The following is a 72,089-nucleotide window of genomic DNA, read 5'->3' on the forward strand; positions in this document are numbered from 1 at the left end:
CTCCAGTTGGCACAGTGTTGCACTTCTTTCAAACTAAATAAACACAGCAAATCCTCCCATTCATTTTCCTCCATTTCATGTATTTGTGCTGAGTAGCACAGCATGCAAACACTGGAAAAGGGGAAAAAAAGAGACAAAAAAAGATTTGAAATAGTACCATCTGGCCTCAAAAAGGAAAGTATCAATGCATTAACACATGCTGCAACAGAGTCATTTAAGTTGCAGATGTTTCATAGACTCAATAGTAACTGTAAGACTTTAGCAATATGGCTTGCATTTGTACACTGCTATGCAGTGTGAAACAGGTGTATCTTGCATGTGTATACACTTTGCTAATTGTTGTGCAATGAAAACTACATATTATTAAGTATTACTGTGTTTTTTTTGTCCATTTCTTATGTATGGCATGACATTACATGTGGAAAAATTAAAAAAAATGAAGGCCCTATCACACATTATGTCACGCATTTACAATACAGCCATGTGTTGCCCCCTCCCTTTCAAGCACTGCAACTCTGATGTCTCAGTACTTTTCCCACACATATATCACCTACAGTACAGAATGTAATATCAAATGCTGTGTGCTATGCAATGCACATCAATCTGTTAGCAGAACTACAGCTATTGACCCATAAACCTAATAAACCTTATCTACAGGGACATTGTTGACCTTCAACACACTTAAGTCGACCCATGTTATGTTTGTCAGGGATAGATCTTGCCTGTTGAACCTTGTGGACTTCTTTGATACTGACCCTGAAGATATTGCCTATGTTCAGTTATCCAAGGCCTCTGACAATATCCCTATTCATGTCTCCTAGTGAAAATGCCCCATCTTGGAATTAAGCCATACAGAACTAGCTGGATATCCAAATGGCTCACTAACAGAATACACACCTTCAAAGTTGGGACCCCCCCCCCCCACTATACCCTGTGCTGGGCCATCAAGTGTGTGGAAACTACTTCTCTGATATGCAGGCAATGGTAGCTGGCCTGTGGTTACCATGTTTGCAGATGACTGTTAATTGGACACACTCATATAGATTACCCCAATGATGGTAACATTACAGAAGGGACTGACAAAGACAAGTGATTGATGTCAAACTCACAGACTGAACCTTACAGTAAACAATGTTTCTTGTCCCCTTTGGCAATGAAGTACCCCTGCTAATTACGATATACATTGCACCCCTCTCAGCTCAAACACAGTGTTGTGAGACTTGTGAACATATGTTGAGAACAATCTACACTTTCATCACTATGTGTCCATACTGGTAAGATACACACATTCTGCATTGCATACATCATACATATGGACATCACATCTAAGACCAGGGTGCCACCCTTATCAGACCACTAACTGAGTACTAGGCTCTGTTCTGTCTGTACCTCACCAGAAAACTGCAGCAATTGGACAAAAAAAATAGAGGTTTATGACAAGGAGAATGCAGGTTCTCCAAACAGTCACATACATGGAAAGACTAGAAGACCTGTCACTGTACTCAGTTTCCTGTAAGCTGCTGAGAGTTGACCTATGCCTGACCTACAGATAAGTCTCATACCCTGCCCTACTGGAAATGTTGGACATCTGCAAATCAAATGAGGCAGGAATAACATGAGCTAGGGTTTCTAACCTAGCCTGTGTCATAAACAGAACATACAGAGGAGACAGATATATATCCCCCAGCAACTCACACTCCTCTGTTATAGGATCCCACTGCATGTGAAGCAGTGCACTTCAATGACCCTGTTCAAGCACAACCTTCACTACTGGTTGGGTGATTGTAAAGTCACCTGTGGGCTGGTACCTATGTCCCTCATGGACAGGCCCAGTTGCTGCTTCTCACAAAATCACTCTGCTAGCAATGACCATCTAAATATGCTTAATGAGGGTACATGTGTTTTTACAAAGCTAGGCTTCTATTGCTTCATATATACTGACAGCCATATACTCATAAAAATTACAAATACAATATGTGAGAGATGGAACTATATAATGATTCTAGAATAAATGCTCTCTCTCTCTCTCTCTCTCTCTCTGGTCACAAAAAAAAAACACGTATCAAAGTGGTTGTCAACACACACACTTCACCTCCTAAATAGATAAATAGATCAAATGTTCAACACATAACCCCACATATGCAGAGATATTCATTAGAAGCTTACCGAAATACCAGAGACCTCACACATGCAAACCTTCTGCGCACATTACAGTCCCAACGGAACCCACTATACATAAAAAACATATCAATGTGTCAACCATTAAACTCATAAGGCAAAACACCTGAAAACCAATGACTTGGTCATAGGCAAATCCACAGTGAGACACAAATGTCCCCCTCACCAAGATGTAGAAGGAGAAAGTCACGGTCAGCTGCCTGTCAGGTGCCAGGATCTGCAAAGTCATGCATGCACTCAAGTCTCCCAGTAACAGGCACAGTTACACCTCTGTCATACTCCATGTTGAAGTTAATGACTTGAAATGTACCTCAGTAGACTATATGAAGAGAGATATGACTGAGCTCTCAGATTATCTATCCCAGACAGGTATGTCCATAGACCTAAGTAGCATTCTACCTTCATCCTGGATGATGCCTCAATGCAATCAAAATAATTATCAACATCAACAATTGGCATAGCTATTGGTGTCATTCAAGGGAGATCCAGTATTTGTCAGCCTGTGATGATATAGTTGACAGACCATTCCGCTTTGCCAGGGATGGTCTTCATCTGTCACCTCTTGACTTTTGGTTACTACCCAAAGTACTTGCCTCCCCCATAGTGCCTTTTTAGGCAATGTCATAAAAACAAAATTCCTGATGTAAAAATATCCTCAAAAGACAAACTTGGGGTTATGCTCCTTAATGCTAAGAGTGTAAATCAGAAACTACACTGAATGGAGGTACTACTTATTTGGGAAGATGTTGATGTTTGTGCAGTCAGAGACATGGTTTAGAGCTGCAGAGAGTACTCCAACCATGAAAGGCTATAATGCCTTCCACACCTTTAGGCCTCAAAATGAATGTGAAAGAAACAAAGAAAAAGGTGTGTCCAGCGTCAAGAAAGACAAACACACCTCAAGACTGCTTAACCAGTATTACTCCTAGAGTTACTTCATGTCCAACTAACTAAAGAAAAGACCCCATCCACATCATTGTTAGCTACAAGTCCACCAACATGAACCACAAAAACCACACAGTGCCTTCCTGGACCTGCCTGAGTCACTCATAATACAGCCAAACACTATAGGCATGGGTGACTTTAACTATCCTTCCATCGACTGGGATACATATATGAGCTCAAACACCCTATTCTTAAGGTTCCTGCACTTTGTAAATCAAATACTCTGGAACAGTTATTCTGCACCCCCACAAGGAGATGGAATGTCCTTGGCCTAGTACTCACCAACATGTGAGATCGCTGCACCGCTTCATGTGTAAAGCACTCCATGATAAGGTCTGACTAAAATCAGTCATGCTCAATGTAACAATCATACCTGACCTTCCCTCAGGATCCAAAGTGTTGAAAAGTTTCTCCAAAGCAAACTATAGCCTCCTAAGTGATGGCATATATAGTTCCAAACCTCCTGCCACCACCAACAGTAAAGATTCCTATATGGAGGTATACACAATTACCCTGTAAAAATAGATTTACAAGTGTATAGACTTAGCTGTACCAGAACAGATCAAAACTTGCTCACAAAAAACAAGCTGCCCTGGTGGACATTTAGCATAAATAGATTATACAACATGAGATAGAAACTGATGCCTATGAATTAAAGGAAACAGTTTTAGCAGAAGAACACCCTCCATATCTTGAACAAGCAAATGAGACATCTTGTAAAGTCCTCTAAAACTAATTACAAAACTAACTTAGCATCCATAGCTAAGGATGATCACAAGACATACTTTAGCTATGTCTGTAATGTAAAAGGGAAGGCCCAACACAATCTAAGTACTGGCTTTGTTCCAGCAGAGGGAAAAATAGCAACCATACTCCCATTGCACAGAGTGGGTCCCTCAACTGACCCAGGGAACTATAGACCCATAAACCTGACCAGCTTTGTCTGTAAGGCCATAGAGAGAATCATCTTGGTCCTTATCAACAAGGACATTGGTGACCTTCAAACTCTTGACCCAACCCAGTTTGACTTCATTATAGGTTCATAGGTTCATAGGTTCATACTAGGCTATCTGCCCAAGGGCATTTATAAGCCTAGCCCATAGTTATGTGGCTTTCGCCACCCCTTTAGTTTGAATAAAAACTATGCCTATCATTTTTCTGTGCCTCTGTCAAGCAGTGACACTGAAGTAATCCCTGGGGTATATCTGCGATCTCCCATCCATTGGTCAAGATTCCTCTTGAACAAGGCCAGTGAGGTGCTCTGCCTCACATGTACCGGGATTTTGTTCCACAGCATAGGGAGTCTCTGGGTGATGAATCTGTCCCTCCAGCACGTTCTATTTATAACCGTGTCAAGGTTTAAGTCTCCGCCCTTGTGGTTCTGAGGGATCTAGATTTTTGAGGTGAAGCATATTCATCAAATCTGGGTTTGACATGGCCTTATATGTCAGGCACAGGTCACCTCTGAGCAAGCGGTATGAGACTGAATAGAGCTGGAGTTCTTTCAGTCGGGCAGCATAAGACATATTTTTGAGACCCTTTATCCTTTTGGTGAGGAACTTTTGGGGCCTTTCAAGCTGCAGCAGGTGTCTGGTCAGATACATTCGAACGGGCATTGTACTCAATCATAGGTCTAATGAGTGATGAGTACAGGGGACGATGACCTCCCTTGATCTAGATGTGAATCCTTCATGATCAGGTGGGCGATATAGAAGGTTTTCCTAACTACTTTAGCAACATGAGTGTCAAGCGAAGGCTACTGTCAACTTGGGTCCCCAGATCCCTGATGACTTTTTCTGTGCTCAGTGGATTGCCACCTATATGGTAGCTAGGGGTAACCTTGTTTTTCCGAAGGGTATGACTATGCATTTTTGGCGTTTAACTTCAGGCCATGGCTCTGGCACCAGTTATCCATTTCTGTGAGGCCCTTCTGGAGGATATCTGTCTCAGATGTGTTTTCGACTATGGCCCAGTTTTCAGTCATCTGCAAGCTTTGTCAGCCATAACCCTCCTGTGTTTGCTTGTACTTCAGAAAAGTAGATGCCGAACAAGAGTGGACCCAGGACTGAGCCCTGTGGGACACCACTTGTGACAGGCTTTGAGTCTGACATGGCTCCAGCAACTCTGACCCTGTGGGTTCTGTCACTTAGCCAGTTTGCAACCCATCTTGTGATGTATGGGTTTACATTCAAGCTGATGAGTTTTCGATGATACCTGAGTGGGGTATTGTGTCGAAGGCCTTTGCCAGGTCAAGGTAGGCTGTATGGACTGCCTTTCCCTCATCAATGGCCTTGGTGACTGTCTCAAAAAGTCAACCAAGTTTAAGAGGCAGGATCTGCCTTTGACAAAGCCAAACTGGGTTGGATCCAAAGTCTGCAAGTTCCCTATGTCTTTATTTATGAGTTCCATTATGATCCTCTCCATGGCTTTGCAGATAAGGCTTGTCAAGCTAATGGGGCGGTAATTTCCAGGGTCTGTGGAGGCACCGCCCTTATGAAGTGGGACCACAGTCGCTGCGCCACTCCTTGACGTATCCTGAGGTGAGGCTAAGATTAAACAGCTGTCCTAACTGTGGGTTTAATTCCTCATTGAGTTCATGAAGCACACAGCCGGGGACACCATCCGTCCCATGGATGCTGTGTTTTTGCCTTAGTGAGGGCAGTTCTCACCTGGGCGTTGGAGATGTTTGGGGGCTACAATCCTCTGGAATAGATATCTCTCCTTTGGGGAGGGGGGAGAAGTTTGCACTGAACCTGTCAGCCAGTATGTTAGCAATGTGTGTAGGTTCAGTAATTTTCACATCATTTTGAACTAATTCTGAGCATATCTGGGAGTTTCCTCCTAGGTTTCTAACATAGCTAAAGAAGGCCTTATGATTGTCTTTAGAGTCCTTGGCGATTTTTCTCTCAAAATTTGCCTTGGATGATTTTATGAGAGCTCTTAGTTTTTACTTATAATGATCAAAGGTGTCTTACCTTTCAAGGATTTTGCTCTATCTTGTAGTAGCTTCCTCCTTTTGTTGTAGAGCTTGTTTATGGCTGGGGTCCACCAGACTGGATGCTTGCCTTTGGTACAGAGAGTCTTAGTTTTGTTTGGGATTGCCTGATCCATGCAGTCCTGTAGGTGCTGGTAGAAGGCATTTGTAAGTGATTCAGCGGTTTGAGTAATGTTTACCACTGGCTCAGGGGCCTTAAAGGAGACCACACTAGTTTTTAGAAGTGTGAAATCGGCTTTTGAGAAGTTTTTCACTGTGGTCTTTTTGTTTCAGGTGGGGGCGGGATGAGGACCTCCAGCGAGATTAGTTTATGATCTGATCTCACCAGTGAGGGGTATACTTCCGGTGTTGAACATTTTGATCCCATGTTCGTGATGATGAGATCAAGTATGGTTTCTCCTCTTGTGGGGATGGTGACTAGTTGTTCCATGGCATTTGAGTTTATGAACTCCAGGAATCTTTGGGTTAGAGTGTTCGGGCTTGAGTAGTGTTCCCAGTCTATATTAGGGTAGTTGAAGTCACCTAGTATGATGGTGTTTGGAGATACATTTATGGCCTCCAATGTTTTCAGGAAGGCCATGTGAGGTTCCTGAGTTTGAGAGGGTGGCCTGTAACATGCTACAAATTGCAGAGCAGTCTTGCCTATGGTTAATTGCACCTGGATGGTCTCCGATGCATCGTGCGTTGCCACCAACCTTGAGGTGTGGGTGTCCTTATGAATATGGACACCCTCCTTTCTTGGTGTTGTCCAGATTTTGGGGCCGAACGCATGATATGAGGTGAAACCTGTTAGTGCTGGGGTGCTCTCAGGAGCCTTGAACCAGGTTTCTGTCACAGCACAGACATCGATGTTCTCCATATTGAGAAGGGCCTCGAGTGTGCATCTTGAGAGTGAGACTTCTGGCATTGAGCAGCATTACCCTTAGTTTTTTCCTTTTGGTGTTCTAGGGTGGTAGGATTAGAATTTGAGCCTTGCCTAAAAAAGGCACTATGGGGGTGGCAAGAGCCTTTGCCAATATCCGGAAGCCCAGGGGTGACAGGTGCAAGCCGTCCCTTGTGAAGCAGCGTGGCTTGTCCAGCATGTCATCCCAGGCAGACAGACATTGGATCCCCTTTGAATGACACCAGAATTTAAGCCAATTATTAAAGCTGATCATCTTATCACTGTATTGTGGCATCATTCTAGGTGAAGGTAGGATACTGCTCAAGGTCAGGGTCATACCTGCCTGGGCTACATAATCAGAGAGCTCCCCTCACCAGACACTTGCAGCAGCTGGAGAGACCTAAGAGGTTTCTCAACAAAAAATTCTAGGGACTTCGACACATGACCTACATGGACAGACTGAAGGCCCTGTCACTGTACTCTGTATCATATACACTGCTGACAGATGACTTGTGAAAGGCCTGCAGAGCACTCTCGAACCCTGCCTTAATGGAAATGCTGCATGTCCGCAAATCAAATGGGACAAGACTCACTCACTCACTCAATCATTAAGGGCAGATCATGGCTGTTAAACCTAGTGGAATTCTTCGATAGTGTCATCAAATCCCTGGATGAAGGAAAATCAGTACACACTTACTACCTTGTCTTGGACAAGGTCTTTGACACAATCCCTGACTCAGTCATCCATGAGAAACTCACCCAGATGGGGTTAATCCATACATTATTAGATGGGTAGCCAACTGGTTCACCAACAGAATGCATGCAGTCATACTTGGGGATTCCACGTCTACCAGCAGACCTGTTGCCAGTGGTGTTCCACAAGGATCTGTACTGGGCCTCCTACTGTTTGGAATCTTTTTCTCAGAAATTCAGGTGATAACAGATGGCATGTGGCTCACCAAGTTCACTGATGACTACAAACTGTCTGCAATCATTAAATTCTTAAACAATGTCACCACACTACAAAATGGGCTTACATACATAAATGATTGTTGCCAGAGGCACAGACTAAAACTTAACCCAAAACACATGCACTATTGCCCCTTTTGACAAAGGAGAGGTACCTGCAAATTACACTATTAGTAATACCCCTCTAAGTTACAACCCAATGGTGAGAGATTTGGGAATGCAGGTTGATGGCAAAGTCAACTTTGATCATCATGTGTCCACAGTGGTAAGGAAGGCTTTTTATGCTGCACACCTCATAAGTAAGGGCATAGCATCCAAGACTAAGGATGTTATTAATCCATTGTACTCTTCCCTCATCAGACCAATAATAGAGTACAATGCCCCCTTTTGCATATACCTCACCAGACACTTGCAGCAGCTGGAGAGACCTAAGAGGTTTCTCAACAAAAAATTCCAGGGACTTCGACACATGACCTACATGGACAGACTGAAGACCCTGTCACTGTACTCTGTATCATATACACTGCTGACAGATGACTTGTGAAAGGCCTGCAGAGCACTCTCGAACCCTGCCTTAATGGAAATGCTGCATGTCCGCAAATCAAATGGGACAAGACTCACTCACTGTAGGGACCTTAACCTAGCCTGTGACTTCAGCAGGACATGCTGGAGAGACAGATATGTCTCCCAGAGTTTGCCACTGCTATGAAACAAACTCCCAATTTACATGAAACTGAGCTCCTCAATAACTTTATTTACATGTAACTTGGACAATTGGATGGGAAACCATAAAATTACCCCAAGAGTTTCATCTATATCAATCTTAGACAGGGGTAGCAAGTGCTGATTATGGTTTCACAAATATGGACTACATATCTTGGTCTATAAGGGAACAATGGTACAACTTCACTAGACCTGACAAGGCCCTAACCCTAGCTAGTAACCTCCTATCAGCCTGTAAACCTAGGGCCATTATAATAGTAGCCTCGTATGAAACTATGAAGCTATGAACCTGTGCATGCCTGCCAGCATCTTGTCTCACACATGTCCTGCTGATGTCATGTACTATACGTTCAGCTGTAGTCTTGAAGAAGTAATACATTATCTGTTAGGGGGTGGTGTTTGTATTAAGTATTGTGTTCTATACTCTGTGTACCAATGAAAAAGTGAGCCAAAACCACCAACAAACAAGTAAAAAAGTCCTGAAGAAATTCAAGTAATCACCAGCCAAGAACATTTTAATTATAAATATCCTGTATAAATATCTATACTCCATGTACTTAGATAGGTAGGGGTTCTATTCTCACTGCAGTCAAGTGTGTGTGTGTGTGTGTGTGTGTGTGTGTGTGTGTGTGTGTGTGTGTGTGTGTGTATGTGTGTCTGTGTGTGTGCGCTTTTGCTTGACATTATAGACAGCCTTTTACTGCAGCATGAGGGACACTGTTATTACCATATTCTCAACAGACACTGCTGATGTCATCAGCTATATCAGATTTTTGGATATGCACCAAACAAACCACTGGCAACCTTCGCTGTGTGTTACACCTTTATTCCATAAAGCGCCTTTCGTTCAATTAAAATCCATGAACTTCTTCAGATGGAATATTCTACATTTACCATTATTTAAATACAAATTGAAGTTGATCACATGGTAATTATTCATAAAAACTAAAGCTATATTGTCTTTTATAAAACCAATAAAACCAAATAAGTTTAGTTGTCTAAAATGCAAGTCCTTATTATGAATACCAAAATTCCTACCATTATATTAGTATACTACACATATTTATAATACAATATTAAATATTAATATTCAACTATTTCCTGTTATTAAAACACAAAAATAAAAATCATAAAGTCGTAATATTTTGAGCAGCAGAAGCTTACTTAAATAGTGTGATTACACCTTGTTAACCCACATACATCTAATGTTATAGATTACCTACATAAACTTTTCATTTTTGATATAGGCATAATTGAACACATATAATTCAAACCTGGGTCATTATATGCATATAGTCGTATTTGCCATACTAGTTCTAATTTATCTAGTTCCAACTCAATTGGCCCCCCTCTCATATTTTGTGGGACCTGGTCTAAAACCCAAAACTTGAATTCATGTCCAGGACATTCTTGAATATGTTTGGCTAAAGCATTGTCCTGGCTCATTTTTTTAAGGAAAATATAACTGTAATTCTAAAATGGTTGTTTATTTAGCTAAATGCCAATACTGTCCCAAATATTATGTTGGTAAAACAAAACGAAGATTGAGGGACAGAATATACGACCATTTATACAACATTAAAAAAATGAGCCAGGACAATGCTTTAGCTAAACATATTCAAGAATGTCCTGGACATGAATTCAAGTTTTGGGTTTTATACCAGGTCCCACAAAATATGAGAGGGGGGCCAATTGTGTTGGAACTAGATAAATTAGAACTAGTATGGCAAATACGACTATATGCATATAATGACCCAGGTTTGAATGATATGTGTTCAATTATGCCTATATTAAAAATGAAAAGTTTATGCAGGTAATCTATAACATTAGATGAATGTGGGTTAACAAGGTGTAATCACACTATTTAAGTAAGCTTCTGCTGCTCAAAATATTACGACTTTATGATTTTTATTTTTGTGTTTTAATAACAGGAAATAGTTGAATATTAATATTTAATATTGTATTATAAATGTGTGTAGTATACTAATATAATGGTAGGAATTTTGGTATTCATAATAAGGACTTGCATTTTAGACAACTAAAAATATTTGGTTTTATTGGTTTTATAAAAGACAATATAGCTTTAATTTTTGTGAATAATTACCATGTGATCAACTTCAGTTTGTATTTAAATAATGGTAAATGTAGAATATTCCATCTGAAGAAGTTCATGGATTTTAATTGAATGAAAGGCGCTTTATGGAATAAAGGTGTAACACACAGCAAAGGTTGCCAGTGGTTTGTTTGGTGAAATAGTTTTTGTTTTGTTTTTCGTTTTTCATTTTTGGATATGCAGTCATCCCACCAGGGCATGGTCAGACACTGGCCTGGAGGCCAGGCAGACATCACCTTATCCTATACCAGATAGATTACAGTTACATGGCTTTTAATTTATCCACATACATCATGGCATGGTTTGCAGGCCCTGTGTTATCTTACTGAGAAAGCCTTGTAGTCTCTCCAGCCGATGCATGTGTCTGTTCATGTACATGCAAAAGAGAACATTATAGTGTATTACTGTTTGGATGAGGTTTGACTACAGTGCTGTCATACAATCTTAAGATCTAAATATGATGGACTGATTTATGATGTGCACCATATGTTTGTCCTGGAAAATCATTACAGAGAGAAGTTAGAAAATAATGATACACATTGCATTTTCTGACTTCACAATCCTTACAAGTGCATTCACTATAAAGCTGTGAAATTTTGATGCTATTAAATGTCTAACTTTCTAAGGCTGATTTAAGTCAAAGCTACAATGAGCAGTTCAACAACACAAATGCAGATATACTAAGCACTAAGTTAGCTACACACCCTAAACATTACACACAGCTTTTGAATCCCTGAAACCAAAAGGTAGAAAACAGGGATAAAGCACAGTTGTCATCACTTGCACAGGGTGTTGCGTGGGGGTCATTACAGAGAGAAGTTAGAACGTAATGATACACATTGTAGTTTCTGACTTCACAGCCCTCACAAGAGCATTCACTATAAGGTTGTGAAATTTTAATGGTATTAACTCTTTAACTTTCCAAGGCCAATACAAATCAAAGGTACAATGAGCAGTTCAACAACACAAATGCAGATATACTAAGCACTAAGTTAGCTGCACACCCTGACATCAGACACAGCTTTTGTATCCCTGGATCCAAAAGATAAAAAATATGGATATGGCACAGTTGTCATCACTTGAACAGGGTGTTGTGTGGGGGTGCAGGAATCCTCGACTGACACAAAAGTTCAGTGAGTGTGTGTGAGTAAGAAAGAGAAGAAGGCAGATATTGGGATTAAACAACAAATGGCCAGTAAGACAAAATGAATAACTGTCATGTGTGTCTGTAGGGGTTCTCCAGATGAAATTGGTGTGTGCATGTCTGCATGAACACAGCCAAGCTCTGTGCTAACATTGCATCTTGGTCTGTCAGACAGGTGTGAGCTATGCATGGTAGAAGTGGCAGTTCATCGCTGCCATCCCCGACCATGAGAATTGGCTTTGCCAGGAATTGCACTGGCACATCCATGCCTATGGTCAGATGCAGTGCTGCTATCTGAAAATGACAAATGTCTGCTGGATGAGCTCTCTTCACAGAGATGCCCAGTAACATGACTCCATGTCCTGTCCTGCCACATCTGGGTCTGGACAGCACACTCAGTGATGGAGCAGTTGAAGTACTGCCACTATGGGAGAATGATCAGGCATATTCACGTTGGCTGGCAGCAGATGATGTGGATGACCTACACCTATGTAGATGCTATTCCATCTCAGCAGATGTTCCATCACAGACACTGCTCATTCATGACAGACACCCCTCGGTCCATCACAGACACCTCTCATTCCAGCATGTTATTCATCTAATCTAGTGAATTGGCAACATGGTGGAGGCAGTCATGCATGTCAGATTGAGCTACATCCACAGCCCTGAGCATTTGTCTGGAGCATCTTTGGGAATGTACCTCTGCCTCCATGATGGCCCTAAACATCCATTGAGTGGCATAGGAAGTGACACCTGCACCAGGTAGAGGAGGGACAGCAGGCCTCCTCTGAACACCCTTATCAATCCTCCTGTGTAGCACCTCACTCACACTTTGTCTACAACAAGACCCAACAGCCACTGAAGCTGCAGTAGCAACACTACTAGCTCCCACACTGAACTGCCAGATAGGGTTGTGTGGCACACTGTTAGTGCACACCTACATCAGCTGGAGGGGCTGCTCTCCATCATCTTATGTAAGACCAGGAGGAGGAGAAGGAAACATCGAGCTCTGAAGCAAGTGGCGGAGTGAGGTGACAGTGATGACAGTCCTGTGGGTGAGGACTCAATTCTGACTGTCAACCAATTTGACATCCATGGGTCCAGATGTCACCACCTTCACCCCATCCACGGTGTCCACTGACCTCTTGTGCCCATCACTGTCCATGTGTCTTGCCTTGTTTGTCTTTTCTGTCTGCAATTGCTTTCTCACTTACCTAACTTACCAGACCCTGACATACCTATGTTTCTTCCCCAACATTCCTCTCTTTCAAAAAAAAAATGGGCACCTGTCCCACAAAAATATTGTTCTATACATAGCTCTCCATTTCACACATGTGTCTGCTTGACATACTTGATTCCTTCCAATTGGCTATACAACTTGATTGTCTTGTGGTCATCCCTCTCTCTGGTGGTGACAGTCCAAATTCAGCTAATATTCTGCATATACTACCAGTTTTTATTGTTGAAGAAATAGATAACTATGGCTCTTTTCTACCTCCCTCTTGCGCATTCCTGTATTGCTTTTCATTTGTTCCTCCCCCTTCTTGCTCCCCATTTCACCACTGTCCTATCTTCCCCATTTCATTTATTTAATACATTGCTGTGCGATGGTGCATATCAAGTGTCAACACACAGCAACAGTAATATGACAGTACTTAAAAGTATTAGATACAGTTATAGTTGAACCCAGTACCATCTGGCCCCAAAAAGAAATGTATCACTGCATTAACTGCATTAACATGTGCCGCCACAGAGTCAGTTAAGTAGCAGTTGTATTCCAGAGTCTCAATACTAACTGTCAGGCTTTATTATCCATATTTCACCACTGTCCTATCTTCCCCATTTCTTTTCTTTAATGCATTATTGCGCAGTGGTGTGCATTGGGCATCAACATGCACCAAAATTATACCCAAAATAGTTAAAAGTAATAGATATAGCTGTATTCAAACCCAGTACCATCTGGCCCCAAACAGGAATGCATCACTGCATTAACATGTGCTGCCACAGAGTCAGTTAAGTAGCAAGTGTATTCCAGACACTCAGTACTAACTGTCAGACTTTAGTGCCCCCATTTCACCGCTATCCTAGCTTCCTCATTTCATTTTTTTAATGCATTATTATTACAATTTAAAGCAAAAGTAGTTAAAAGTATTAGATATAGCTGTGTTTCTCCATTTGTCAGTGATTGTGCTAAGTGGTGCATCATGCAAACAATGGCCAAAAATAATAAAATAATAATAAAAAAACTGACAGAGAAAACACACTTTTCACATAAATGAAGAGGAGGTTGGATATTAATGAAACAAAACTTGTAAATTGTGAACTGCTTATTTGCATTTCCAACCTTGACAGACCTACATGTAACCCTTTGTATGTCTAACCTGACACACCCACCTGATGTAAGTATTCACAGTTGCCATCCATTAAACACAAACACTGAGGCAGTGCCTACACTTTGTTTACATCAGATACATGGAGCCAAGGATTTTGGATTCAACAATTCTAATGAGTTCAGACCTCATTTGCATCTTCACTGTGCTAACAGCCCTGAGTCGATACCAGATAACAACATGTAGCTAGGGAAACTGAATGGAAGCCAAACTGGTTATGTGTTGAACATTGAAGAGAGGATATTAGTTTGGGGTATATCTGTACACAGGAGTATTGATTTTTAGATGATATGCCTGCATTTTGTCCACTACAAATTGCATATTCTAACATGTGACTATGAAAAGTCTGTTTAATGTATTTATATTTATTTTAATTAGCACACAGTTTTACACTTTTATCTGTCTGCATTACTTGCAAGTGTACTATTCATTTAGGGGTGTGGGAGCAAAGCTGCATTTCTGTTATGGCACAGAAAAGGACTATGTTGCTATTATCACTTTCCTTTTGTTGCATCCTGCCTGTATCTAATGCTGTCACAAGTTAAGGTCAGTTCTGTATAAATCTAATACCTTTTATTTGATAGTCTGTCTGTGTAGGCTCCTTTCCATGGCTGTATTCCATTTCACAGAGAAAGCCTACATGGAGTCTACAGGCTGCTTTATAGCTTGTTGAATAGCTCCACCATGTTGGATTGATTGATTAGCATGCAATTCAAGTGCTTATGCTATAATGTGCATGCCACTGTGTTTACCCTGTTTGCGGGGGTAAGTGCCTCTACATGGGGCTTACTGAATCTAAAAGTTTTTGTGCCATCTGCGCATCATGGCAGAATGCACATGCAGTAGAAAATGACTGTGTAGGCTTTATTGAATCCTCCTTACTATTATTCTTTCACTGTTTATAGGTTCATAGGTTCACAGATAAGTAATAAGCAATCAGTTTACAGATCATTACAAGCCTAGCAAAAAAAAAAAAAATCAAATGGTCCCTTCAGTCTCGAGGAGGGTAGACAAGATAGAACAGGAGAGAATTTAAAGCTGCCCATCCTGTTATCTAGGTTTACTTTGAAGGTGGCAAAGGTGCTACTCTGTTTGACAGGTAGAGAAAGTTTGTTCCAGAGGTGAGAAATACACAGGGATATGAATTTATCATGCCAAATTATCTTCTTTACCTGTTGATGAAGTTTCATGTCCTTTAACTGGGCATTTGAGGTACTACTGGTTTTGTGAAGGAATAGAAGATCAAAGAGGGTTAGATCTTTCATGGCATATAAGGTTAGACACAGATCTCCGTGGAGGTGTTAATAAGTGACCAAGTAAAGAGAGACAGCAGACAGTCTATCTTGATAACTAAGATTTTTGAAACCACTAGTACATTTAGTTATTAATCCCTAGCTGAGTGCTAGTTTAGACAAATACATGCCAAAAGGTGCATTATATTAAATAATGGGTGAAATGAGATATGAGTTAAGGGGAATTAAGACATCTTTGGACCTGGTGTAGATGCCTTTTGAAATCAATGAGCTATATTGATGACTTGGGTGGCCTAATGGTTAAGGTGTTTGCCTTACAAACACAAGGTGCAGGGTTTGAGTTTCACAAGGGATAATGGACTAGGCTTAAAATGGCTCGCAAGGGCAGTTAGCTTACTACTAATCTATGAACCTATGACTTTCTGAACCACCATGGGGACATGATGTTCAAATGATAAAGAATTATCAACAAAAGTTCTTAAATCGCTTTCAAGTGTCTGATTGAAGGGGTATACCGCCTATATGGTATGCAGAAATGTTTTGTTTACCAAAATGAGCTATGCTAATTTTTTTTTTTAATTTAATTTGAGGCCCTTGTTCTTAAAACAGTTGTTAGCATGTAATAACCCATGTTGGAGCAATTGTAAGTCAGTGGATGATCAAATAACAACAATCAATTTACAGTCATATGCAAACTTAGATAACCATAGTCCAGGAGTGTTGTCCTGAAGGTCAGAGAAATGCATGCCAAATAAGAGATGATCTGACACTGAGTGCTATGGTATGCCACTAGCAATATTTTTGCATTCAGAAGTGGAACCTGGAACTCTAATCACATGGGCCTTCTCAGACAATGAGTTAGCTATCCACCACACAACATAAAGAGTTATATTCATATTTACAGGTCAATCAATAATGCCTACAAGGGAAATAGTGTCAAAGACTTTGGACAGGTCCAGATATGCTATATATACTGCATAGCTGTTATTGACTGTTTTGGTTACTTTTTCAAAGAAATTAATGAGGTTAAAGAGGCAGGACCTTCCTTTGACAAAGTTGTATTGGAAAGTGTCTAGAGGAATGAGATTGTCAGTGTCCATGTTAATAACAACTGAGATATTGTGCTCCATAGGTTTATATATAAGGCTAGTGAGACTAATAGCTCAGTAGTTAGTAGGGTCCATGGTTATGCCACCCTTGTGTAATGGATTTACAATAGCTTTTCTCCATGTTTCAGGAATGCAACTAATGGAGATGCCTAGATTAAAGAGGTTAAGAAGGGGTTCAGGTAACCCATATTTGGCACTAATAATCAAGCCCATGAATGAGGTAGTGCATGGCTTTGAGAGAGATAACTTGTTCCATAGTAATTAAAGGGGACAGCAAGCATTGTGAAACCTGTGAAATAGGTATATCTGTGTGTAGAAAGCTTTTTGCAGTAAATTTGTCAGCTAGGATATTAACTATTTCCTTTCTGTCAACATGTGCAATATTCTTGTAGACTAGTTCCGAGTATAGTTGGATATTAGTTCTTAACTTCCTGATATAATTAAATAAAAATCTGTAGTAATTTTTGACTTTAGTGATAATCTTAAGTTGATACTCATCTTTGAGCTTCCTAATGGCTCCCTTAAACTATTCACTAATTTGCTTAAGAATGTTCTCAAGGTAAGTAAAATGAGACCTCTTATAAGCATTTTTTTGTCTTGTTAAGTAATTCATTTATATGGGTATTCCACCACATGGGTTTGTTTTTACATTGTATTTGATGAAGAGAGGGACTATCTTATCTATACAATTATTTAAAGGGAAGTAAAAGTCAGAGGCATAGGCAGCAGCTTTAGCAATGAAATGCATTGAAGGAGGATTACAGGGAAATTTATTTTGGTCATCAAGTAACTCAAGATTTGCTTTGGAGAAATCCCTTAAAAGAGATACTTAACAGCAGGAAATACCATCAGTCTTAAAAGAAAATTTCAAGAATGTATGGCCCGATTAAACAAGGCAAGGTGATATATATGGAGATGTACAAGAATTGGTCATACTTTTGAGGACTAGATCAAGGTTATCAGGGCTCCTAGTAGGACACTTAATCATTTCTAAAAGAATGTGGCAGAATTTTTAATGTCAAGAAAGCGTTGGTTATGTCGACCATTGTCAGTGTAGGTCAGCCAGTTTATTGATGGATAGTTCAAGTCCCCCAGCAGAAAGGTGTTGTGTTTAATGGGAATTTTAGTTAATTGATTAAGATAGCTATCACACACAGAAAGGGACATGGAGTTTGTTCTATAGCTAGCCATGAAGTGATAATTAATCTTGTTTATGACCATTTGGATATATAAGAATTCAAATGTGGTGTTAACCTGGACTTTGATAGAGTGAATACTAAACTGCTTTATAAGCATGCAACACTTTCTTACCTGCTTGGGCCTCTCCTGAAACTGACTCAGGTCTTTTCCTAGGGAGAGTGGCTAGAGAAGAAAAAATATATAGGCTTACATTTTACTAATTAAGCAGGATCAGAAATAGATGCAGGCATATTTAAAGATTTAGAAATCACCAGATAATCCTTTCTATCAGATAACTGACACTGGTTGTGGATTCTGTCTCAAATTGGGCTAATGTTGTCAACAGCTGTCTCTATTTATGAAATGAGCAATATCCTTTCTTTTATGTGTTCACACTTTGAATATATTCCTTGAATATCCAGAAACAACTGACTGTGTATACTTTTCTTTTTATAGCCAATCACACTAGTTTACTCTGCATTTTACCTCAGCTTTCACCAAGGGACAAGTAAAGTCTATTCATAAATCTAAACCATTGATAATGTTGTTGTGTTTCGGCTTTTCCCGGTTAGGGGTCACCACAGCAGAACTCCAGTTCGCTAATCATTGGCAGTGGATTTTTAGGTGCCGGGTTGCCAGCCCTAATGCACAACCTTCAACGGAGGTGCGTCCATTCACTCATGTCTCCTCACAGAAGACACTCTAGCTGAGAATCGAACTGGACAATGTTTTGCTGTGATGCGACAATGCTACCACAGCACTAGCACCGCAGTACATTGATAATAATTATAATTAATTTTTCTGTGTAAATGAAACAGCCGGTATAATATTTAAACACATCATGCAAATAAATTACTATGTATTTCATTCAAGATGGCTCTCTATGGTTAATGTGTTTACCTTCCAGATACAAAGTACAGGGATTGATTCTCATCTTGGGAAGCATGGCTGGGTTTAAAAAGCCCCCCTGGTGTTGTTAGCCTAGTAATCACCTATGATCCACAATTAGTTATTAATTTTGATGGCAAAACATTCAACATTTTATAATATTTCCATTTAAAAAACTGTGCAAGGCTTATTTGTTTTGGAAACTGAAAGTATTGGAAGTCTTAAGTCTCTTTTGGTCATGTTTTAACTTTCCTTCTTAATATAGGTTCATAGATTAGTACTAGGCTAACTGCCCTTGTGAGCCATTTTAAGCCTGGCCAGTTACCCCATGTGAGAAACACACCCTGCACCTTGTGTTTGTAAGGCAAACACCTTAAACATTATGCCAACCTCCCTCCCCTATGATATTGGATCAGTAGAAGAAAATGAGTTCATTTTATTCTCCCTATTTGGGGCATTCCTTGAAAAAGGACAGGTAGCAAGTAATTTCTTCAGTTCATGACTCGGCTCTTAAAATAGTCCTGTTTCCATCAAAATTAAACTGTGTCCATGAGAACTGTGTTAAACAAATTGAATTACTGAGATCCTTGATTTAACAACAAGAAAAGCAAATAAAAGTCATTGAGTCTTCATAGTCATTGAAGCCATCTGACCAAGTACCTCAATAGGGGTTTGACCATAGTGAGTATGTTTTTCTGGTGCTACACTCTGAGGAAAAGATTTAAGAGAAAATATTATTTGTAGAGATCATAGCAGATGGGCTGCCATCTTATCATGTGTAGAAAGATTTCAGAAATATGAAATGATAAAGTGATGTAGTCTGCCTCAGAGTATCTAATATTCAAATAAGTTAATTGCTGTCTCATTAAAAGAGATGCTGCCACATGGAATGGTGCAAGAGATTTAGCCATGTGTAAAAGTAGCCAGTGCTTGACCTTCCTTCATTAACAATGCTGAAATGAAGGATATCAGTCTAGCATTGAGGATCAAGGATATGAGTGAATAATAAGCTTCACTCCATAGTCATGACTTTGACTCTGTTTCTGCTTGCAAACTATTTATCATTGAGCAATCACTAAACCAAACAGTAATCCTTGGTCACTCCTGAAAAGAAAAACTTAAAACTTATATCCAGTCTCAGAAATAAATAAATAATATATATTTTCATGGGTCAGTAAATACAATAATGGGTGGTCTTTATTGACAGTAATGGCTGGCATTATGCAGCAAGTATATTTTGATGTTTTTTCTGCCATTTCCCAGTTATTTTCCTGGTCATATGTTTTGTATTGTCCATGCTTTTTCCTTTTTGGAGAGGTGATTGGTCAGTTCTTCCCTATCATTTTGACACAGTCAGGGTATTACAGTACAGAGACATTATTAATCATCTTCTTGTCCAAGGAGGGGGTGGAAAATGATAATTTCTCATAAAATACATCAGCTACCTATTGATCCTTGATGTGACCTTTAACAGATGTATTTCAGACTAAAAAGCCAGTTACTAGTCCTGTTTTTCATTAACCACCTCTGCCAATACTCCTCCTAACTTTTCCACTGGCATTTGATGATTCTGCTGCCATAGCTCACTTAGGCTGTTTCATGTATGAGATATTTATAGTAGACAAATTGTACTGCCTTAGAGACCAGTCATCCTTAAATTTTGATCTTATATATCTATTTTTATTTGTTTTTTTTCTTTGCATATTTATTTAAATTTGTTAGCCTGTGTAGAATACTGATCTGCCCGGACAATTTCAGGCTTAAACTGGGCTTGCACACATGCTTCTTTAAAGGCAGCAAGGATTATTTCTAAGAATTGTCTAATAACTTTGCTCATTGGCCTTATAACCCATTGAAGATCCACTACTGACTTGTTTTCAGCATCATTTCCTATTTTATGGTTTCCCACTATGTCAGACTAAAGTATAATCTCTTGGAATATACATGAGATATCACAACTTAACAAAATATTCCATGCCATTCTCTATAATGGCACAAACTGAAAATAGCTATATTTTTAAAGGGCACAATCCCACTTCCATCCCCACAACCTCAATTTTATATATACCAACTCCAAGGTTTGACAACAGTTGAGAAAGGATATGTTCTAAAACAGTATACAGACATTTTGATCAAACACTCTTTTCATTCTAACATATGTGAGCAAGTAGTTTCCAGGGAACTGCTATATGAGAAAACAGTGGGCAGTCATATGTATGTATAGATCGATATACAGATAGATAGACAGACAGATAGATAGATAGATAGATAGATAGATAGATAGATAGATAGATAGATAGATAGACAGACAGATAGACAGACAGATAAATAGATAGAGAGTTAGACAAGTTGAAAGATTTATATATTCAGCAACTATGCAACTGAATTCAATATGACTACTGATGCACAGTGAACTTTAATCATTAACTGGGAATATAAATGCTACAAACATGCCAAGTAAGTTTCTCTGTGAGATGTTTGCAGTCTCTCTGTTTTCCTTTATCTTTTTTTTTGAATTCTTTTTATTCTTATTGCTTTCGTCTACCCAGCTATTTCCTTTAAACAAGTACTTCAGTGCTGTCCTATGTTCTATACTAACAGTCAGAAGTTACTCTGAATGTTAATGTATTGTCCACCTCTATAAATTGTGACTATAGAGCCAATTATGTTACTTGAAGATTGTATGAGACTGTTGTGAATAATTATGTGAGTAGGATTTTATAAGGCATTTAACCATATTTTATATCCTATTATATAATGTAGCATACAATTTAAGTTATATGTTCAATGACACTGGTCTGTTGTTACATGTGTAAAACAGTTATATAGATCCTTTCTACACTGATCTCCATTAAAAGGAATTATTCTTAGAATTTCCTAGTCAAGAGAAATGAATGAATGAATGAATGAGTATATAAATAAACTGTATTTCTGAAGATAAAGTATGTTGGCAATAAAGCACTGTCAAATATAAGAGATGCATTTGCTGATGTAAAAGAAATGTTATAAGTGGACAATTTGAGATTTATAAGTTAAAAATTGCAAAACAGGAAATAAAGAAGGAAAAATAGCTGTACTATACAAGATTAAGAGCATCAGCAAACAGCAATAATTTCTTAATCTCTGAAAAATAAATATGAGCAGAGCCAGATCATGGTCAAATGGAGCACTAGGCAGGGTAATGGCTCAAAGCCACTCACCCCCCCACCCCTCAGCTACCCCCTAGGCGGTGCCTCCAGCTAATCCAGTGCCCTATTACTTGGCTATTTACCACATTTACCATAAACGCTGTTTAAATCCGTCAGTCTGCATACTTTTCTCTTCTTTACTTTTACAATGATTACAAATACTTAAAATTTTTATTTAAAATTTTATAGTACAAAAAACGATAGCCATTAGCTAAAGAAAACAAGACAGGCTCACAATGAAAACAGACTTAGCATGAACAGTAAGCTTCTTTTCCCTTGAAACTCACATTCATTGAAACAGTATCGAAAACCACATTCAAAGAATATGCATCTGGCCAGTAAAGGGTTGTGTTTACCTTTGGGCTGTTTTCAAACCATAGGTCCCTTATACACATTTTTGGGCCATGCATACATGCATCTGTTCTTTGATATACCATCCTAATTGTATTCAATTATATTCCTTGTATAATACAGCACCACTTGTTAAAGTGTGTTTTAAATTTGTAGGTTTGAACATTTTTCTAGTAAGCAGTAAAAGAAACCATATGAGCCAGCAATGACATAACTACCCATTACAGAGCATTTCAACCACAAAAGGTCACTCAGACTTCTGTCATTACAATTTACCAATATCAGTCAATATTGACAATCACTGCAGAACTACAAGTCATCTGAATAATTCCACAGTAAAGAGATCTATAACTAATGAAGAGGTTGCTGCTGGCAAACAAGTTTACATTTTAGTGTTTCATGTAGAAATTCAGTGCTTGCTGCCCTTGAAGAATAAACTGCCCAAGTTACATTTAAAAAATTGGTAAGCTGGTAATATCGCAATAGGGAATAGCTGTCAAAATGGCAACATGTTCATGATTACTAGGTATCTCATCCAAAGGAGGACACACTCAAGACTGCAATCCCGCATCCCCCCCTTAAAGAGAGCACTGCAATATCAGCACTCCATGTGCAAGTATGTGCTACTAAGACTGCTTTTAAAGTCTATAGCACAGACACTGATAATGGTCATTTGGTAAACAAAACGAAGACTCAGTAGGAAGAAACCACTTTAATGCAAACAGCAGAGCTTTCGGATATAATCCTTCATCAATACTAAAATACAAAAAGTTCTTACTCTCTATATATAGGTCAAAACAGGTCATATGACCGACAGCCAAAAAATCACATGACCTAATATATAAAACACATCATCATAAAATAAATGTAAAAAATAATAAAAGTATATATATATATATATATATATATATATATATAAAATATATAAAAAATACATAGAGCATAGAAACATACTAAATATAAATATATATATGTATGTATGTGAACAATAAATGCAGAATGTATATACATATACATATATAATTCATGTGTCATAATCTAGACCTACTAAGTTTAATTAATACTGGCTTAATGGTTGAGAGGTATGTCTCTGGGTAATGAACCTACCCCTCCAGCATGTTCTGTTAATTATGGTAATGAGGTTGAGGTCTCTGGAGCATGTGGAGTGGAGGGATTGGGATTTCTTTAGATGTAGCATTTCTAACAATGCTGGGTCAGACATGGCTTTGTAAGTCAAGCAGAGATTGAACAGGGCACTAAAGATGAGATGCCAGTTCACTCTGTATTTCCTCATGTGAGCAAAAGAACCATTGAAAACACCCAGTAGAAGCAAAAGGAAACTAAGGAGCAAAATTCGATGCCCAAGCTGACTTAGATGCAGGCCCTCCTGAATGATAACATGATTTGCTTGCTTTGCTTCAACAAAGTATTAGTTTAAGGGTGTGCACACTTATGCATCCAGCTTATTGTTTGTTTTTTATTTTTTTATACTTTTTCCCCTAACAGATTTGTTTGTTTTTCAATTGAATTGTACATGTTATAGGTCACATTAAAGGTGAGAAAAGTTAAAAGTAGATATACATATATTCACACACACACACACACACACACACACACACACACACACACACACACACACACACACACACACACACACACATTCTCCACCAATTCATTTACTTATTTAATCTTTTTTTAGTTCATTCTCCTATCATATGATTTCTATTTCTTAGCAGTTTGGTTGTTTCACCTTTAACTACTTTGAATGTCTCTGTTTTATTCTCTGATCTTTATCTGTTATTTAATTATATTTAGCTTTCAGTTTCATCTTAATGTTCTGTCCCTGCAGATGGCCTCTGGATCTTTTGCATCTAAGATGGATGAACAGTACTTGTACACTGGCTACCAGACCACCTTCAATGTTATATACTTTAGAAACACACAATATAAGACAATTTTATTAATATAAACATGCTAAAAGATTAATCTTCAGTTAAAAAAAAAAATTTGTTGTGGATTAAAGTATATCCATTTCGCATTTCTACAGTCCACAGGCAAATCTCTGTAGTGCAGAGGAATGGGGCTCCGATTGTGACTCAGGTAACCAGGGTCTGCGTAATGGCCCCAGCATGGGAGAAGCAAGACACAATGGGATATGAATGAAGAATGACGGCCTGGTCACCTCTCCCAGGGGTAGGGATGGGTTGGAGTTACTCAGCAAGCTCACTCAGTTGTGTGGTTTCCCTGTTGCAGACCTATGAAACATGCAACCACGCAAAAAGAAAACAGCATTGCTGCTGCTAATTTATTTGGTAAACTGATGACCATCATGGACAACTCATTGCATGCCATCCTCACTTATGTAAAGTCGTGTGTGTGCAGGGATAGGACTTCAGATGAACACCTGAACCCTCCATGATGGCTACCTATATAATGACCCTTCCCAAATGACTTTCACCTTGGTGAAGGAGAAGAAATGGGCCGGTTAGAGGGAAGGGATTGATTATTGACAGGCAGCATGGGCAAAAAACAATAAATAAGTAAATAAGTACTAGTTATATTAGTTCCTTATCTAATGAGAGGAGTTCTTTCAAATAGATTATTTCATTTTTCTTATTTTGCAATTAACTATAGAATTTAAAAATTAACAGCAGTGGTTCCTGTTATTAAAATAAATCTTCTAGAGGTTTCCAGTTTTTCAATATAAATCAGTAATTTACAATCCCATATTATAATGCTTTCCTACAAAGACATGATTAAATGTTCCTTAAGTACTTGTGTTTATCCTGCAAAAGGGGGAACAACATACATTTTTGTTTAAAATAACATTAAACTGGAATCTTGTATCTCCTCTCGATAATACATTATATTTATATGATAATTAATGTATGGCAAAACTCCACCACTTGTTAATATCTTACTTTGTGCAAACTGAAATAACATTTGAAAGAAAAAAACACAAAATGCCTGTATGGTACATTCATTTAAGAGCAGAGTTTCATCAAACTTTTTAGGCTTCATTTAGCATAGTATCTATCTTCACAGATCATAAGATCATAGGAGGTTACTAGGCTAATGGTCCTCGAGCCTTTTCACCCTTAGCCATTTATAACTCTGGATTAGGCATCTACAAGCTGCCCTTGTCCATAAGGGGTATACAGGTGACAAACCAGTTGTGAATTTGCAGATTATCCACTGGTCCAAATTTCATTTGAATAGGCTAAGGGAAGAGCTCTACCTTACATGAATGTGGAGTCTGTTCTAGAGAAGGGGTAATCTTTCAGAGGCACATTCCTGCCCCTTCAGCATGTTTTGTTTGTCACATACTAGATTTAGAGCCTTAGATTAGCATTTCTTGTGCTGTTTGTTTTGCAGATCTATCAGGGCTGGAACAGGCAATGCCTTGTAGGTTAGGCATATATCGGCCCTCAGTAGTCTATAGTCCAGAAATGTCTGCTTCTTTCAAGCTGATATGTAAGGCATACTCACCTTTAAAGCATATCTTGTGAAGACCATGGTTTAAACAAACTTTTTACCCCAACTTATGACGTTACCAACTTCTGAATCTATGTTACTCAATTTTACTTAATAAATACATCAAGGTACATAATCTAAATACTCTCAAACTATCACTTCATGTTAAACTTCCCAGTCTATTTATACATTGTGTACCATGTGCTACTGTTGCAAACAGGACAATCTTTTCTTTAGCTATAGACCTTTCCTCCAAATCATCTTCCACTTATCTGAATGCATCAACATGTTTCAATTCAGTCATATCATTTCTTGTTTGCTCTGTTTTAAACTACATCAGTCTCACTGGTATAGTTTTATTTTCTGATCTGGCTCACAATGATTACAAAATATCAACATTTTCATACTTATACATCTTCTACCAGGTTATCACAGTTTCCACAAAGTTTGCTGTTCTTATAACAAATTAAGAACTCAGTCAATATTTGTCTAGGCTTTCAGTGCTTGCACTTGCTTTCCAATTGGGCAATGCAACACCAATGGTGCCTTTTGCAAAACCAATCAATTTCTGCCATTCTACCTCTCATGTAGTCATATAAGTCACTTTTTTTCTTCTTAAAACCATTTAGCTTTAAATTGCATTTCTGTATGCTATTCTCCAAGCCAATAAGATGCAATTTAATTTGATCTTGTCTTTTAACTGTCCCTGAAGTTTTCTCTTAATTTTCTCCATATCTTGCCTTGCTGGTTTCACCTCGTCTTATTGGGCTGGCAAGTTTTTGTCATCTTCAATAGTGATAACACTGAATATTTTTATACAGATATAAAATATTTCTATCAAATTCTACAGCTTAATTTACATTTCCTACAAATTCTTGGTCACGTCACTCATATTCACTCTCAACATCATATTAATCTCATTGGGTGGTGCACGCTGAATATTATGGCAGCTCAACTCCAAGTCAGAAACCATTCCCCCTTCCATTTCTATTATACAATCCACAACCTTCATAGCTAATCACTGAATAATGCCTTTCTATTCTTTATTTTGCCAAAAAAATCTCATCAAGCTAACAACTTGCAATTGTTTTATTAAACAGATTTCACTTAGATTCAAACAGAATGCCTTTAAAAAAATGAACAACCTCAAGGATCTCTGTAAATATATGCCACTTCAGAAAAAGTTTAAAACTATAAAGTGTAATGCTGTAATGCAGTGATTTTTATGAATAAATAACTGCTAATTAGTTGTAGAAAACCATATACTCAAGCAATGTATTTTTAGCCAAGAGGATACGTAATTAATAAACCTTTAAAAATTTTTCATTAACTAGCTGGAAAAACTTAAATGCTAACACAATGCAACTATTATGAAGTCTTATTGTAAATATTTCATGTCCTTGTTAAAAGTAAAGTAGACATCATTGAGGAGCAGCTGAGCCTTCTAAAAATGCAATTCAATTTCATAAATGTTAGAAGACACTAAAATAATGATGCTGAAAGAAGTCTTCTGTGTTTCATTTTTAAGCATAAATCAGCATATCTTGTTTACATGTTTTCTGCTTTTACAACATGACCACAATTCTCTGTTAGGAATGAGAATTGGGGAATGTATGTGTGTGTGTGTGTGTGTGTGTGTGTGTGTGTGTGTGTGTGTGTGTGTGTGTGTGTGTGTGTGTGTGTGCATGTGCATGTGTGCGTGTGTGCGTGTGTGTGTGTGTGTGTGTGTGTGTGTGTGTGTATGTATGCTGTTAAAGTTATACTACACTACTCAGGTAGTCTGTACCTTTACTCACTGAAGACACTGAGACAGCTCTGCTGTTACGACATTCATTTACTGCACACAAGGTTTACATCTAGCTTAAGAATGAAAGGTATATACATCAAAAATGTACTTTAGCTTACAGTTTTAGGTCTGCAAGAATAGAATAATCAAAGAGTCTGATACAAAAGAAAAAGTCACAATGTTTATGGTGCCTTTTCTGCCTGCATCAGCAGTTTAGAGAATTTGACAGAATAATAAGTCTTTTCCTTGAAACTAGTCTGATGACAGTTTGTTTTCCTTATTTTAAACATTCTGTTCCTGAAGAATAACTATTTTCGTCCTTGGCCTATCTTTGCGTATCATGTTGACGAGACACAGCTGCATACAAAAGTTCATCTTGACCTGCTTGTAGATAATAATTTTACAAAGCTGCATAGTTTATAAGAGATAAAATATTTTACTTCTGATTCTTATTAACAATGAATGCCAAGCTATATAGTTTTTCAAAGTTAGGTAACTGAGTTCCAGCTGAGTGCACACTACACATTGAAATGCAGAACATTTATTTCGCATTTTCAGAAAAATCCACAGAAATCCATTTTAACCTGTTCTTTACTCTCACATGTGTGTGTGTGTAAGATGCATTCATATATGCACAAATGCCCTACATACACACATTTATATATACACATACACACAAATACACTCAAACAGGTATAGCTACATGGATCTATTTTACATGACTGACTTTTTAAAAAATCTAATTTCACATGATCAAATTCATGTGATCAATCACTTAAAAAGTCAAACATCAACAAAACTGCAGAAAAGGCATTTTTGCAGGGGGTTAAGGCCACCCTGCACCCCCTCACTCCCTGCTAATTGTATATACCAACTACAAGATCACACTACGGTATGGAAATGGGCACATTCCCAAATCCCCACTGTACCACATTCTCAGTACAATTTCTTCAACTTTTTAAACAGTTGATCACATGGTTTCAATCATGCTTTCCATATTGGTTTGGAAGAAAAGTCTATCATGTAAAATAGACCTATGTACTCACATTCATGCAACTTTTTATCTACTATATTAAGATAGATGCTTTGCATGCTCAAGGTGTATTAATAAAGCATAGTAATGCTTCATGAATTTATTAATTTGCTCATAGTTTTAAGATTATTGAATTTTGGTACTAAAAGATGGGCAACACTTTTCTCTTTACTACAAGTGATATTCTTAATTGCTGTTTTATACGAGTAAATATTTATTGAATTCCTTTTGTTTTTTATGGAGTGTGTCTTTAAGATGATATGCTTCTAATGAGATAATTGGTATAATTAAAGTATAAATGATTTTCTGTTGGAATGATTTTAACGTTCTGAAGTCCTATACATTGTTCCAGGGATGAAAGCTCTTGATATTTAATAAATCTTATTAGAGTTTTCTGTTCATCATTTTTTAAGTTTCAGTTATATTTAGTAATATTTATTCTTGCTCGGTGGTCTTCTGTGGCATTTTTCATAGTTCTAATTGTCTTTATATTATAACTTCAATGTTGGCATTTCTTCAAAGTGCTGCATGAACTACTACAGAATCAGGTGCCATTTTTTTTTCTTTTTTTTGTTTTGCTTTTGGTCAATTTTGTGATAAAAAACATAAAAAAGAGTGCAAAAATTAGCAAGGGTTCAACATTTTGAGTCAACTTGTGTCCACTCATCCCCAATGGGCATGGTGCCTCCATTTTTGGCTGAGTGATCTGCTTAGATACTTTCCACAGCAAGTATGCTGGAATGTTATCTGACTCAGTAAGTAAAAACCATCCTGTATAGGGCTTGTCATGTACAAGTCCTACACACTGATTATGCAACCAGAATGACATTTATGCAAATGAGATAGAAGATCAAAATGACTTTTGACAGAGGGTCTTGAAAAAGTAAATGCTTCGAGGTTTTAGCTGTAATGCAGGCTTACAGCAATCAAAATGGCAAGTTAGTTGCTTTCAGTTAGTGCAACCAAAACAGCCACGGCAACAAGCATCATATTCATCACTGTAGTAGTTCTACCATCTTCCAAAGGGAAAATATTTTCCAATGTTATCTTTCAAATGGTTTAACCTGTATAATATTCTCTGTTTGCAGTTCTCAGAATATAAACAATTCAATTACAGTACCCCTCATGCTCTCTTTACATAGGTTAGTATTAGGTTAACTACTCTTGTGGGCCATTTAAAGTTTCAAAGATGAGGATTAAACCATATACCTTGTATTTGTGAGTAAATACCTTAACTATTATCCTAACCCCCATGACAAAAGAATTGTAATTAATACTTTCCTTCGTGGACTTTCTGCAACAACAAACAAAGCAGCCTTTACAAATGGCATGGTCAGCTAGCATTTTCTCATATTCAGTAAAAGCATGTGGATGGACTATCTCCTACTCTAATGAATCTCATACCACCTCTGTAGTAAGAAGAATGGTAGAACTCCTTTCCTCCTGATCATAGATGTTTTATTGTTTCACTCCAGTGCCAGTAAAACTTTCACCATGTTAGTAAATGTGCAAATAAATGTGCACCTAAACATCATACTAGAATTCTCAGTTTGCACGTTGTTATGTGCTTCTTATTCTGTTCAGGAGAACAAGCAGATGCAACTTCACAGCTGGTGGTAACTGCTCTTCTGTCATTGCATCGAACAGCTGCTGATGTAAAGACATTGTATGTTATAATATAAGTGCTACATATATGGTCATGACTGTAGTGCTATGCTGCGGTGGTACGGTGGTAGCGTTGTTACCTCACAGCAAGAGGTTCTCCTGTTCGATCTCAGAGTGGCTTGGGAGTGCCTTCTGTGTGGAGTCTGCATGTCCTCCCCACAGTTGGGTAGCGTTCGAAAGACATGCGTGCGTAAATGGGCATGCCTTCTTTGAAGGTTGGACATCGAGCTGGCACCTCGGCATTTCTTAAAAAAATCTACTGCCAATCATTAGCGGACCAGAGTTCCACTGTGGCGACCCCTTACCAGGAAAAAGATGAAAGACAAACAACTTTAGTGATGAGTAACATTCCTGAAACTTCTACAACTCATTAACAAGAGCAGATCTTGCCTGTTGAACCTGGTTGACTTCTTTGAGACTGTCACCAAGGCCCTGGATGAGGGAAAGTCAGTACATGCAGCTTACCTTGACTTGGCCAAGGCCTTTGACACAATCTCTCACTCGGGCATAATCAAAAAGCTAACACAACTTGGCATAAATCCCTATCTCATCAGGTGGGTGGCCAACTGGCTCACCAACAGGACCCTCAAAGTCAAAATAGGCACCTCCACCTCCGATAGCAGACCTCTCACTAGTGGAGTTCCCCAGAGATCTGTCCTGAGACCCCTACTGTTTGGCATCTATTTCTCAGAGGTCCAGGCAAAGACAAAAGGCCTGTGGCTGACCAAGTGTGTGGATGACTGTAAGTTGGATGCTGTCATTAACTACCCAAATTATGTTAATGTACTGCAAGAGGGTCTCACAGCAACTAATGACTGGTGCCAAAGTCATAGCCTCAAGCTAAATGCAAAAAAAGTATCATCATACAATTCGGCAAAAACATGACCCATACTGATTACCACATCAATGGCAACCCCTTAAGCACATAACCAGTGGTGAGAGACCTGGGCACTCAGGTTGATTACAACTTCACATCCGACCATCATATAGCAGCAGTGGTCAGGAAAGCCTTTTAATTGGTTCATCTTATAAGTAAAGGGATTGCATCCAGAAAAAAGGAGGTTATTACCTCTCTATACTCCTCCCTCATTAGACCAATAATTGAATATAATGCCCTGTTTGGGATGTACCTCTCCAAACATCTGCAAGAACTGGAAAGGCCACTGAAATACCTCACAAAGAGAATCCATGGCCTCCAACACCTGTCCTATGCTGACTACTCTACTCAGTATCATACAGATTGCTCAGGGGTGATTTGTGTCTCACCTACAAAGCAATCTCAGTCCTTGCCCTACTAGAGATGCTCCATATCCATAAGTCTTAACTCCTCATGCACTAACTGCTGAAAAGGCCTGAATCTAATATGCGACATCAACAAAACCTGCTGGAAAGACAAGTTTGTCTCCTAGAGACTGCCCCATCTCTGAAATTGACTTCCCATACACATCAAAAAGAGCACCTCGCTGACCCTCTTCAAGTGCAACCTTGATGAGTGGATGGGAAACCACAAATTTGTCCCAGGAGTTCCACCTCTGTCCCTCATTGACAGGGGCGACAGGTGCTGACTGAGGTTTCTTTTTGGGGATAAACTCTTGACTAGGCTTGAAAGGGCCCCGGGGCATTTAGCCTAGTAACCTCCTATGATCCTATAAATAACAAGTACAACCTTACAGTTAGAGCAATATAATGCAATATTACTGCCCGAAGAATCTCATTACTTCTATGGTACTCATTATCATACTTCTTGTCAGCTGCTGGTAGGAGGGGAGCTGCAGCTTGTTAGTAACTTTCTCTAGTATGGTTGGGGTAGTATCATGCTGCAGCTTATTTTAATTTTATTTAGTTTGTTACAAGCAGTGAATTGGGCTTATTTCATTTTCAGTAATTTTTGTAAGGCATTAACTATGTTTGTAATTGCACTGCAGAACATATCTATGTTTTATACTGACTTGCTAAATTTATTTATTTGGCATAAACATAAAAATAAAACAAAGAGTAAAAAGGTCACATGGATAAAAAACACAAAAAGAAAAATCTAGCAAAGCTAGACTTCTAACTGTGTGATACCTTAAACCTCATGCATCAGAGGTCTCATGGGATATATGCAAATCACCCTTTAAGGATATCAGGTTGTTCAGCTAAATGACAATTCTGAATGTCCATGACTTTTTCTTTTACTTTAATTTTTAAGTCTATTTATGGACAATTCCAGGTCATTAAAGCCAAACCCTTCTAGCTGTGGACATGCAGAGCATTTCTGCCTTCTTATGACATCATCAGCACAGCATAAGAGGAATATTTGACCTTTGGAAACACAGGGTTCTCATACCCAGCTGACATCCATAAACATTAGGGTATCTACAAAATATCCCAACTAACAAACTGAAACAAAGATAACCAACTGGTTAAAAACACAAAAAGAAAGATCTATCAAAGCTAGACTTCTAACTGTGTGATACCTTAAACCTCTTGCATTTTATGGATGTCAGCTGCTTATGACTAATGTTTATGGACCTTTTTACTCTTTGTATGTCTTTGCCATTTAGCTGAAACACCTGATATCCTTAAAGGGTGATTTGCATATATCCCATGAGGCCTCTGGTGCATAAAAATAAAAAGGATTTAAAAAAAAGTTAATAACTGACAGAAGGAGCAGGAACAATAATGCAAGGGCCAAAGATATGGTAATCGGGAAGTCATCAATTCACAGTGCATGTTGTTTCATTTCTTGCTGGAAGTCGATGATGTAGCTATAAAACCAGGATAAAATGGCAGGAAAAAATAGCAATTAACATGTACTTCACAGGATAGTTCACTTACTACAAACAATAAATTGTTAGCTACATTATACAGTGGGACCTATTATAAAAGTTAATGTTACACTTTCAAGAAGAAACAAGCACTGGATAGGTAAAAGAATAATTCTCAGATTATCTAGATAATGGATATTGCATGTTTAATTGAAGCTATACTAAATTATAGAGTATTTAATCAAAACAAGGCTTCTAAAACCAGACAAGAGGTCTGGCAGGTAAATCAGAGGGCAACCCCCCCAACCATTATATAGGGGGTCTTCATCTCTACCCAGTATTACTTAATATAACATATTTTGGGGATATAAAACTTTGAGCAAAGGAAAGCTTTTTGGAAAAATGGTGTCAGTTAACTTGTCTAAATGTCAAATAATCATAATCCAATTAATTAACAATAACAGTTTTAGACAAAGAACGTCAGACTAGATGTTAATACATAACAGTTCATATGGATAAATCAGGGCAATGCTAAACAATGGGTTTTAAAATCAAGCATTAATATTATATAAAACCACATGTAAAGTCAAGTGTACTCTTGCAATTCAGGTAAAACTGGTGAGCAACAAAGAGGAGTGATTATGCATACAGACATAATAATGATACAATTACAAAGCAGAACATGAGGTTGGAGGTGTAGTGGTCCACTGTAACAGGAAATCATTTAAAACATGGAAATGTATATGCACAGGTCATGTATTTACATGAGTAAAACCTGAGTACTGGAATAAATGTGTTATACCTAACAAAAATTATCAGTAAAGGTTCCTGTACCCCAGAGCATTTCAAAAATCAGCACAGCTTCTGGTACACATACAACCCTCTCCTCCTTCCAACAAACTCAAATATATGTGAGAGATGCAACTATACAGCCAAACTGGAGGCCGAGCTCTCTCAACCCAAGACAGGCACAGTCAGTCAGGAGGAGAAGGAAACCACTCGCACCACACAACCAGTCTCACATAGACCAATCGCACCAGCAAACAAGACACATAAACTCACAAAAGCATACTCGAAGGCTCTAAATAAAAATCTGCCAAAGCAGCAGAGACCTCCAAAGCAGACATCCAAGCAACCGCTACCCCACAACTTTCACATATCACATAATTCACAAAGTCAGTGTGCCATGCAGTCGCAGCCCCTAAGGCTAAATAACACAACTAATACACTAGTAATTGGAGACTCTATTGTCAGGCACACTGACGTCCCACTCACCAGACTAAACAAGGAGAAGGTCACTGTGAGCTGCCTGTTGGGTGCCAGGATCTGCCACATAACACAAGCACTCAGGTCACTCCACAGCAGGTACAGATATGACTCTGTCATTGTCCATGTTGGTGTGAATGACCTGAGATGTACCTCCCTGGACTTCATGAAAAGATTCATAGAGGAGCTCTCTGATCATGTAGCCCAGGCCAGTATGACCCTGACCCTCAGTAGCATCTTGCCCTCACCAAGAATGATGCCACCGTATAAAGACAAAATGATCAATTTTAACAATTGGCTAAGCTACTGGTGTCATTCAAAGGGGATCCAGTGTCTGTCAGCCTGGGATGACATGCTCAACAAGCCTCGTTGCTTCGCTAGGGACAGCGTGCACCTGTCACCCTTAGGCTTTCGAATACTGGCTCAGGCTCTTGCCACCCCTTAGTGCCTTTTTTAGGCAAGGCTCAAAAGACAAACCCACCTCCATAAACAGTACCAGAAACAAAAAACTAAGGGTAATGCTACTCAATGCCAGAAGTCTAAACCTCAAGATGCACGCACTCGAGGCACTCCTCAGTATGGAGAAAACCGATATCTGTGCAGTAACAAAAACCTGTTTTAAGGACCCAGGAGCACCCCAGCACTTCCAGGATTCAATTCATACCATTTTTCTGGCCCCAGAACTCAGACCGAAATACTAAAAGTGGGGGAGTATCCATTTTCATCAAGGATACACACACCTCCAGGTTAGTGGCACTGCACGAGGCAGCAGAAACCATCCATGTGTAACTAACAGTAGGTAAAACTGCTTTTCAGTTTGTAGCCTGCTACAGATCACCCACCTTGTCTCAGGACCCCCACTCAGCATTCCTGAGAACACTGGAGAATATGAAGATCTCACCAAACACCATGACATTGGGGGATTTCAATTACCCAAACATTGACTGGGAAAACTACTCAAGTCCCAACTCTTTCGCCCAACGGTTCCTAAAGTTTATAAACTCAAACACCATGGAACAACTGGTCATCATTCCCACAAGAGGGGACAACATATTGGACTTGGTCATCACCAACATGGGGGCTCAATGTTCCACACCAGAGGTAAACCCCTCATTGGTAAGATCAGACCATAAACTAATCACAGTGGACATCCACATCTCATCACCCCCCCCAGCCAAGGAAACCACTGTGAAAAATTTCTCAAAAGAAAACTTCACACTTCTCATGACAGAGATGGAATGTTTCAAAGCCCCCTGGCAAATGAAAAATGCTACCCAAACCACAGAATCCTTTACAAATGCACTCTATGAGCACCTACAGAAATGCATGGATCGTGCCATCCCAAGTAAAACGAAGACTCACTCCTCCAAAAACAGGAGGCTAGTCTGGTGGACCCCAGCCATAAATAAGCTATACAACAGAAGGAGGAAACTATTACATGATAAGGTAAAATCCCAAAATGGGAAGGCATCCCTGATCAGTACTAGCAAGAAACTTTGATCCCTCATAAAATCATCAAAGGCTAGCTTTGAAAGAAAAATCGCCAAAGACTCTAAAGATACTCACAAGGCGTTCTTTAGCTACACCAGGAATCTGGGTGGCAACTCTCAGATCTGCTCTGAGCTGGTGCAAAATGGCACAAAATACACTGAACACACTGACAATGCCAACATCCTGGCGGACAGGTTCAGTGCAAACTTTACCCCCCTTCCCCCCCAAATGAGCCATTGTCTATCCCAGAAGAATGCAGTCCGCCAGACATCACAGACACACAGGTGAAAGCAGCCCTCTCCAAGGTAAAAAACACAGCATCAATGGGACCAGATGGTATCCTGGGCTGTGTCTTACACGAGCTCCAAAATGAACTAAACCCTCACATAAATTCACTGTTCCAACTCAGCCTTACTACAGGTTATGAACCCAAAGAATGGTGTACAGCAACAGTGATCCCGCTCCACAAAGGTGGCGCCACAATGGATCCCGGGAACTATCGCCCTATAAGCCTGACTAGCCTGGTCTGCAAGGCTATGGAGTGCATCATCATGGATCTCATAAACAAAGACATTGCGAACCTCCAAACACTGGGCCCTACCCAATTCGGTTTTGTTAAAGGCAGATCTTGCCTCTTAAATCTAGTTGACTTCTTCAAAATAGTAACCAAAGCCATAGATGAGGGAAAGGTAGTCCACACAGCCTACCTCGACCTTGCAAAGGCCTTTGACACAATACCCCACTCTGGCATAATAAATAAGCTTACCAGCTTAAATATTAACCCATATGTCACAAGATGGGTTGCAAACTGGCTTAGGGATAGAACTCACATGGTCAGAGTCATGGGTGCCATGTCCGACTCTAAACCGGTTACAAGTGGCGTCCCACAGGGCTCAGTCCTGGGACCCCTCTTGTTCAGTATATAATTCTCTGAGGTACAGGCAAACATGGGAAGACTATGGCTTACCTAGTTCGCAAATGATTGCAAACTGGGAGCCATAATTGACTCACCAGCTGACACAAGCACCCTCCAGAAGGGTCTTATGGAGACGGATACCTGGTGTCAGAACCATGGCCTCAAACTAAATGCCAAAAAGTGCATAGTCATCCACTTTGGGAAAAACAAAGTGCCCACAAACTACCACATAGGAGGTAATCCACTAAGTATGGAAGAAGTAATTAGGCATCTGGGGACCCAAGTAGATAGTAACCTCTCCTTTGACAATCACATTGCCAAAGTGGTTAGTAAAGCCTTTTATATAGCTCACCTAATTACAAAAGGGTTCACATCTAGATCAAGAGAGGTCATTGTGCCCCTCTACTCATCACTCATCAGGCCCATAATTGAGTACAATGCCCCATTTGGGATGTACCTTACCCGACACCTGCAACAGCTGGAGAGACCTCAAAAATACCTCAACAAGAGGATCATGGGTCTCAAACAGATGCCCTATGCAGCTCGACTAAAGAAACTCCAGCTCTACTCAGTTGCTTACCACCTACTCAGAGGCAATCTCTGCCTGACGTACAAGGCCATGTCTAAACCGGAATTGTTGGACATGCTCCACCTCAAGAAAACCAAATCCATTAGAGCTACACACTCCAGGGATTTAAACCTTAACACAACAATTAGGACAGCTGGAGGGATAGATTCTTATCCCAAAGGCTTCCCTCGCTCTGGAATAGAATCCCAGTCCATGTTAGGCAGAGCCCCTCGCTGACCCTCTTCAAGAGAAATCTTGATGAGTGGATGGGAAATCGTAAATTTACTCCCGGGATCACTTCTATGGCCCTGCTAGAGAGAGGCTCAGGAATCTAGTATAAAAGGGAGGCAAAAGCCAACACATTCTGACTAGGCTTATAAATGCCATAGGGCAGATAGCCTAGTACCTACCTATGAACCTATGGTAACTTTAGTCACTGTGACAGTCACTCTAAGTAATACACTAAGACAGAGGACACTCAGTAAATGCACTAAATGAAGGTTTAAACCAACAATGTTGCCTTGCTTTTTAGTTGTAGGAAAAGGATGGCTAGAGATGTCAGCAAGCAAATTAACTGTTGGGAGGTGATACTAAGAACCAGAAGTTTGTCCACAGTTTAGTTGCATTATTTAATTTCATGACACTACAGTTTCTGTGTGGCTTTCAATTTTTTCTTCTTCTTTGTAAAGGAGTAAGTGGGGGTTGTTATAAGTGCTAGCCTGGTATATTTTGTTCTATACATTTGAATAGTTTATGATTTCCCTCCTACATTTTGCTGCTTTTTAATAAGTGGGTATTGAAAATGCATCTTGCAATTATTCGACTTCATTGTATTTTGGATCCAAAATGCCAGTATTCTTTACCCAGCAAGCTCTGTGGTAATCACTCCTGAGGCATTAACACACCCAGCTGTTAAATGATTTACACCCCCATTGTATTCACGAGATTAGGAATGTACCTGGTTATTTCATCATTGTTGTTTAACCAACTGTGCAAGATCTATCTGCTATTGACCAGGAATACAAGAAAACTACATCATCAGGATGGGAAGCCTGGGCGCTTAGTTACTCTACTCACATGGGCTGTCCAATGAGCAGTCCACCTATTTCATTTAACACTTCATAACTGAGCATTTGACTTTTTAACATAAGCCAAAGTGGCCGTGCTTTGTTGTTTAAAGGTTACTCTACTCACACGGGCTGTCCAATGAGCAGTTCACCTATTTCATTTAACACTTCATAACTGAACATTTGGCTTTCTGAACATAAGCCAAAGTGGCCATGCTTTGTTGTTTAAAGTGCCCTTAAGTTTGTCATGCCTGCCTCCCACAGTAACAACACTTTGGGCCAGATTCAATAAAGCCTACACTAAGTGCCCACTGTTCTGAGTGAACAGACAACACAGACATGACTCACACCTTCTTCCTCCTAATTTTAGTTTCTCTACTGATATTCTTGCAGCTTTAAATATTGACAGGAATTCAGATAGGTTACCACAAAGTGTAGACTGCATGTACACTTAGTGACTGAGTTCTTAGTTCTGAGTGACTAGAAAGCACAAAAACATGCTAAGAATTTTATTGAATACATATCATGCATACTTAATGTACACTTAGTGTAGGCTCTATTGAATCTGACCCTTTGTTTCCCAAGAGGTCTTGCTTTGTTAATGAAGAGTTTTGTGGCAGATTGGACATGGTTAAACTTATTCCTGCAAAGCCTCAGAACAATACACAAATTCAGTGATTAAATAACAATGCAAAATACTGGCTTGAGTGTATACATTATGCGCCCTATGTGTCAGTGTATTTACAATTACTTCCTTGAGTTGATAATACCGTCTTTTCTGTATGTCTAGACTGTCAAGTCTTTTATGATACTTTACTGTCAATATTACATTTTATCTCTATAGCAAACATAATCTTGCATAGCTTGTCTCTGTATCAGCACATTGAGAAAAGCATTTTATTTTACCAAATATAATGTTAACACAATCTGCCCACTGTGCCCTGTATATTAATTTGTGTCTATAGCTTTTTTCTAAAAAATATCTAGACTTGATTTTGATTAAGAAAATGAAATGTAATCCAAGACTAGTTAATATAATTAATAACAAATTATTAATTTGCTAGTTACTTTAATGGAGGTTGTTTAAAGAACAACTTCATTTACTTTGAGGGGAAATATTATCACCAATGTGTTGCGGTTGCTATGGGCATGATATGTGCTCCTTCCTTCATTAATTTGGTCATGGCTGAATGAGAAAAATGGTTCAATTTTAGTGATGAATATGTGAAGTGCTGGAAGTTGTATATATGTTTTTTAGATGACGTGTATATTTTTAGATTGATTCTTTGGAAAAGTAGTTGGAATTTTCAGGTTATAGTAGCAATACCACATTTTTTTAAGTTCATGTATCATGTTTTTGAGGTTGACTTTTTTTTAGGGATGTTAAAATATTCGAAGATACACTGAACCATGGCTTTGCTATTTTCCACAAACCTGCGCACTCTAATTTCCTATTACATTATGAAACTTGTCACCCTTTTCATCAGAAAAGGGCTATGGTTAAAGACCAAATGGTTCATCTTACCAGGATGGTATCTGATGACACCACCTTTCAAAATGAGATTTGTGTACTTATTGAGATATTAAAAAGGTAGGGTTGCCCTACATTAATGTTGGGTAATATGCAATCCAAAGTTGTTACTAAGAGAAGGGGTGGTGTATACCTTCCCTTGTTAGGTAGATCCTTAACTAGATGCAGTGACAATGATACTGCTTTAAATAGTACTAGTATGGAGGCTGGCTTTGGCCGCTCCATGATTTTGAGCTTTTCTCTTGATAGCCCTTTGATTAGAGGGGTAATTGAACATAATTATAATATTTTTTGGCCAGTAATTTGGTGAATTATGTGAGTTTAAAACTCCATGTTGTGTATAAGAGAGGAATTAATTTTAAGTATTTAATGGAAAATACACACAATCAGTATCTTGTCAGTAGTAATAAAAAGTGAGACACTTACAAGTGTGGTAGATGTAAGCAATGTAGATATGTCAGAAAGGATGAAGATGTTATGATTAATGGCCAGAAATATAAAAAATAATTGGAGCCACTATAGCTGTGACACTAAAGGTGTTGTTTATGCCACAAGTTGTAATAACTGCACAGCTTTTTATACTGGTAAGACATAATGCCAATTAAAGGACAGGATTAATGAACATAGGTATGATGTTAAGACACAAAATTATAAAAATGTTCTATATAAACATATGTAAAAGGTTTTCATCATAATTTTTGCTTTGAGGTTTTGGAAAAGGTTGTGATCAATGCGGGGGGAGGGGACTTTGCGGCAAATGGCTTGAGTTTTGTGAACTCAAATGGCAATTCATTACTAATGCCAAAAATGCCCCCATGGCTGACTGAATCTTCTTCCATTATGAGTGTTTTAGAAGTGCAGACCTTGAAACTGTAAATGAGGATTTGTATGAGTAATACGCGGGATGATTAATTGTAAATTTTATTCATTTTATTTTATGTTCACATTTTTGTTTTTAATATTATTGATAAGCATTTCACTGTATTTTAGTATTACCTGAGAATATATTCAGTATGCCTCTAAATAATTTTTTTGGCTGGATCTGAATCATGTGACTGATGATGCATGTTATTCAAACGTGCTTTTAGTCTGTACTTGTTTGGTTCTGATGAAGTCACAGTCGTCAGGGACAAAAACGCTTAACCAGTCCCAAATGTCATTATCAGCAATGCTTTATTTTTACAAGTGATTCATTAAATTAATTTTTACAAATTTATAATTTTTTAGTTTACAGCATCCATTTTTCTCCCTCTTGTGGATTATTGAAGTGATTTTTACCACATGGTTTTCCTTGGTACTTGGAAAAATTAAACCGAGAAAAGACATAACTTTCGTAAAGCATATAGAGTAGCACACATACACATTAACATATATATATATATATATATATATATATACAGTTTCACTTCATAATCTCAAATTGCTGAAATCTCGAATTTCAGCATTTCGAAACTATGAAGCCGAACCATTCACAATCCCGAAACCCACAATCACAAATCACACAATCACGAACATACATACACCACATAACAAACACACCATTCTACCCACAGCACACAAACCACACAACCCTACACTACATGTAAGCAGGGGGGCAAGCCTCTCTACACCCCCCTACTTATATATACCAAGTCCGAGATTGCACATAATGAAAAAAGAAAAATCACACCATGGCATTCTACTTTCACTCGCACACAAATACACATCACACATACACAAACACCAACAAATCCAACACTCATACTTACACCTCCCTACCCTTACCCACACATACAACGTATAAAAACACACACACACACTTACTTTAATTTCAAACACCATACCAGCCAAACACTTCACTTAACTTACTGGAAATGCATAAGCGTGGATTAGAGATATTTGAATTCGCTCTTATGCACTTTCGCCATTCTGCATTTTCAGCTTCATTGTCTTGGAATGCTGAAATTCGAGATTTCAGCATTTTGAGATTATGACGTGAAACCATATGTATGTATGTATGTATATATATATATATATATATATATATATATATATATATATATATAGTTATTTCCTGTAAATCAACCTTTGAGTAGAAACTGTGGGAGTAATTTTCCCCATAGGAATAATTTCCCAGCAACTTACCAAACCTGGTCAGCACTACTAGAAAATGATTAGATATTAGAAACTCAGAAGGCAAACCATAAAACCATGATCTTAAAAGCACATTGTTGAAATAGATGCATCGTAGTATTTTAGAAGTATATGATTTGAAAGCTTAAATAAGTTTAGGGACATTAGCCAGTTTTAATGTTGCAACAATTTGGACTTCGGGTTATATAAGCACATTTAATTGCATGTTTACTTCATAGTATTTAACCTTTGAATTTTAAGATTTTTTTGGAAATTTATTGTTGAATGAATGTTGTAATGATGATTTAAGTCAGTTTATTAGATGAACATTAACCATACTGTGGCACTTTAAGAGCAGTAGCATGTGATGTCATCACTTTGAAGTGATTTAAACTACTGAAACAGGAAATACTGTAAATCTGATGAAGTTCCTATATACTAAGCTCGGAACAAAAGCGCTTGTTTGCTTTTAACAATAAAAATAGTTGTGCAATCTGGTACTGCATTCGCTTTTCAAATTTTTTGAGTTTGGAAATGTTTACAGTTTGTTGGTGAAACCATAAAATATGTCAAGAATTTTGGAATCAAGTAGCAAAAGAACAAATGATGATGTTATACTTCAATATAAAAAGGTCAACTTAAAATGTCAATATAGACACAGAATGGATCAATATATGTTCTTCATATTGATTACTGCTGTAGTAGCCTGAGATATATGGCTATGAACTTGCCACGGATATAATGACTAGCCATCTTCCAAAGCTTCAGGGCATCTTCCATGTGCTCAAACTGTCAAGCAGCTTGAGTTTGGCTAACTAAAAGACAAGCTTGGGTGTGAAGCTCCGCAGTGCTTTACTGCCACTGAGAAGTACGCTCCTCTGAGGTTTTTGAGGATTGATGGTCGACTTGTGCTTTCCTTAGCTGGGCAGTTAAGTTCTCTTTAGAGAAACACATTTCATTTTTGTTTTATTTTTTACTGATGTTTTATTAATTTCCTCATCAGGAAAGCTACTTTAAAGCTCGGAATATTGTGTTATAATGGAATGTCTCAAGGCTGTAACAGATTTTTAAATGAAACACTCATTGTTTCTGTTAGTTTAAAAGTAGTGTTATCTAACTGATTAAATATTTTCCTGCAGAGAAATTGTGTTTATTTTAACATTGTGTGGCTGCCATATTGTTTGAAAGTGCTTTGACTGCACTTTTTGCTGTTAAAAAATATATAACATTTGTGGACTGGTAGTTTTACTGACACTGCTGTTTGTTTTCCCTAGGATAGAGGCACCATTTTCAGCTTGACCACGATTCTCAGTCTCATGGTCAGTCCTTCTTCCAGGCACAAAAAGGAAAAAGTTACTCCAAATACCTTTGCCACTACAGCAATTTGCCAAAGCTGCAGTTGGGTCACTCTGCTGTGGTCATTTGTTGTACCTAAGACCGCCCATCTTCTACCCATGATCCCTCTGCTATAGCACCTACAGCCAATATGGACTAGGGGTTAACCATGTCTTCTGCATCTGCTGGGGTCCTCTCAAATGGCAAGGGAGAACCACTCTTGTCGGTCCAGGGATAGGGACCAGACAAGGTTTCCTTGTTGTGTCAGAATACTGTGTCCATCCCTGAGGAATCAGCAGTTGCCATTAGTAACATGGTTGGCCCCATATCTTCTGTCAAAAAGAAACAGAAAACCAAGCATGTATCTACTACTCCTAGAATTTCTTTGTATAGGGAAAAGTTTACTGGGACTGGCTCAGGATTTGATTCAGGGTATTGATCCTTCTTGTAGAATATCTTTTTGGTAAAAGAAAGAGGAACGCCTCATTTCCTGAAGAGATTAAACATTCTGAATCTGAACAGGCAGATACAGGGACAGATTCAGGGTTTTGTCCTCAGATTTCGGATTCAGACTCAGAAAAAAATCACTTTCTGATTCTTGGAGTTTCTCTTTCTCTGAGACTATTGCTAGAATGTTCCAGTATTTTCAGTGGGAGAACACTGAGGTTTTCGATGATTTGTTACAGAAGGATTTTCCAAAACCTACACCCATTCCTTCTGTTCTGTCTGTTTACAGGACGAGTGCCTTACTGCCTGCAATTTTCCTACTAGTCAGCCAGCTGTCCCTAAAAAAGCAGATAGGATGCATAAGTTCCTCAGTCTTTTAAATTTGTATATATTATTTCCCAACCTGACCCAGCATGTATAGCACTAGTTGACTTCTCTACTGCTTAGCACTTAGTTAATTCCAATCCTATTCTTTCTAATAGGGATGGAAAATTACTGATAGGTATAGGTAAAAGTATATAAATTCTGCTACTTTGAAATGTCAGGTTCATCTGTTAAAGTTTATTCTGTCATTTTGTGAAAGTATGAGGGATATTTTATCTATAGTTTCCTCTTGTGAAGAAAAATCTGCTCTAAGTAACTTAGTTTCTTCTAGTGCACAGATCACTACTCATTGTTTGCAGTGTTTGTATGACTCTATTCATACTTCTTCCAGGCAACAGTCACTGGTACGGTTTTAAGGAGGTTTGATTGGTTGCAGTCTCAGAATCTCCCAGACGATATTAAAATGAGATTTTAAATTCTCCCTTTGATAAGAGATTTAGTGTTTGATCCTTCTACTACATAAGATAATTTTGAAAAGGGCAATCTGATCCAGGGAATCTCTTAAGATTTGTGAGCCCTCCTTTTCCAAATTATCCAAGGGATTTTATTTCTCTTCTTCCAGTTTCAGCAAAAACAGAATTAACAATCTCAACAGAATTCAGGTAAATAAACATTTAACAAGAACTAGGAAGAAGGTTCCAAAATGAAGTCTTAAAACTCCCAAAACCAAGGACACTCCAACAACTCTGAATGACTACTGAAGAGATCCTGATGACCCCATACCACCCTGGACCTTTTTTCTCATCCAGAAAGTCTTAATCTCCATTTTCTCTTTGGCAAAATATTTTTTCAGTTAAATGGGTTCTGAAAATCATTCATTTGGATTACAGGTGGCAGTATGAAGAAATTCCTCCTTTTCATTGTGGTTATTCCCATCCTGGAGATCAGATTGTTTTGTTGCCACCTGTTCTTTATCACATGCTGTCCTAAGGAGTGACAGAACCAGTTCTTCCTTCCCAGATGGGGAAGGAGTTTCCTAGTCCCAAAGAAAGAAAATGCTTGGAGACCAGTTCTGGATCTTTCTTTTCTAAACATGTTTGTAATAGGACCCAAATTCAGAATGATGTCACTTCACAGCCTGTTGCCTCTTCTTCCTCTTTCACATTTCCTGGTAGCACTAGGCGTAAAAGATGCTTATCATCACATTCATATTCATCTAGACTTCAGGCTTTTCTTAGGTTTTTGTGTGTCTTGATCACATTATCAGTCTTCTACCTTATCCTTTGAGTTATTCACTGTACAAAGAGTCCTCACAAAGTGTCTAGCTCCAGTTATAGCTCACTGCAGGCTACAGGATATGCCCAGTTCCACATATTTAGACAACTTGCTTATCTTTGCAAAGACTTTTTCAAAATGTCAAAAATCTCTCTCTTGAGGGTGAGATCTCTTATACAACCTGGGATTCCAAGAGACCATACAAAAGCCTTTCTTGACTATCTCTCACCCAGAACTGTGTTAATGGGATGTCAACTAGGCATCTCAGTTCAAAGAACTTTTCTTCTGCAAGAAAAAATACATATTTATATTGACTTGTTTCTAAGGTTTTAGAAATCACTTGGTGGAGACAACAAATATACCTACATTTGGGTTTCTGCTTCTCCCTCTCTGCTCCAAAGCAGTCGATCATCACAGATGCTTCAGACTTTGCTTGTGGAGCAGTTTCATGAGAGATAACTCTACAGACATCCTACATTTGTCAGAGCAAAATTGTGTGGCAGATAGGCTGAGTAGGACCAGTGCAGATCCTCACAAATGGAAACTAGATCTGGGGATCTTCTAAGAATTGATCCATCTGTAGGGACTTCCTCAAGTAGACCTCTTTGCTTCCTGTCTGAACAATCAACTGTAATAATTCTGTTCCAGGACTCATGTAAGAATGCCTGGAAGACAGATGTGTTTTTACTTTTTTGGAAAACAATGTTCCCGTGTGCCTTTCCACCCATTCCACTAATATCCAGTGTACTTCTGAAGATTCACAAGGAATTCCTCAAGATCATGTTGTGACTCCCTTCTGGCCTAGGCAACTGTGGTCCTCCCTTCTTTTGGAAATGGCCAGGGGCAATAACCACAAGCTTCCTCACAGAATGGATCTACTCACACAAGAACAGGGATGCTTGATACACTCCAACATCAGTAATCTTAGTGACTGCTTCGATGATAGGGTCTTAATTGATTTTAGGCACCTGTTTTCACAGGATGTGCAGCAGGTACTAACGGAGGCATGAAAGCCTGCTAGTAGAAAATCATATATTAGCTACTGGAAAAAGATTTTCTAGTTGGTGTTTACAACATAACCAGCACCCATTCAGGGCTAGCTGTTCTCTGGTTTTACAATATTTGTGTGAGTTACTATCCTCTAGCCTTTCTTATACCTCCATTAAGGTTCATTTTTCAGCCATTTCAGCATGTCTGCCCATGGATCTTAAAACAATTGCTATCAAAATGTTCTTGAAAAGAGTTTTATAAGAGGCCTCAAAGTAAACCGATGGCCCCTCCTTGGAATTTTAATTTTGTGTTAGAGAAGCTAACACTTCCTCCATTTGAACCAACCAATCTGGCTGAACTGAGGTTCTTAACATGGAAAACTGTTTTATTGATTCCTTTGACCTCTGCAAGAAAAGTATCTGAGTTGCAAGCTCTTGTGGTGAACCACCCCCTACCTTATTTTCCTCAAAGACATGGCTTCTTTGAGAATTAATCCTCCTTTTATCCCTAAAGTGGTATCCAGGTTTACTTTCAGCCAAACTATTCATCTCCGCAAATAATATGGCATACATTAGATGTCCACAGACAACGCAGGGACTGTCTTGCCACAACAACATTTTTCCGATCTTCCTATCAACTGATCTTTTCTTTTGAAGGTAAAAAGAAGGGACAACTGGTGTTAAACAGATTATTGTCAAATGGTTATTTTAGGCTATTACTTTTTGTTATTCCAGGCAGTATCAAGGCCCACTCTACAAAGACCTTGGCTTTTTGGAAAGGGTTGGATTCTAGAAGTATTCTTGAAGCTACTACTTAGTCCTCTTTATATACTTTTACAAAGCACTATAAGATGGATTTCATCTCTAGGTCTAACTCATGCTTTGATAGGACCAATCTTTAGTGGCTCCTGGACCCTTCTACCTTCCACCTACCAAATATTGTTTACTATGGTAATCTACTGATATGGTTAAGGCTACTGAAGCAGTGATCATTATGAAGGACATAATACAGTTGTGTAAGCTGAACTTACAGTAACAGCAGATGTCCAAGTGATCACTTCAGCAATAATTGCTCCCTCCCTCCATCCCCCTTGTGTTTGTGATGTGCTTTTTTTTTCCAGGGTGTGGACATTTATTTTTTCTTATTCCTAACCTTGTCTTTTCAGGGTTCAGCTTCCCTCTATCTGCTGCCAGAAAAGTTCTGAAGGGAACTATGGCCAGACTTGTCTTTTAGCCAGCTCAGCTCAAGCTCATTGACAGCTTGAGTGCATGGAAGATATCCTGAAGCTTTGGATGCTGGCCGGTTGTTACATCCTTGGCAGGATATAACCCATATAGCTAAGGCTTCTGTAGCCTTAATCATTCAAACATCTGCTGTTATGGTATATTCAACTTACATAACTGTACCTACCTCTTATTGAATCTTGTGCTACAGAAGACATCATAAATGAGACCATTATCTGTTGCATGCTTCCTGAACTACTATAAAGAATATAACGTTGAAATTGTTAAATACAATATCAAGGAATTTCTGCCAAGTATCAGAATAATTGAAACTGCAGTAAAATAAAATACCTTTGAGAAAAGACGTATGCTTTTTTGTTTTAGTTTTTACAAACTACTGAAGGAAATATAGCAACATTTCACCTAAAGACCTGCAATAAGTTACTGATAATTTGCAAACAGAAAATCTGAAGTAGCTGAGTAATATTCTAATTATTTTCCTCCATAAAATTAAGTTTCCTAAAGAAGAAATACAAGTAGAGATACAATATGTACTGACAGAGTACTTCATTGCATTAATAAAATTAGCTACACCAGCAAATGACATAGTCACTGACAAGAACTGCAGAATGCTTATGCTCTTAAGATATATTCCAGTTATTATGAACTTACTCTGTATGGTGATGGAAATCTTATTTTTGAAATAAATCTTCTTAGTTATCGATCAGTTTATTGCAAAATTAAGCTTTAGATTTTGCACATTGAGCAGTCAGATACAGGGACAGATTCAGGGTTTTGTCCTCAGATTTTCGGATTCAAACTCAGAAACAACTCACTTTCTGATTCTTCTTCTTGGAGTTTCTCTTTCGCTGAGACTATTGCTAGAATGTTCCAATGTTTTCAGTGGGAGAACACTGAGGTTTTTCAGTCCCTTAGAAAATTGTATGAGTTGTTACAGAAGGATGTTCCAGAACCTACACACATTCCTCCTGTCCTGTCTGCTTTACAGGATGTGTGCCTTACTGCCTGCAATTGTCCTACTAGTCAGCCAGCTGTCCCTAAAAAAGCAGATAGGATGCATAAGTTCCTCAGTCTTTTAAATTTGTATACATTATTTACCAACCTGACCCAGAAGGTATAGCCTTAGTTGACTTCTCTACTGCTTAGCACTTAGTTAATTCCAATCCTATTCTTTCTAATAGGGATGGGAAAATTATTGATAAGTATGGGTAAAAGTATATAAATTATCTGCGGTGGTGGTGCTGCGGTAGCGTTGTTGCCTCACAGTAAGACGCTGACCTGTTCGACTCTCAGCTAGAGTGTTTTCTGTGTGGAGACATGCATGAATGGGCGTACCTTCATTGAAGGTCGTGCGTTAGGGCTGGCAACTCAGCACATAAAAATCAACTGCCAATCATTAGTGGACCGGAGTTCTGCTGTGGCGACCCCTAACCGGGAAAAGCCGAAAGACACAACAACAACAACAACATGGGTAAAAGTATATAAATTCTGCTGCTTTGAAATTCAGAATTTTAAAATGTCAGGCTCATATGTTAAAGTTTATTATGCCATTTTGTGAACGTATGAGGAATATTTTATGTATTGTTTCCTCTTGTGCAGAAAAATCTACTTTAAAAAAACTTAGTTTCTTCTATTGCACAGATCACTACTCATTGTTTGCAGTGTTTGCATGACTCTGTTGATACTTCTTCCAGAGTTACGGTCACTGGTAGGGTTTTAAGGAGGTTTGATTGGCTTCAGTCTCAGAATCACTCAGACGATATTAAAAGGAGATTTTAAATTCTCCCTTTGACAAGAGATTTAGTGTGCGATCATTCTACTACAGAGGAGAACTTTGAAAGAGGCAATCAGATCCAGGGATTCTCTAAGATTTGTCAGCCCTCCTTTTCCAAATTATCCAAGGGATTTTATTTCTCTTCTTTCAGTTCCAGCAAAAACAGGATTAACAATCTCAACAGAATTCAGGTAAATAGACATTTAACAAAAACTGGCAATGAGATTCCAAAATGAAGTCTTAAAACTCCCAAAACTAAGGACACTCCAACAACTCTGAATGACTACTGAAGAGATCCTTATGACCCCATACCACCCTGGACCTTTTTTCTCTTCCAGAAAGTCTGAATCTCCATTGTTTCTTTTTAAACAAATGTTTTAAGTTAAATGGGTTCTGAAAATCATTCATTAGGATTACAGGTGGCAGTAGGAGGAAATTCCTCCTTTTCAGGGTGGTTATTCCCATCCTGGAGATCAGAATGTTTTGTTGCCACCTATACGTCATCACATGCTTTCCCAAGGAGTCACAGAACCAGTTCCTCCTTCCGAGATGGGGAAGGAGTTTCCTAGTCCCAAAGAAAGAAAATGTTGGAGACCAGTTCTAGATCTTTCTTTCCTAAACCTGTTTGTGACAGTGCCCAAATTCAGAATGATGTCACTTCACAGCCTGTTGCCTCTTCTTCCTCTTTCACATTTCCTGGTAGCACTAGGCGTAAAAGATGCTTATCATCACATTCATATTCATCTAGACTTCAGGCTTTTCTTAGGTTGCTTATCTTTGCAAAGTCTTTTTCAAAATGTCAAGAATCTCTCTCTTGAGAGCGAGATCTCTTATACAAGCTGGGATTCCAAGAGACCATAAAAAAGTATTTCTTGACTATCTCTCACCTAGGGTTGTTATTGGGATATCAACTAGGCATGTCAGTTCAAAGAACTTTTCTTCCACAAGAAAAATACATATTTATATAGACTTGTTTCTAAGGTTTTAGAATTCACTTGGTGGAGACAACAAATATCCTTAAAATGGGACTTCCCTTTCTCCCTCTCTGCTCCAAAGCAGTCAGTCATCACAGATACTTCAGACTTTGCTTGGAGAGCAGTTTCAGGAGAGATACCTCTACAGTTTTCTTACATTTGTCACAGTAAAACTGTGTGGCAGACAAGCTGAGCAGGACTAGTGCAGATCCTCACAAATAGAAACTAGATCTGGGGATCTTCTAAGATTTGATCCATCTGTAGGGACTTCCTCAAGTAGACCTCTTTCCCTCATCTCTGAACAATCATCTGGCAAAATTCTGTTCCAGGACTTCATGTAAGAATGCCTAAAAGACAGATGCTGCCTTTTTTTTTTCTTTGGACAACAATGTTCCTGTATGCTTTACCACCCATTCCATTAATACCCAGTGTACTTCTGAAGATTCAGAAGGAATTCCCCAAGCCCATGTTGTGACTCCTTTCTGGCCCAGGCAACTGTGGTCCTCCCTTCTTTTGGAAATGGCCAGGGGCAATAACCACAATCTTCCTCACAGAATGTATCTAGTCATACAAGAACAGGGATGCTTGATACACTCCATCAGTAATCTTATTGACTGCTTGGATAATAGGATCTTAATTGATTTTAGGGACCTGTTTTCAGAGGATGTGCAGCAGGTACTAATGGAGGCAAGAAATTCTGCTAGTAGAAAATCATATATTAGCTACTGGAAAAAGTTGGTGTTTACAGCATAACCAGCACCCATTCAGGGCTAGCTGTTCTCAGATTTTACAATATTTGTGTGAGTTACTATCTTCTAGCCTTTCTTACATCTCTATTAAGGTTTATTTATCAGCCATTTCATCATGCCTGCCCATGGATCCTAAGGCAATCACATACCAAAATGTTCTTGAAAAGGATTTTATAGGAGGCCTCAAAGTAAACCAGTGCCCCCTCCTTGGGATTTTAATTTTGCGTCAAAGAAGCTAACGCTTGCTCCATTTGAACCAACTAATCGATTTTAATTTTGTGTTAGAGAAGTTAACACTTGCTCCATTTGAACCAACTAATCTGTCTGACTTGAGGTTCTTAACATGGAAAACAGTTTTGTTGATCCCTCGGACCTCTGCAAGAAAAGTATCTGAGTTGAAAGCTCTTGTGGTGAGCAACCCCTGCCTTATTATCCACAAAGACATAGTTTCTTTGAGAATTACTCCTCCTTTTATCCCGAAAGTGGTATCCGGGTTTACTTTCAGCCAAACTATTCATCTCCCCAAATAATACGGCATACATTAGATGCCCACAGACAATGACTGCCAGATCAACATTTTGCAGATTTTCTGATCAACTGATCTTTACTTTTGAAGGTAAAAAGAAGGGACAACTGGTGTTAAAACAGATTATTGCCCAATGGTTATTTAAGGCTATTACCTTTTGTTATTCCAGGCTGTGTCAAGGCCCACTCTACAAGGACCTTTGCTTTTTTGAAAGGGTTGGATTCTAGAAGTATTCTTGAAGCTACTATTTGGTCCTCTTTACATACTTTTACAAAGCACTATAAGATGGATTTCATCTCTAGGTCTAACTCATGCTTTGACAGGACCATTCTTCAGTGGCTCCTGGACCCTTCTCTTTCCAGCTACCAAATATTGTTTGCTATGGTAGTCTACTGATATGGTTAAGGCTACTGAAGCAGTGATCAATATGAAGAGCATAATGCAGTTCTGTAAGTTGAACTTACAGTAACAGCAGATGTTCAAGTGATCACTTCAGCAATAATTGTTCCCTCCCTCCATCCCCTTTGTTTTTGCGATGTGCCTTTTTTATGCCAGGGTGTGGACATTTATTTTTTTCTTATTCCTAGCCTTGTCTTTTTGGGGTTCATAGGTTCATAGGTTGGTACTAGGCTATCAGCCTTAGGGCCTATACAAGCCTAGCCATAACAATTCCCTGGCTATTTCTTCCCACACTATTTACTTCCCTGGACCCCTGTCCAGCAGGGCAACTGATGTGATCCCCAGGGTGTATTTCCTTTCTCCCATCCTATCGTCAAGGTTCCTTTTGAAGAGGGCCAAAGAGGCACTCTGCTTGACATGTATGGGCAATCTATTCCAGAGTCTGGGGAGTCTCTGGGTCAGGAACCTATCCCTCCAGCATGTTTTGTTTATTGTGATGACAAGGTTTAGATCCCTGGAGCATGTGGCTCTGAGGGATTGGGATTTCTTTAAGTGTAGCATGTCCAACAGCTCTGGGTTTTACATGGCCTTGTATGTTAAGCAGAGATCGCCTCTGAGTAGACGATATGCGACAGAGTATAGCTGGAGTTTTTTAAGGCGGTCAGCGTAGGGCATCTGCTTTAGGCCTGTGATTCTTTTAGTGAGGTATTTCTGCAGCCTCTCCAGTTGTTGCAGATGTCTTGAAAGGTATATACCAAATGGGGCATTGTATTCTATAATGGGTCTAATGAGGGTTGAGTACAGTGGGACAATGGCCTTCTTTTTTCTGGATGAAAAGCCCTTAGTGATGAGGTGTGCCACATAGAAGGATTTCCTGGCTGTTGTGTCGATGTGGTTATCGAAGGTGAGTCCACCATCCACCTGTGTCCCTAAGTCTCTTATCACACTTTCAGTGTTTAGTGTACTGCCACCTATATGGTAATTCATGGATACACATTTTTTCCCAAAGGGGATAACTATACATTTCTTGGCATTGAGCTTGAGCCCATGGCTCTGGCACCAAGCATCTGTTTCTGTAAGGCCCTTTTGTAGAGTATCCACATAATTTGGGGATTCAATAATGGCTCCCAGTTTGCAGTCATCTGTGAATTTTGTTAGCCAGAGTCCCTTAGTGTTGGCCTGTACTTCAGAGAAGTAGATCCCAAACAAGAGCAGTCCCAGGACTGAACACTGAGGTACTCCACTTGTCACTTGTCTGGAGCTGGATTTGGAGTTGTCTACTTTTACAGTGTGGGTTCTATCCATAAGCCAGTTACCAACCCATTGGGTGACGTAGGGATTAATGCCCAGCTTAGTAAGTTTATCTATGATTCCAGAGTGGGGGATGGTGTCAAAGGCCTTGGCAAGGTATAGATAGGCTGTGTGAACCACCTTACCCTTGTCCATGGCTCTGGAGACTGATTCGAAGAAGTCAATTAGGTTCAGGAGACAAGATCGGCCCTTCATGAACCCAAACTGAGTGGGGTCCAGTGTTTGAAGGTTGCCAATGTCTTTATTTATAAGTTCCATGATAATACGCTCCATGGCCTTGCAGATAAGGCTTGTCAGACTGAAGGTATGGTAGTTTCCGGGATCCAAGTTGGATCCCCCCTTGTGGAGTGGGATAACTGTAGCTCTGTGCCACTCAGTGGGCACGAAACCTGAGGTGAGGCTATGATTAAACTTGACACTTAGGTGAGGTGCTAGTTCATATTGTAGTTCATGTAGTACACAGACCGGGATGTCATCGGGTTCTATGGATGCTGTATTCTTAGCTTTGGAGAGTGAGTTTTTTACCTGTGTAGCCGTTATTACCGGAATTTGGCTATGTTCCGGTATTGAGATGGGCCATTTAGGTGGTGAGAGAGGGGTGAAATTGGCACTGAATCGATCTGCCAGGATATTGGCAATATCCTTGGGATCAGTATATTTAATGCCATTCTGCTTTAGCTCAGAGCAGATCTGAGCATTGCCATTTAGATTCTTGACATAGTTATAGAATGCCTTGTGGTTGTCTTTAAAATATTTGGCAATTTTATTTTCGTAACAAGCTTTGGAGGATTTTATGAGGGATCTCAGTTTCTTACTGAGGCTGGTAAGGGAGTTTTTTGCATCCTGGGATTTTCCTCTTTTCTGCAACAGCTTCTTCCTTTTGTTGTAAAGTTTGTTTATGGCAGGGGACCACCAGATTGGCTTCCTTTTTTTGGATGAGAGCATCTCGGTTCTATTTAGGATGGCACAATTCATGCATGAGTGGATGTGCTCGTACAGTGCCTTAGTGTAGGATTCAGCAGTTGAACTTTCAGTTCAGCCTCCCTCTGTCTACTGGCAGAAAAGTTCTGAAGGGCTCTGTGGTCAGACTTGTCTTTTAGTCAGCTCAGCTCAAGCTGCTTGACAGCTTGGGTGCATGGAAGATATCCTGAAGCTTTGAATGCTGGCCAGCTGTTACATCCTTGGCAGGATATTACCCATTATAACTAAGGCTTCTGCAGCTTTGATCATTCTTACATCTACTGTTATGGTATATTCAACTTACACAACTGTGCCTACCTCTTATTGAATCTTGTGCTACATAAGACATCATAAATGAGTCCATTATCTGTTGCGTGCATCCTAAACTACTATAAAGAACATAATGTTGAAATTGTTACATGTAATATCAAGGAATTTCTGCCAAGTATCAAAATAATTGAAACTACAGTCAAATAAAATACATTTGAGAAAAGACTTATGCTTTTTTGTTTTAGTTTTTTACAAAATACTGAAGGAAATATGGCAAAATTTCACCTAAAGACTTGCAATAAGGTATTAACAATTTGCAAACAGAAAATCTAAAGTAGCTGAGTAATATTCTAATTATTTTCCTCCATAAAATTAAGTTTCCTGAAGAAGAAATACAAGTAGAGATGCAATATGTACTGATAGAGTACTTCACTGCATTAATAAAATTAGCTATACCAGCAAATGACATAGTCACTGACAGGACCTGCAGAATGCTCATGCTCTTAAGAAATATTCCATTTATTAAGAACTCACTCTGTATGGTGATGGAAATCTTATTTTGAAATAAATCTTTTTAGTTATTTATCAGTCATTGCAAGATTAAGCTTTAGATTTTGCACATTAAACATACCCTGGCTAATAAAAAAGTCCTAGTGAGAGAGACAAATACTTTTCTAATACTAGCAGACGCAAACAACCTATGATTCAGGAATGTGTAAACTGGCAAACAAATTGAGAAAAAAAGACAGGTGTAATTCATCTAATATCAGAGTTGACTGAACAAACACAGACAGAACTTAAAGCAGATTTTATTATATTTTGCCTACTGATAAATATTTGTAGGTTATAACTGACAATTATTGTAGCAGTAAATTATTAAGCTTGTGTCATCCATATCTGTAAATGTTTTATGCCAGTCATAGACAAAGTACAAATTTAATATAGCTTACCTTAGATTGTGATATCTGAAAGCAAGTCAATGACTTTGCAAATATATCAGCTCTAGACACAGAATAATGACACCACTAAGACTACAAGCAAATTGGTAGTTGAAATATGTTCACATTCTGATGGCAAGAAAAACAACATTAATAAAGTAACTGTAAACAGTATATTCTGATTTTACCAATATGCCATAGTACTACTAGGTATAAATCTGCACATGTACATTTAAAATCCATGTTTAAACCCTAGCTTTTTTTCATTATTTCAAATTATGTGATGACCATACCATAACAAAATTCTGACACTGGAAAGAAAACTAAAATGCAGACATGCGAAGAGGGTAATACTTAACATTTAATATGATTTAAAAGGAAAGACAATGTTCATAGGTTTCTAGGTATGTACTAGGCTAATGGCCCTGGAGCCTTTACAAACCTAGCCGATAGAATTACCCTGACATCATGCCGCCCGACCTTAGTTCCCAGTGTCTCTGTCGAGTAGAGTCACTGGAGTTATCCTGGGTAAATTTTCTGCTTCCCATCCACTCATCAAGGTTTCTCTTGAAGAGGGCCAGTGAGGTGCTCTGTTTGACATGTTTGTGAAGTCTCTTCCATAGCATGGACAGTCTCTGGGTTATGAACTTGTCCCTCCAGCAGGTTCTGTTGATTGTGGTAATGAGGATGAGGTCACTGGATCATGTGGTGTGGAGGAATTTGGATTTCTTTAGATGTAGCATTTCTAACAGAGCTGGATCTGACATGGCTTTGTATGTCAAGCAGAGATCGCCTCTAAGTAGACAATATGAGACAAAGAATAGTTGGAGTTTTTGAGTCTGTCCATATAGGACATGGGTTTAAAGCCTAGGATCCTCTTTGTGAGGTACTTTTGTGGCCTTTCCAATTGTTGCAAGTGTCGAGTGAGGTATATGCCAAATGGGGCATTGTACTCGATAATTGGCCTACTGAGGGAAGAGAAGAGGGAGACAATTACCTCTTTCTTCTGGATGTAAAACCCTTAGTAATGAGATGTGCCACATAGAAGGACTTTCTGACCACAGTGGCAATGTGGTGGTCAAAAGAGAGGCTGCAGTCAACCTGTGTTCCCAGACTTCTTATAACACCTTCTGTGTTCAGTGGACTACCATCGATGTAGTAATTCTTGAGAACTGGGTTTTTTCCAAAAAAGATGATGACACATCTTTTTTTGCATTGAGCTTAAGCCCATGGTTCTGGCACCAGTCGTTGGTCTCAGTGAGGCCTTTCTGTAGGATGTCAACATCACTTGGGGAGTTAATAATAGCGCTCAACTTCCAATCATCTGTGAACTTTTCAGCCAGAGACCCTTTGTGTTGGCCTGGCCTTCAGAGAAGTAGATACCAAACAGGAGAGGACTCAGGACTGATTCCTGTGGGACTCCACTCATGACTGGTCAGCAGTCTGACTTGGAGTCTACTACTTTCACACTGTGGGTTCTATCTGTGAGCCAGTTTGCAACCCACCTAGTGATATAGGGGTTGATGCCTAGTTTAGTTAGTTTTTCTATGATTTCTAAAAGGGGAATGCTATCAAAGGCTTTGGCCAGATCAAGGTAGGCTGTGTGAACCACCTTGCCTTCATCCACAGCTCTGGTAACTGACTCAAAAAAGTCGACCAAGTTGAGCAGGCATGATCTACCCTTCACAAAACCAACCTGTGTGGGATCCAGAGTTTAGCGATTCCTTATATCCTTGTTTATTAGGTCTATGATGATGCGTTCCATAGCTTTGCATATTGCACTTGTCAGGCTAATGGGGCGATAGTTCCCAGGGTCTGTAGTCGCTCTTCCTTTGTGGAGAGAGATGACTGTAACAGTGCGCCATTCGCTAGGGACAAGGCCTGAGGTGAGGCTGTGATTAAACAGGGCACACATGTAAGGTGCCGGTTCACTCTGTAGTTCATGTAGAACACAGCCAGAGATATTGTCAAGTCCCATGGAAGCTGTATTCTTGGCCTTGGACAGTGCTGTTTTAACCTGTGCAGCAGTAATACTGGGTGACTGGCAATCTACTGGTATTGGGATTGGACCTTTGGGGGGGAGGGGTAAAGCTGGCATTAAATCTGTCGGCCAGAATATTGGCAATATCTCTTGGCTCAGTATAGGCAGTACCATTGTGCAGTAGCTCAGAGCAAATCTGGGTATTACCATGGAGTTTCTTTACATAACTATAGAAGGCCTTGTGGTTGTCTTTACTATATGTTGCAATTCTGCTTTCATAGCTAGCGTTAGAGGATTTTATGAAGGATCTCAACTTTTTGTTGAGGCTGAAAAGGGAGTTTTTCCAGTCTTAGGACTTCACCTTATTCCACATCAGTTTCCTCCTTCTGTTGTACAGTTTGTTTATGGTAGGGGACCACCAGATTGGCTTCCTTGTTTTGGAGGAGAGCGTCTTTGTTCTATTGGGTATGGCGAGATCCATGCAATTGTGTATGTATTTGTACAGTGCATTGGTGTATGATTAGGTGGATTCACTTTAGAAGCTCAAAATACTGAAATGTTGAAATTCAGTATTTCAAGCCCATAAAGTGGAATCCTGAAAAGAGAAAGCTCAGAAGCACGAAATTCAAAACCTAGAATACCAGAGGTTTTGAATTTCATGCTCCTGAGGTTCCACTTTGGTTACGGATTCAGGTAAGTGTGTGTGTGTGTGTGTGTGTGTGTGTGTGTGTGTGTGTGTGTGTGTGTGTGTGTGTGTGTGTGTGTGTGTGTGAGTGTTAAGGGTTTGGGTAGGGGCTGTGGTGTGTTTTGTTGCTGTGATGTGTGTGCGCGAGCAGAATGTAGCTTGTGTAATGGTGGTGTGTGTATGTGTTTGTATGTAGTGTGACCTCGGAGTTAGAATATTTAAGTAGGGGGGAGCAGCCCCCCCAGATGGGGAGGTGCGGAGGGGCTTGCCCCCCTGCTTTTATGCAGTAGAGAGCTTGTGTTTGTGTGTGGAGAGGATGGTATGTGTGTGTGTGTGTGTGTGTGTGTGTGTGTGTGTGTGTGTGTGTGTGTGTGTGTGTGTGTGTGTGTGTGTGTGTGTGTGTGTGTGTGTGTGCACTAGTAACGTGAAATTCAAAATCTCCGGTGTGTGAGATTTTGAATTTTGCACTTTTGAGTTTTCTATGTTTCAAAAATTTGACTTTATATCTTCAAAATACTGAATTTTGACATTTCAGTATTTCAAGGATATAAAGTGAATCCATGAAGTTAGCCGCCTCTGTTTTTAGGAGCCCAAAGTTAGCTTTGGAGAAATTTTTCATGGTGGTTACCTTTGCGGGGCGTGGGGTGGGAAGGATGTGGATTTTCAGGGTGATTAGTTTGTGATCAGATCTAACCAGGGAGGAGTTAACTATTGATGTAGACCAATGGTCACCTATGTTAGTAATGACCAGGTCAAGGATGTTGCTACCTCTAGTGGGGGTAAGAAAGAGCTGGTCCAGGGCATTTGAATTAATGAATTTGAGGAAACATTGGGCAAGTGTATTGGTACATGAGTAGTTTTCCCAGTTAAACCAGGGCTTAATAATCATGTTAGTCTTAAACCGGTCCTGGAAGCATGCCCATTAAGATGAAATAAAATAAAATAAAATAAAATAGAATAGGATGGGATGAAGTAGAGTAAGGAAGAATCAAATAACATCATAGAATAGATCATGATTAGATCATAATATATATTATAATTGGTATGAAAACATTTTTTATATGTTGTTTCTATTTTATTCTACTTTATATGTGTTCATTTATTTGATGTATATCTGTCATGCTTTGTTCTATTTTATATATTTTTTCTATATGAACATATATATATATATATATATATATATATATATATATATATATATGCATATACATATTTATCCATTCATGGTTTGTGTATGTGTTAATGTTGTTTTTATATACTTAACTTTTATTGTTCATTTAACATGGAATGCATTCTGTCTTTAGTCAGCATTTGTCTTACTGCTGAATGGGTTAATTAATTAATTGATTTTTCTGCTGTAACTGGATTGGTTAGTACCATTTCAAATTTGTTTAAATTAAGCTGATTGTTTTTTTTCTGAGATCTGATGAAGCATGTTTTAAATGTGAAAACGCTTATCCATTGACTACACAATAAATTTAACTGAATTGTTGAGCCTGGTGGTCCTGCCTTGTGTTTTTACTTTGGATTCCCTACAATTTCTTGGTTTGGACCTTTGGGTAGCAGGATACTTTCTTGCTTTTTTAATGAAGGGGTAGTTGAAGTCGCCCAATATGAGACTGTTAGGTTGGACCCTAATATTCTCCAATGTGCTTAGGAACATGGAGTTTGAGTCTTGGGACATTGCTGGGAACCTTTAGCAGGCTACGACCTGAATCACTTTTTTACCCAATGTTAGCTGCACCTGAAGTATCTCTGATGCATTATGTTGGGTTACCAGTCTGGAGGTGTACGCATCCTTTATAAATATAGAAACACAACCTGGTGGTCGTCTGCGTTTCTGCCTTGGAGGTCTCTGCTGTTTGGATAGATTTTTATTGAGAACTTCGGCAAAGGTTGGTGTGTGGTTTGTGCTTTTATGTGAAGGCAGTGCTGGTATGTATTCTAGAGAGCTATGTGTTCCATGTGGAGAGGTACAAGTGTTGACCTTCTCCTCGTGACCAGCTATTCTGGTCTTGGCTGAAGAATGTGTGGCTTCAAATTTAGATATATAAGTACATCTCTTGCAAGTCTGAGTGTTGGGAGGTAAGAGGAGAGTTTTGTTGGTGTACATGAGGCTGTCGCTACATTGCCTCAGGATGCCCAAGTTCACCAGGCTAATTGCAGAAAGAACAGGGAACTAACCTTTAGACATGCCTGGATGGGTGGGTATTAATAATAAGTACTGGAGCTGTTTCCTTGTAGAATGTTTAGTGCTGGTAGCACTTTTGTGTGCTACAATAAATGCTACAAGAAGTCTGCTAAAGTGCTAGACTGATAAGCTACTAAAAGTGCAGGTGAGGAGAGAACTAGTAAGTCTAAGGGAAAAATTGAAGCACAGGCTTTGGCACCACTCAGAAGCTACAAACAGTCCTGGATACAGCAAATCTCTATCTGGACTAGACTTGTTACAGGATAGGCGGGAAACAAGCACAAATGCAGGCTTTTAAACCAAAAATTTGAAAGAGATGGAAAAACTGCCCAAACTGACAATAAACTACAATTTCTAGGCCAGAAACCACTCCTGTTGCAGTAGATAGGCTACCTAGCGCTTACCACTCCCACTGACAAGCTAGAAGGCTACCCTCTGACACATAAAGGCTTGGGGACTCAAAAGCTTCAAGCAGTCCTGGATACAGCAAATCTATATCGGGACTAGACTAGTTGCAGGAAAGTTGGAAAACAAGTGCAAATGCAGGCTTTTAAACCAGAAGTTGAAAGAGATGGAAAAAACTGCCCAAATGGCCAATAAACTTCACTTTCTAGGCGAGTAACCACTCCTCTTGTGGTAGATAAGCTACCTAGTGCTTACCACTCACACTGATAAGCTAGAAGGCTTCCATCCAACACAGAAAGGCTTGGGGACTCAGAAGCTTACATACAGTCCTGGATACAGCAAATCTGTATCTGGACTAGACTAGTTACAGGAAAGGCAGGAAAAGCACAAACACAGGGTTTTGAACCAGGAAGTTGAAAGAAATTGAAAAACTGCCCAAATGGCCAATAAAATACAATTTCTGGGCAAGAAACCACTCTTCTTGTAGTAGATAGGCTACCTGGTACTTACCACTCCCACTGACAAGCTAGAAGGCTTCCCTCTGACACAGAAAGGCTTGGGGGGCTCAGGAGCTTATAAACAGTCCTAGATACAGCAAATCTGTATCTGGACTAGACTAGGTACAGGAAAGGTGGGAAACAAGTGCAAATGCGGCATTTTAAACCAGTAGTTCAAATGTGCTATTAAAAAAGGTAAGCTTCATCAACAACATTCCCTGTTTGCAGAAATGAATATAAAATGGCACTGTTCATTTTTATAAAGTTTAACAATAATGGTTTTCATTAGATTCTAAATGTGAGCATAATTCTGGCAGAAATGTTTCTGATTATGTTATATTTAAGAAGTTTTCCAGCAGAGTGAAACATAAACCTGTTTATTTAAAATAATATGTTTACTACCCAGTATAACGCTTAAAATGTCAATGACTGTGTAACTGCTATTAATGCTGTAAAATACTTAAACTATTATCAACAAATACTTTGAAAAATATTATACAGTGTATCTAAAGTATATGTTATAATTCAAAGTAAAAACTTGAAATGCAAAGAGCTTTAATTGAATTTTAACAATTTGAATGCTGGAACAAACAGACTGTAATAAAAGTACATTTGTTTTGTGCTGGAAAGGATGAAAAATATGCATTGATTGTTGTATTAAGAAATTGAACTGGCTGAACTTTCTCACAATATTTCACTCCCCTCTTCAACCTAAGTCACAAATCACAACCCTCTCCAAACTCCTACTCCACCTCTTTGTTTTGTTTTTCCCACTAACTTACCTCATCCACTTCTTCTTTGCAGACATTTCCTCTACATTTTTCTCTTTTTTTCCCTACTCACCTATGCTACCCGAAGGCACCTTGCTCTGCACTCTTCTTATAATTTCCTTTTCCCTCCATCCTTCTTCCTATTATAACCATAATATGAACATCATCTCTCATACTAAGCTATCACTCAATTTCTCATCACTGTCTCTAATCGTGTAATCTCTAATATCTCTTTTAAATATTCTATAGAAATGTCTCAGGTCTCATTTATCACATACTAATCTATGTAACAAACAATATGACTAACAATTTCTTCTTCACAAATTTTCTCTAGCTCATGTTATTCATTGCAGTCTACTAGGACACATACATTGTATGTTTTTCTCATTACAATATTTTTTCACTCCTATGTTTTGCAGTGTAACAAGAAACTTTGTGATTTAAAACATGTGTAATTAGTTTTTGAAAGACTGTGATGGTGGATCTTTTCTCACTGGGCCTCCACTGAAAATGGGCACTTTCTGGCCCATTCAGACTTTCCTGGTAAACAAATGTCAAATAAATAAAAAATTTCTGAATGACCATCAGATACATTTCTCTCAAAACCTGTTACAAGCTATTCTGAACAATTTTATAACTCTAGTCAAAAAAGTATCTAAATTCCAAGCTTTTGTAAGGATTGTTATTTTGTTGCTCTTTGCTATAAGCACTGACATAATCCTCCTCCACACTCTTCAGATGGTGTCAAGTTAACACTCCAGTCTAAGAGCTGTTAACTTGCACTGCTAATCACTAATGTGTATAGCACTGGGAAAATGTATTTTGTTGTCTTGAAGGTTGGAAAAATGTGCTAATGCACTTGCTCATTTTTCTCAAAATCATTTCACAAGCACAGTACAAAAAAGCGCAACTTTCAATTCTTTTTTTTTCAAAACAGGTTTATTGTTTTAACATATAAGAGAAATATCATAACAATTTTATACAAGTAATTAAAAATAGGTATTATTATAATATTCAACAAAACAACTAAAGTATTTACAAAGACATCCACTACAATCAGATCAATTAATTAAACTAAAATACCATGCTATTGAAATTAAATTTTTTTTAACAAATTTTGTAAATTATCCCATACAATATAATAAGATGTTTTTCTATTTGTTCTTCTCCTAATTGTGTTTATTTCCATATGGCACACTATATTCATAACATTTTTAAATTCATTGAACGAAGGAGGTGTATCTGAAATCAAATTTCTAGTTATTATTTTCCTAGCCACTGCTAGAATAGACCATAACAAGGGAAGCTTAACCTTTTTAACACTTTGAGGTACAGGTGTGTTGAATAATATAAGAGATTTAGAAATAATGAAATTATCTGTAAAAGGAGCCTGCAAAAATTCATTAACTGACTTCCAGTATTCTTTCAATTTTATACAGTCATAAAACATATGAGCCCTGTCAGCATTAATTTCTACATTACATCTCTTACATAAATTATCTTTATTATTTATTTTATTCATCATCAAAGGTGTATAAAAAGATCTATGTAAAAATTTCCATGTATAAAGTCTCCAGACAATGGAAGACGTAGTTCTATAAGCAGATTCCAATATATATTGTTTATCTTGTTGATTTTGTGGGTCCCCATTAATAGAAGTGAAATAATTCCAGTATGAATCTACACTGTAAAAAGTTTCTTGTCTGATAATTTTATGTATGTATGAAAGTTTACCTTTATCAGAAACTTTATGTTGTAAATTTAATATCAAGTAATCAATCAGTGTTGGAATAGATTCTTTAACTGTTATAGACATTAAATCTATTTTATCAATGAGATGTTGTCTAAAGGTCTGAACCTCTAACCAGCAAGTTTCTCTTAGGTCAAATTCTTGTTTTAAGAAATCTAGATTTTTAACTTTATTATCAGATATCAACTGATACCAGTACTTTAGATCATTATCTATAGCTAAATGAGTTCTTTCAGAAGTAGATGACAAAAGCATACCCTGAGTATACATTATAGGGAATACAATAAAATTCCATTCCCTATACTTAGGGTGCATGAATATAAAGTTACGATAACTAATAATAATATTTAATGGGTAACAAACCATATGTTTAGGTGTAATAGGTGAAGTACAAAATTCCTTTAGTAACCATAACATGGAGTTATTTACAATCATATTTTTATGTGTTAAGGAGATTTTCATGAAGTGCATACTAATTAGCTCCCAATAATCTTTCCATTTTGTGACATATGACTGATCTATTAATAAAGTAATAACTTTTACAATAGAAGAGATAGTATATAAATGAAAGTCTGGAAAAGAAATACCCCCTTGAGACCAGCTATTAGTATGTTTCTTTAATGCAATCCTAGGTCTATTAGGTGCCCATAGGAAATTTAACATTAGTGTATTCAGTTTCTTGATAATTATTTTTGTAGGTGGAAGTATTATTGATTGTATTAAGTATAAAATCTTGGGGAATATTATCATTTTAATAATTGTAAGTCTCTCATCCATAGTAAAAAACATATTATTCCAGGTATTAAAAAGATTTTGTATATTAAGAAAACAGGTATTATAATTATTATATATAATAGATTTAATATCTTTAGATAGTATTATACCTAAATAAGTTATCTGACCTGAATTGGGTACATATTTAGTAAAATCACTAATGAGAATATTTTTTCGAATATATATAGGTAGTATTTTAGTTTTTTCTTCATTGAATATTAAACCAGAAATACTTTTAAAATGCATCATGTTATCAAATAGAGACTGCATAGAAGAATTAGATCCTGCTGATGTAATTAGAACATCATCTGCAAAAAGTTGAATTTTGGATGTTGTATTTTCATCTATTTCAAAACCCTCTATGTCAGTACTGTTTCTGATCAAATTAGCCCAAGGCTCCATTACTAAAGTGAATAATAGTGGAGAAAGTGGACATCCTTGTTTTGTACCTTTAAGAATGGGTATTTTTGTGAAACATATGTTCCTACCTTAATATAAGCCAACGTTCCTTTGTATAAATGCTCAATTAGATTTACAAATGCATCTGAGAAGTTTGTGCACTTCATTAAGGTAAACAGATAGTCCCAACTTACTGAATCAAATGCTGAACTTATATCAAGACTAATAAGTGTTAAATCTTTCTTTTTCCTATTTGCAAAATCTATTAATGTTAAAGTTCTTCTTATATTATCAAAAGTATTTCTATTTACAATGAAGCCTGTCTGATCTATATCTATAATGCCGGGAATGATTGTCTTCAATCTATCAGCAAAAATACTCATAAACATTTTATAATCAACATTAAGTAATGAGATGGGCCGATATGAAGAACATCTAGTTGGATCTTTATTAGGTTTTAAAATTGGCGAAATAAATGTATATTGCCAAGATGGGGGGGGTTATTAACTCAGTTTGGGCCAAAATAAAAACCTTATGTATTAATGAATATGTACTTTTAGAAAGGATTTTATATATCTCTGGTATAATACCATCATTACCCAGTGCTTTGTTTGATTTAAGCTTATTTATTTGTGTAATAACTTCTGTATATGAAATACTCTTGTCCAATAGTTTAATCTGTTGTTTATTAAGCTTTTTATTCATGTTTGTGCTTATAAATTCCTTTATTTTATCTTTAGGTTCCATGTTAATGTTATTATGTTTAATTTTGTGAAAGTGATTTCTAAATTCATCTAGTATTTCTGGTTTACTAGAAACATTCTTCTTTTTCCTTAGAGAAAAGATTTCTTTGATATGGTTTTGTTTATTCAACCTTAAACATATATTTTTAAGTCTATGTAAGTATTTGGGGCTAATTGAATAAGACAAAAACTTGTATTTCTCTAAAGTTATTTTAACTTTATGAGTTAAAATTTCTTTGTATTTCTCATTCAGTTTATTTATTTCTTCAATAACTTTCTTGTCCATAATATTTTCTTTATTATTATGTTTATAAGAGTCTAATTTACTTTGAATATCTAACAATTCCTTATCCCAAGATTTCCTTTTATTATTATACCATCTGATACTTTGTCCATATAGATATGATTTTAAGGCATCCCAAACATAAACAATGGAGACTTCAGGAGTATTATTTATGTCTAAAAAATGTTTTACTTCTGAAAGTATATATTCATTATAGTATTTTAGTTGAGTTAAGTATGCTGGTATCCTTTTGATCTGAACATTATGAGTATTTTTTATCATGAATTCAAAAACAATTGAATTATGATCAGATATAGGACATGAAATGATTTTGGAATTAATTAAATCTGTTACCATCTGGTTAGAAATAAAGACCCTATCTATTTTTGAATAAGTTTTGTATCTGTTAGAAAAAAAGGTGTATGGTAATGAATTTGAATCTATATGATTATTAATATCATTCAAATGATAAGAATTAGCAAAATCATTTAAATGTTTTGCATTAGATGTAATTATTCTTTTCCCTATAGTGGTAGTATCACTTTCATGTAGTATACAATTAAAGTCACCAGCTAAAATAATATCTCCTATAGAGAATGATATGATCTTATCAAGATGATGTTTCACTGTATTAATACCAATTCCAGGTATCCAATATACATTAATTAAAGTGTAAGTCTTCCCATTAATTTGTATTGTAACCATACAAAGCATTCCTTTGTCATCCTGATAAGACTTAATGGTTTTAGGAATGGGCATACTTTTATTCCATAAAATAGCCACTCCTCTTTTTTCTGAGTGTGCTCTGAACTAACCAATACTGTATATTTGTTTGTGGCTAGTTTATCAATATCTTTTTTCAAGAGATGGGTTTCTTGCAGGAAGACTAAGTTGGCCTTATGTAAATTAATGTATCTTATTAGGCTTGCCCTTTTACATGGATTATTCAATCCATTAATGTTTAAAGAAATTCCTTTTAAAGATGTCATTTGGCATTTTTAAAACTTAAGAATCTTATGATCAAAATAACAAATAACAAGATAAGTAATGTTACATCTCCTCCTTTAGGTGTACCTTTAAATATAGCTGTATTTATTGAATCTCTTATGGGATTTCGTATAGGATTCAATTTTGATTGTAGTGACAATGAATGTGCAAAATATATTGTGGATGTCAAAACTATATACAAATAACAATGAACAAGTGAACATAATGTAAGGATTAAACCTTGCATCCAGCCTGGAGTTATAAACTCCAACTTAGAGTAGTATTTACCACTCAAGTTAACCCCCTACCCTAAGCAGCAGTACCTCAGCTACCACCTTATCAATTTAATACTAGTTATATTTAACTGAGGTTAACAGTTTTCAATTCAATTATCTAGCAAGACAAGACTACACATTTGGTAAAACAGCATCATATAAACTAAAATAAACCTTTTTTTTTTTTTAAACTGTTCATACTACTATATACATCCATGTAATATAAAACACTTGTATTCAAATAGCATTCAAATAATCTTGATGTTAGAAATCAAGAGAAGAGAAAAATAAGTTCTAACATTCATTTAAATCAAAAACTTTGGCTAATATGATTCAGACATTACATATATTAAGATGCATCTATTTTCTGTCATGTAAATGCAATTAACAGCTTCCAAAAAACCTTGAATTGCTTGTATATGAGCATTTACTCAAACTCATTATTGTCAATAGAATAAAATATTGTATTCATAGAAATTGTTATAAATCATACTGCATAGTTATGCAGATTCTCAGAAACACTTATATACATATATACATACACACACACACACACACACACACACACACACACACACACACATATATATATATATATATATACACACACACACACACACACACACACACACACACACACACACACACACACACACACACACACACACATATATATATACATATATATATACACATACACACACACACACACACACACACACACACACACACACACATATATATATATATATATATATACACACACACATACACATATATATATATATATATATATATATATATATATATATATATATATGCACACACACACACACACACACACACACACACACACACACACACACACACACATATATATATATATATATATATATATATATATATATATATAAACACACACACACACACACACACACACACACACACACACACACACACACACACACACACACACACACACACACACACACACACACACACACATATATATATATATATATATATATATATATATCTGATCTCACTGAGTTGTGTCCTTGCCGAACACTATCTTACTTGCTGTCCCTACAATAAATCTGTCTGCTTTATACAAAATAATGCACAGCAAACACATTTTAGTAACCAGATTTTACAACCATGCTATACTACTGCTTCAAAATATATCACATGACAATTTCTTCCAGAATAGAGTTATAAAATTATTTATGCTTGTCAATCAGATGAATTAAATGAGTTATAGTAATGTATATGTTTGGAACATAAGTTTTAACACAGATTATTAAGCTGCTGTTAAGTAGATTTTCAAAAACACTTGAATAAATGTTTCATTTTCTATGCCTTCTAAAATAAGACATTTACTTATTACAAGAAACTGTATCATTTAAACTCATTATAACTGACATATTTTATGAATTATAACATAGATATTTAAGTAATTATATAAAATAACTCACATTTAGATGTTAAAGAGTTCATTTTCCTTCACATAGTCACATTTGTATCATTTCTATTTCCTGGTAGAGTGACATTCCTGAATCTGTAATGTGTCAGTGTGATATCTAGGCCAAAGGTGAGACTGACTGCTTTCAGCTTCTCTGTGAGAATTGAAGCTTTTGAAGTAGCTCATGGACACTGTGCATGAGACAGCCCACATCCCAGATTGTCTCTCTTAACATTTTGGCGGGAAACTTATTAAAAACTAGTGACACACATTCATTTAGCAGTGTAAATGCATCTAAACATGACAAAACCTTCACAATGTATTTTACAGGTTATTACAGCCTCTATGTAAGTGAAATTAAGCCCAAAATTATTAATAAGTAATAAAACTCAATATTTTTGTCCCAACTCAATTTTTATGCAAATCTTATTATTTACTGTGTCTATATGATCAAAAGCATTTCTATATATTAATAAAGAAAAGAAAAGAGAGTAGAAAGTAAAAGGGTGTAAGGCAGAAATAAAAAAATGTAAGAGAAAGCTATAAGAAGTATATACAATGGAATATTACTTACTGTTTATATTAATAGAGTTAAAAATAAAACATATTATTTACTATTATTCAGTTCTAATTATTATTATTTAAAGCATGACAGATTATTTACAAACAAGCATAAGCAGTATAATCAAGAAAGTATAATTAGGAATAGCATTTGAAGAACATATAAACTTTTTACAAGGAATAAATATGTTATTATTCTATTAATCATATTTTCATTACTCTTCTCTCCCTGCCCTCCCCCACCCTTTACCCACTACATAATCTAAATAGAATGTCATTGTTTAAACAAAGAAAATAAGAAAAGGAGAAGAAAAAAAAAAGATAAAGAAAAAAAAATGTATCAAATTACTGACCTTACTTCTCCTTTTCAGAAAGAGAAACAAGTTGAATCACAGCTTGCCATTAAATCTCCAGATATTTTGACTAGTTATGAAACAAAACATTTCTTTGCACACAGAGAATAACTTTGATTAAATCTTTTCAAAATATTTGTGGCTTCTGGAAATGCAGGAACTATATTTAAAAGATTCATAATGAAATAAAATGATGAGGGAGAAACAAAACATAGAACAAATCATTTTTTTAGTCTCTTCTTCTTCACTGAAGTCTTCCACGAAGTTTCAGTTGCCAGTCTCTTTAATGAAGGACTAGCCCATTCCATTTCCTCTATTTTATCCAAAATCTTATTTTTTTGATAAACAGTAAAGCAGAGTCTAAGTCATCGAAAATTTTAGGACCATCAGGAAGGAAGATTTTAAGCTTGGCAGGAAACAGAAGGTATGTTTTAAACTGTGCTTTTAAGCTCCCTTATTAGTGGCAGAAAAACTTTTCTTTTAGCTATTACCATGGAAGAATAGTCATTGTCAAAACGCACAGTTGTCTCATTAATCTTAACAGGAGCTTTAGCCCAAGCAGATTTAAGAACCATCTCTTTATCAAAAGATGATAGAAATCTAACTATAACTGATCTAGGATAGTTTTGTTAGAGTTAGTATTAGCTATAGATCTATGTGCTCTTCGATACCAAAAGAGAATGCTTCTGGTAAGTCTAAACTTTTAGGGTCCCATCTTGTTAATTAAGATGTAATATTGTTACCTTCAATATTTTCTGGCAGTCCAAAAATCCTAATGTTATTGCGCCTAGATCTATTTTCCAGGTCATCCAGCTTTGTTTGTAAATGTGTATTTTGTTTCAGGAGAAACTCAGTGTTGATTTCCTCTTCTTGTATTCTATTTTCCATGTCATTCACAGCTTCTTCTATGCCTGTCATCTGGATCTTCTGTTGTTGCAGGTCTATATGTAACAAGTCTATTTGTTTTGTAGTTTTTCTATGAAGGTGTCTATTTTAGTATCCATTTTATCCATCTTAGCAGTAAGTTGCTGGATTATAATTATCAGAGACTGAAGTTCTTTCTTGATGCTGGAGTCTTGAGAATTTGTCTTACTGGAACTCATTTCAGACTGATAAACTGACAGGAAAATTTCCAAAGTGATTTCTGACAGGAATATTGTTAAGATTTCCTTTCTTTTTTAGATATAGTTCAAGAACTATATAAAACAAACATATTTAGAAAGAAAATTACTTCAAAAATTAATTTTTTAAGCAATTAATTCCTGTCAGTGTAATGAAATTGGTGGAGCTGAAGAAATCTGCTGCTATCCTGTGTTCATCCTTGGCCACGCCCCCCCACAACTTTTAATTCTTGAATGTGTGTTTGTGTTAGCGGATGTTTTTTAAATGAGGCATAGATGCCTTCATAAATTACATTTCCCACTTCTGTTGCATTGCTATCACTTTCACTATATTATAGCATATTAATCACTTTAGCAAAACCATAAAAAAAACATCAATAGTTTGGGGTGTAAGTCTAAGACCTTCTATAATAAAATGGTTGCACTTATACAAAATACCACTTATAAGTGGATCACTATACAAAATATATAATCAGCTATTAGGGTTACCATCTTTTTAGATGCCCAGAGTGGAACAATTTTACTGAAACTTGAAAATAAGCAAGACAAACCACGCCATTATCAAATAAAAAAAAAATTGTATATTTTCATCTTATTACCAAAACAAAGACTCTGTGATATGGAATGATGGTAGTTTAAAGTCAAAGTAAAATTTATTGTCAATCAGATATACACAGCAGTACAAGCTGAATGAAACTACTTTGCTTTGGTCTCCATGCAAGACATACCCCAGGATTCAAGAAGCTCAGTGCAAGGACAGTTTTAGCCTTGCACTGAGCATCCTCACTACAGATGGTGAAGCAGCACCATATGAATATGTATGAGGGCAAGCTGCCGCAACCTTGACATGCACAGGAGATGGGTGCGAATGCAGGGGGCATGTACAAGTGCTCTACAGAGGCGTAAACATGCTCCGACACTTGCAAAACCTACTATGCCTACTAGTAGAGCCCGCCCTCAATAGTAAGTCAGTAATTCAGTGCCCATGGATACCGAAATGTATGCTAAGCATGCAACAGTGTCCATGAACAGTGAAATAAACTCAAAGTAGTAAACACACAAGCACATAGTGGAATGTTGAGCCCTGTCCCTAGAACTTTCACAAATAGATTCCCTGTCCCTTTGTCCCTATTATACCTTTTAATTGCTGCAATATCGAAGGTGCAAGCAAAGATCAGCATGTCTGCGTGTCACTGCCCTCCGCCGAGCGTAGCTTATACATCATATTCATTCAAATAGAGAAAAACAGGTGGAATCAATGTAAGTATCAATAGTGTAGTGTTTAGAGCATCCGCCTAACAAACAGGCATTCACGGTTTGAGTCCAACAATAGCACATATCATTTTCCATGTGGAATGAATGTCGTTTT

This window comes from Protopterus annectens, chromosome 1.part1 (genome assembly GCF_019279795.1).
Source record: "Protopterus annectens isolate FY-2018-M chromosome 1.part1, PAN1.0, whole genome shotgun sequence".
In the NCBI taxonomy this organism is placed as follows: Eukaryota; Metazoa; Chordata; order Ceratodontiformes; family Protopteridae; genus Protopterus; species Protopterus annectens.